This window comes from Micropterus salmoides, unplaced genomic scaffold (assembly GCF_014851395.1).
Source record: "Micropterus salmoides isolate LMB-PRFRI ecotype aquatic unplaced genomic scaffold, ASM1485139v1 Ms_hic_scaffold_2774, whole genome shotgun sequence".
Lineage (NCBI taxonomy): Eukaryota > Metazoa > Chordata > Actinopteri > Centrarchiformes > Centrarchidae > Micropterus > Micropterus salmoides.
In genome coordinates, this window is record NW_024042011.1 from 1 (window position 1) to 60,580 (window position 60,580).

The following is a 60,580-nucleotide window of genomic DNA, read 5'->3' on the forward strand; positions in this document are numbered from 1 at the left end:
GACCCATGCACGTCTGCAGGGCGATGCATCTAAAGCTGATGATACATCGTGTGCGTGCATGCAGACATTCATCTGCGTCAGTGAAGGACGCTGCAGCAGCTGTTTTCTCCCTCAGCTGATCTCTCTGTGTGTTTCAGAAATACAACGCTGACTACGATCTGTCGGCGAAGGAGGGCGCCGACAGCCTGGCCTTCATCTCTATGGAGGAGAAGCTCAAACCTGCTCTGGTGAGAAACGCGAGACTCTTTCCTCTTCAGCAACATGTTAAATGCTCAAACGGGAACAGAGTACAGGTTTGTGTCTGTCGTAGATCTACTCGCTCTGGATCGAGCCGAAGAACTACGTGGACGTGACGCGCCGCTGGTACGCGGAGCACATGCCCTTCCCTCTGAACTCTTCCTGCCCGGGCGAATGCAAAGCAGGCAGCTGGAGAAACTGCGACTGCAGCGAGGAAACGAGAGCCTGGAGGCCGGAGAGGAGCTGGAGAAGGAGGTGAGGACGTTATGATGCAACACGAACCTGCAGTGTGAGACCACAGCTGTCGTTCAGACCTGAAACCACCCGGTCTGAGGAGCTCGTCTCCGTCTGAGGTTTAACTTTCTGCGTCAGAACATGTTTCCAGTTTGTACAGATAAATAGTTTCCATGTGTTCAGGCTGGAAGAAGGGAAAACTTTCCTCTCTGTTGGAAAACTGCTGCTGTGAAACGATCCATCCACTTTGGAAAGAGGTCAGAGGTCGGGCAGCGTTCAGGGGAACGTCGTGAAAGAGCAGTTTGTTCCTGTCAGCGTGTCAGAAGCTCGACTGCATGTGTTTTCTGAAATGTTTCCGTCAGTGCTGACTTTGTTCAGAGACTCCGTTAGAATCATCAAACCACGTTCAGAGACGAGGTTTCTGTGGCTCCCTGACGATGGATCTTTGTGGTGACCTCTGACCTTTCCTTTTCCGATAAATCCTCCAGCGGACCGACCTTTAGTCCCCGACGAGGTCTTTCCGAAACCAGCAGCAGGGCTCGCACCGGGCTGTGGCGTGAGCCCCTCGTGGCTCGTCTGCCCGTCGTTATTTCTGCCTGTGTCTCCAAACGCTGCAGGCTGGAAAACGTGTTGCATTACCATGACAACCGGCGGCGACCATCAGCAGTGAACCTGCACATTTTGTTTTGATACGTTCTGTGAAAATGAAGTTGATGCAAAGTTTATTTGTTGTATTAAAGTCACACAATAAATTAAACGGAAATAGATTTGTGGCCCGTCCTCCATCACTGGCCCAAAAGCCCGACTCGATCCTGGACCGGGATGAATCCAGGAGGGGCCGCTAAGGCCTGGACCCCGAGCGTTCTCTCCAGAGGATAAAACCTCTCAAGTTTTCTGTGAATAATCTCGGTTCCCACCAGATTAACACTAATTTAACAAAATAATAAACTCTAACTTTATTTCTCAACCTGGACTTTGTTTTGTGTGATTTATGTTATTAAGTTTAACTGCTGAACCGTCTGGGTCGACTTCGCTCTTTAGAGGCCCAGATGAACTGGTTTCTGGGAGCTGCTGGGCTCCAGGCACTGATTCTGGGTCCTGGTCTGTGGCGAGCTTCAGATTTGCAGCCCTGCTCTCTGTGTTTCAGTTGTTCCGTGATGCCGCAGAGTGTATGAACCTGCTGTCCCAGCGCCTCGGCTCACACAAGTTCTTCTTCGGGGACTCGTAAGTAGATCCAGACCCTCCGTCAAATGTGTGGAGCTTCTCCAAACAGTCAGGGTTCTTGTTGGTTGATCGTCTGTGTGTCTGCCTCTTCAGGCCTTCGTCTCTGGACGCCTACGTGTTCGGTCACTTGGCGCCCATCCTGAAGTCCAAACTGCCCAACGGGAAACTGCAGCAGCACCTGAAGTCCCTCGACAACCTGAGCAGCTTCTGCACCAACGTCCTGCTCTACTTCCCCAGAGACGGCAGAGGTGAGCCCACAAACCCAGACCAGGGGCAGCAGGTTGCTGTGATCCACCGAGATCCCAGGGTTCGTGTTCCTTGTGTCCTCAGACATCACACAAACCTCTGCAGCTGAACGCACGTTAATCAGGACAGGTGTGAAGATTTGGGCTCGGCGATATTACGATATTAGATGATTTCTTTTCAGAGACATCGTTGGTACCGTGCTGTTACATTAAAGTTCCCCGGCTGCTCGCCTCAGCTCTCTGGGATTTACGGAGGTTGCTGAAGAACAGAACGTGCTGCTAGCTGCTGGTATCTAATTAGCTCAGTTAGCCCGGTGGTCGTAGCTGACTCCACCCAGACTGGAGCTCCGAGCCAATATTATGTAGCTGCAGGACCTGAGGCTGCGGTTTCAGGCCCCCCGCAATCCTGGGACCGTAGTTCTTTTGCAGCATCGCCATCTAGTGGAGCGGTGGTCGTAATGCACAGCAACACGAAGGAGTTGCCAGTAAATAACAACAACATGATGCAGATTTGTTAAACATATGAATTGATGCTTTGTCAGGTCTGTCACCAGGACAGCAGCTTCTAAAATGTTTGTTTTCTGAATGGAGTTTGGTTCGATCAGGGCTATGCTACGCTAACCTGTTCACAGTAAAGACCAACGACAGCTGGAATAAAGTTACAGACACATGTTTTCTGAGCTCACCAGGTAGTTCAACCTCCTTGCTTTTCTCCAACTATTGTCCAGTTTTATCCGTTTTTTATGTAAATATGAAGTCGTAGTCCGACAGAGCTAACGACGCTAACAACAACAGTGGAACCAGACGTGCACAGAAGCTGCTGAGAAGCTCCATAGAAGATAAATCAACGTTGAAATCCCAAAAACTAAAGTAAAAAGCTGATTTAATAAAAGCAGTTAACTCTGAGCTCCTCCTGTGAGTAAACGGTGTAGCTGTCAGAGCAGAATCCGACCGACTGCGGGTGTTTATCTGTCTGAAAGCTGCAGCGCTGCTCCCCGAACACGTCCCCGTTCTTTAGCAGCTCTCCGCCGGCCAGCGGATTGTCATGACACCGCTCGCCTGGTCCTCTCCAAACAACGCTCCGAAGCCGCCGGTGACGTGGAAAAATTTGAACTCACGTGAACCAGCCTCTTTATTTGAAGCTTTGGCCGTGTTTAACGTGAACATCTGACATCGTAACAACACATCATAAGTCAAAATGTGGAGAAGCATAATAGGTGTCCTTTAAACTTCACGCTACGTTAGGATCAATCTGACCGAAAGCTTTCAGCCGCAGCTCACAGCGGGTTCTGATTAGCATCGTTAATAAGAGGCTAACACGTGGCTCGGGTTATTTCCCTGTTCTAAATTTTATTTATATAGCGCCAAATCACAACAACAGTTATCTCAGCGCTTTTCATAAAGAGCAGGTCTAGACCGTTATTTACAGAAGCCCAACAGTTCCCACCAAGAGCAGCACTGGAAGACAGACAAGGAAAAACTTCCTTTTAAGTTCAGTGAGACACAACTGCTGTGACGCGTTCTTTAGAGCATCAGTTAACTTTAGATATTTGCTCACAGATGATGAAGTCCTCCCAGATTCTGACCTTATTCCACTTGCGGATCGATGCATCAAGTTATTCCTCTGTGAAGAATAGGGACCCCCTAGTTAACACTTGTCCAACCGTGTCCACGTCCTCCGTGTTTTTCAGAGAGCTCCAGTCAGAAGACGTCCTCCCAGCCCGAAGGCGGAGACTTCGACCACGTCCCCAACAAGCGCAGGAAGCAGCTGCTGTCTGCTCTGGTGGCTCTGGGCGCCATGCTGAGCTACGCCCTCCTGACCGGCATGGTGTCCATCCAGCACGTCCAGCAGGAGGCGGCGCCGCGTCTGCAGACCATCGGATCCAGGAGGAGGACGAGGGAGACGGCTGAGGAGGTGCAGGTTAAAACCAGCGGCATCATGGGACTTTATGGAGTGAAAATGCTGAGGATCCAGATGTTAGCTGTGTCTCACTGAAGAGTTCTTCCCGTCAACAAAGACGCATCCAGGCGCCGTTCAGGGAACAGGAAGTGGCTGTCGGGGCTGGTTCCTGTAAATAAATTAATTAAAAGATAATTCTGGATCTTTTTGTGACTTCTGTTTAACTGTTGTTCATTTTTTTTAAACGAAATGTTCTTTCGGGAAGAAACACGGATCAGTTTTCTCCTTTAAATACATGAATGATCTTTTATTTAGTGTTGAAGAGCTGATGAATGATCACATGACAGAATAAATCTATAGATCAAATAACTGTTGTTTTATTTCTAGAAGCTTTTGTTTCGTCTGACGGTTCCTGTCAAATATAAAAAGCAGGAAGTTCACCGCCGGCTGGAATCGTTACCATAGTGACCTGGTAAACATTGTAACTTGGGGAGCTGCGGTCCAGCGGGTAGAACGGTCGTCCAGTCATCAGAAGGTCGGTGGTTCGATCCCCCGGTTCCCCCCCCTGCACGTCCATGGGCAAGACATTGAAGCCCAAACTGCTTCAGTGTAAGAATGAGTTTCTGATCGCTCCTTAGCTTCTGACCACAGACTGTTCAACAGACGTCCCCCGTTGGGTGAGAGTCCGTTACCGCCAGCAAGATCCGTTCTGCACATGTGCAAAAGTGGTTCTGTCAGTCAAAGAAGGTCACCACAAATCTGCCTCTTCAAAATGATCCAACTAAATCTTAGATATCGAGCTAAGTTTTTTTAATCACTGGAGATGAAACTGTTCACTATGATGTAATAGGAATAAAAACTACGGAAGCCCTAAGCGGCCATGGATCCATATCTTTATTTTACTCCATTTTCTCGTGATCCCGAGAAAACTAAACCGTAGATTAACACAGAACGTTTCTTAATGGGAATTTCAAGTTGGTTTTCATGTCACATTACAAAGGTACCTTAGTCGTAGTCTTAAGATTGTGAGTTTGATCCTCATGGAAAACCAATTAAAAAAAAATCTTTGTCAAATTCCTCTTCAACAAAGTTGTTATGAAGATGACTGATTCTCATGCTCACAATTAATCACGTGCTGGAGTGCGTGCATCCTGGTGATTGGTCCACATTCATTAACCTATGGACTTTTCATTTCCCATCATTCCCAGGCAGAGGAAATTCATCCACTTCTCCTTCAGGGGAATCCGTTTAAAGGCTCTTTCAGAACCTTTGAAATAGCCGTCAGGAAATGTGTGATTGGATTCCCCTGATTCTCTTCACAATAACTTTGTTGAACAGAATGATTAAAAAACACACAAAAAGAAGAATTAAAAAACTTGGCAAAGAACGAGGTCGAACCTGCAACCCTTGGGATGCAAGTCCTGCGTTCTACCAGCTAAGCTAAATACTGACTCAGCAAATCATCACGAAAATTATCGTAAAGAAACGCACCTGTATTCAGCTACGGTTCGTTATCTCGAGATCATGAGATAATTATCTCGTTATCACGGGAAAACTGTAAAATAAAAATATGAATTGATGGCCGCTTACTGCTTCCCTAAAAAACCTGATTCAACCGTACATTTTTAATTGACAACACTGTAACAATGTAGCAACAGAAAGGAGGCTAACACTAGCTGCTAACAGCTGTAGGGTTAGCCGGTCAACATGCATACATTCGCGGACTTAGGTTTAGGCTCACGCCCCTGTGGTGGATATGGTTAGGGTAAGGTGCGTTGGGTAGCTGCCAACGCCTTTTATACTAACGTAGCTAGCTACCTACCTAGCTAGCTACTAGCGCTTCCAGTCTAGACAGGGCGTCTCATTCAGACGTTGAAGGGTACGTTTTGCATCAAACAACGCTTTGTCAGCCTTTCTGAAAGCGTCACTATTTGACGCCCTGAGATGAGAACAGACAACACCACACGAATAATTATGAAAAGGCACATTTGTGGTGACCTTTGGTAGACAGGACCACTTTTGCGCATGTGCAGACCGGATCTTGCTAGTGGCACGGATTTGGCTCTGACAGGCTGTTTGGCTGTCGCCATCTTGGTTTTTTGGAACCGGATGTGACCATATTTGGAAGAGAGGGAGGAGCTAGCTATCTTGGTTAGCAAGGTGCATCTGTGGTTCACGTTAGCTGTGATATTAGCTGGGATGCTAATTTTGGCTAGCGACAAACAGGCTTAAAACTAAACGTACTTGAGCAGCCGACTCCTGATAGAGAGCCGAAGTCACTCACTTCTGCTTCCGGCCCATGGGACCTTATTTCGGAAAAAATATGTTCGGTAGTCAACGGCGAGAGACGACTTATTTCTTGATCCTGTTTGAACCGAGCCCTGAATCGCACACAATTTTGTTGATTTAAACAATAATTTTGTCCGTCAAGAAAGTCGCAGTTTGTGGTAAAACAGTAAAGTTACATGTCGTTTTGTGTGAAAACCGTTCAATGAGCTACATCTCTCGTCTCGCACAGTATACGTATGTCACCAACACGTTAGCGTGGTAATGCTAAGCTAACGTTCATTGCTTGGTTGCTGATAGCTAGATAACTTAGCTATGTTCCACATAGAAATAAATCTCACGTGATGTGTTTGATCCAGCGTCTCTCGGTCCTTTTATCACATCATCCTCTCATGTAATCTCTTTGACTTCAGCTTCAGAAACGTTAGCTTCAAGTTACGATACGCGACTTTTGGCTTTGTGCTCTTTGTAATTATGTATTTTCAGTTTAGTATTCAACAGTTTTACTTTTCGTTCTTGTCTTTTAAATGTATATTTTAAATTGACCATCATCATGAGTGTAATTCAGAGCACAATTCAAACGGGACCAAAAAATTAGTTGTCTCTTGCCGTTGGCTACCAAACATATTTTTCAGAAATGAAGTCCCATGGTGGTCCACCGGAGGGGCGGGGCTTAAGGGTGCCGCTGCGGCAGGCGTCCCTTATTTTTCTGTATTGAAGGTGCAGAGGCTCCAGGTTCCCCTTGTCAGTCACTCTCAGCTCAGTAAACACTTTGCCTGCTTTCATCTTTCTAATTAAATGTGTGTGTAATTTTAAAATAAGTGAACTTTTATTTACCCAGCAAAGAGTCAAAGCAGAGCTCCTTCATCTCCTCCTGGGGGGGGCGGGGGGTATTTATCCTGCTGGGGTCACACTGCCAAACCTCTGACCCCACAGTCATCAAGTTACCTCCACATAAGTGGTGCTGCTGCAGCAGAGGGGGGAGGGGTAGCAAGCTCATGTGTTTTCTCTCCTCAGATGTAAGTTAAAGAGTAAATGTGACTCTGAGTCAGTTCTGAGCTGCAACAACGACACGACAAGAAACCTACAAACACGTTCAGTTGGATGGAAACTCTGCCCCCCCTCCTGCCCCGAGTCTCCGCCCGCCCTGACCGGGTCTGGACCCCGGGGACGTACAGCTGCACATGACGCCACCACACAGGAATCCGGCCCTGGCTCCTGAACTGCTGCTGTCGGGGCTTTAATGAGCTGATCTGGAAGCAGTTTGTGGAGCCGAGCTCTCGGAGCAGCTCTCGCTCTTTGTGTCTCGACTCGCTCCAGCAGAGGAGGCGGGCGGAGGCGGAGCTTCCTCCCTCCCCTCACCTGCTGTTAAACGCAGGTTTCCATGGCCACGCTCCAGCCTCAGAAACAAACAGCGAGCGTGCAGAGTCGCCGCGCTCTGTTCCACTGAGTTCATCTCTGAGGATTTTACAAACACCGCCTTGGATCTGTTCCCCAAAAACACTCCCAGTTTACATTTGCACTGAGTTAACCGACCAGACTACACCCAGCTCACTGTTATGTCTGGGTGTAGCCTGTCCGGGCCCCCGGGGGCCCCACAAGCCCCTGCTTCACTGCGTTCAGGCCTCCAGCAGAAACCTAAGAGCTAACATGAAGCGTCAGAAAGACGTCGTGCAGCTCAGACTCCACCTGCTGTCGCCTCCTGCCAGCAGCAGTGAAGGTGAACCAAACGCACCCGTGGGGTCTTTGTCCTGAGGGGGGACCCAGTTTAAGGCTGAATCCCAGTCTCTACACTCACCGGGATCATGCCTCAGAGTCCTGGAGTTCGCGAGCAAGGCTTCGGGCCGTCCCAGGTGTGTCAGGGAATTACCCACAGTTCATAGCGTTGTGACGGGGTTTCCAGAGGAAGCCTGGAGGAAGGAGCAGCCACCAGAAGAGAAGTTTAAAGTCAGAGCGTGAAGCTGTTTTGATGAAAGCGAGCTCTCGTCTCTGCAGGATCCTGGAACACGTTCAGATCAGACCGGTTCAGGGTGCGGATAGGGTCTGGGCCTCGCGTCCTCGCGGTCACCCTGCAGGGAGTGGCGGTCTCACAGCCTGGCTCTGGACCCTCTGTTGGACTGCTGGGGGACTGAAAGGGGGTCCAAACAAAAGCTGAAAGGACGCCAGAGAGACTGGGAGCCGGCTCCTGACCCTGACCCCTGACCCCTGACAGACAGAGCAGCTGGTTCCTGCTGACTCTATTATTATTCCCAGGATGCCCAAGTCAGAAACTGGACCTGAAGCGGATTACCTGCTTACGCTGGCACCTGTCACAGGTGAACGCTGGCTGCATATATGAAAGCTGGAAAAGCAGCGACTGTTTGACTTGGTTTGAGTTTTCATGTCCAAACCCTGCAGCCTTCCAGCACCTGTTTCGTTTCATTCATCAGGATCCCCAGAAACAGCTGATCTTCCTGCGGTCCGCGCAAGACAAAGAAAATAACAACAACCAAACACAAACACGCCACAGAACCCAGATCTTTCAGTAACAATACAAAACAAACGGCAGAAGGTTTCATCATCACACTTGGACTCCAGCTGCTTTAATATCTGAGCTCAAACAGCTGTTCATGGAGGACAGTGGGGATTTAGCAGCTGCCATCTTTTCATGAAATCAAGCCCAGAGACGCTTTAACAGAATAACAGCTGATATCTGAGCCACAGCCTGCTGCTTCTTCTTGTTCATGAGGAATTTCTAGTTTTCATATTTAATATGTAGTAAATGTTCCTCACAGACTCGTTTCTGCTGTTAATAAATGAATAATGTCAGAATTCCACAGATATTTAATAAATAAATACATTAATAATCTGAACGTGTTGTTGTTCCTCTGAACCTGATCAATAAAGTAATAAAGACACGTTTACGTCACACTCTCTCTCCGCTCGCGCGCTTTATGCTAATGTCTCCGCCGCGCGCACGAGCCGCTCGGAGAGGTGAGCGCGCGCCAGCGGCAGTTTCCAGCTGCGCTCGCGACCTCGCTGGTTTGTCCTCCGGTCGGTCCGTCGGTTCTCTCTCCGGCTCCGGTTCTTCTGCTCTGGACTGTGTCGGTCTGGATCCGGTTGGTTCTCCCGGTTCTCCTCCTGCGGACCGGAACTCTCCGCGGCTCAAAGTTCGGTTTACTCGGTTCTGCTTCGGACCTGGTTCTCGTCCATCTGCCGCCTTCTCCCTGTAAAGCTTGTAGACCCGGTCCTGTGGGGTCGGCAACCTTTTCGGCCCGGTTTCCTCGGTAACCGTTTCAGACATGGGTTGGAGTTTTCCGGTTCTGCTCTCAGTCCTCTGCGTCCGACTCACGGCGGGGGTACCGGACGGTCCGGACGTTCAAGGTAAGCTCACCTGGCGAGTTTTAATGAACCTGGTTCTGCTGCTTTACTCCCTCCTGAAACCTGGTGGTTTCAGGGGTCGATGAAAAGTCCGGGTCCCGCAGGTCCTGCAGGTCCGGTTCGTGCAGGTCCGGTTCATGCAGGTCCTGCAGGTCCGGTTCGTGCAGGTCCGGTTCGTGCAGGTCAGTGTCCCGGTTGAGAGATGAAAGGCTGCCCAGAACCAGGTGTGTCTGCAGCTCTCAGGTGTCCCGGTTTGAAGAGAACTGGACCTTTGTGTTCACCAGAACCAGAACTCATCTCATCTCCTCCTCTTTCTTTATCTCCTTCTTTCCTTCCCTATTCCCTCGCTTTATTCTTCCTTCTTTCCTTCCTTCCTTCCCTTTCTTTCTTCCTCCCTGACTTTATTCTTCCCTCCTTCCTTCCTTCCCTCCTTCCCTTTCTCTCTTCCTCCCTTCCTCCCTTTTTTCTCTCTCCCTTCCTTCCTTCCCTCCTTCATTTTCTAACCCCTTCCTTCCTTCCTTCCTTCCCTATTCCCTTTCTCTCTTCCTCCCTTCCTCCCTTTTTCTCCCTTCATTCCTTTCTTCCTTCCCTCCTTCATTTCCTAACCCCTTCCTTTCTCCCTTCCTCCCTTTTTTGTTTCTTCCTTCCTTTCTCCCTTCCGTCCTTACTTTCCTTGTCTCTTCCTTTCTCCCTTCCTTCCTTCCCTCCTTCATTTCCTAACCCCTTCCTTCCTTCCTTCCTTCCTTCCTTCCTTCCCTATTCCCTTTCTCTCTCCCTTCCTCCCTTTTTTCTCCCTTCATTCCTTTCTCCCTTCCTTCCTTTTTTGTTTCTTCCTTACTTTCTCCTTTCCGTCCTTACTTTCCTTGTCCCTTCCTTTGTCCCTTCCTTCCTTCCCTCCTTCATTTCCTAACTTCCTTTCTCCCTTCCTCCCTTCCTCCCTTTTTTGTTTCTTCCTTACTTTCTCCCTTCCGTCCTTACTTTCCTTGTCTCTTCCTTTCTCCCTTCCTTCCTTCCCTCCTTCATTTCCTAACCCCTTCCTTCCTTCCTTCCTTCCTTCCTTCCCTATTCCCTTTCTCTCTCCCTTCCTCCCTTTTTTCTCCCTTCCTTACTTTCTCCCTTCCATCCTTACTTTCCTTGTCTCTTCCTTTCTCCCTTCCTTCCTTCCCTCCTTCATTTCCTAACCCCTTCCTTCCTTCCTTCCTTCCCTATTCCCTTTCTCTCTCCCTTCCTCCCTTTTTTCTCCCTTCATTCCTTTCTCCCTTCCTCCCTTTTTTGTTTCTTCCTTACTTTCTCCCTTCCATCCTTACTTTCCTAGTTCCTTCCTTCCTTCCTTCCCTATTCCCTTTCTTCCTCCTTCCTTTCAAAGTAAAAGCCTGCGAGTGTTTATAGAAACCATTTGAACTGTAACTAAGTCAGTTAAGTTCGAGCGCCATGACATCATCACTGTTTTCCTTTCGTCCTGACGTGGTTAAATTTATTGATTGTTGCTGTTTCACCTTTTAAAGCTGCTCGTGTGTCCGTTCTTCATCTTCCTCCTCCTCCTCTTCCTCAGTGATCGACGTGTTGAGTCTTCAGGACTCGAAGCAGAGCGTCGCTGCGGTGGAGAAGCTGTCGACCGGTCTGAGCGCGCTCAGTGACGTCTACGTGGTGTCGACGTTTCGGCTGCCGGCCAAGTTGGGCGGCGTCCTGCTGGGCCTCTACAGCAAACAGGACAACAGGAAGTACCTGGAGGTCGCCATCATGGGGAAGATCAATAAAGGTAGATGCCCTCCTTCCCTCCTTCCTTCCCTCCTTCCTTCCTGTGTCCTGACTTCCATCCTTCCCTATGCCCTTCCTTTCTCCCTCCCTCCTTCCTTCCTTCCTTCCTTCCTTCCTTCCTATCCCTCCCTCCCTCCCTCCCTCCCTCCCTCCCTCCCTCCCTCCCTCCCTCCCTCCCTCCTTCCTTCCTTCCTTCCCTCCCTCCTTCCTCCCTCCCTCCTTCCCTCCTTCCTATCCTTCCCTCCCTCGCTCCTTCCTTCCTTCTGATTCCTTCCTTCCTATCCCTCCCTCCCTCCTTCCTTCCTTCCTTCCTTCCCTCCTTCCCTCCTTCCTTCCTATCCCCTTCCCTCCTTCCTTCCTTCCTTCCTTCCTTCCTTCCTATCCCTCCCTCCCTCCCTCCTTCCCTCCTTCCTTCCTTCCCTCCTTCCCTCCTTCCTTCTATCGTTAACTCCAGAACACGGTCCTCTCCCCTCCGTATGTTGCAGCTCTGATGTTTCCACTCAGTGAAATGTTCAAACCACAGACTCGTGTTTTTAAAGATGGAAATATTCTCCATGTCTGCTGCTTCATGTTTCAAACGTTCCTCCAGAATCCAGCCGACACTTATCTGCTGGTTTCAAATAAAGTTTTGTGGGTTTGAGCATCAGTTCCTGTCCAGCTTCAGGTCCAGTTTATTCCAGCTCTGGTCTGAGTGGTCCAGCTCGCAGGTGAGCAGAGGAAGCTTCAGAACACCGCCATGATAAGTGTCCAGTTTATTAGGAACGCCTGGCTAACACGGAGTCAGTCCTTTAATAAATCGCCCTTCATGAAGGTTTCCTGTTGATTCAGCTGTGAAACGTATTCTGACATGTGTTCCTATTATTTTGTCCAGCCCACCTCTCTGTGTGTAACACCGTTGAATCCACATTATCACCTTCATGAAAGAGAACTGTTATGAAACATGGGGCTCTCATCCAGACCTTCACAAACCCGTCCACATGTCAAAACTCCTGAGACGACATCGGGCAAAAGGCGCCCGGGACAGGTCGCCAGTCCATCGCAGGGCCACACATAGACAGACAGCCACTCACACCTAAGTTTCAGAGACACCAATCAACTTAGCCCGCATGTCTTTGGACGGTGGGAGGAAGCCGGAGCACCCAGAGAGAACCCACACAGACACGGGGAGAACATGCAAACTCAGAACAAGAAACACAGAAATGTTTGAACCCGCGACCTTCTTGCTGTGAGGCGACAGTGCTAACCGCTGCACCAGATTTATTTATTACATCATTAAATTTCAGAACAGCAGTAAACAACGTCTCTGTGACGGGATCCTGCTGGGACAGCATCTGGGACATCCAAGATTGGGATTTAAAGTGGATCTGGACCGCCTGTGTTGCTGTGTGAATGACTTTAGTGTTAGCTAGGTGTTCCTAATAAAGTGGACATGAGTGGAGTCAGCCATGTGAGTGTCACTATCTGAGACACTAAACAGGAAGTCAGACCAGCCGACGGCTCAAACGGATCCTCAGTGAGCAGGAAACCTGAGCAGGAAGTGGTTCAGGAAGCTGTCCTGTCACACTTTATACTTTCTCCTCTGCATAAAGTGTTGCTGACGTCTGATGGTCCAGACTCACTAAATACTCGGTCCCTTACAGTTCTACCTGCTGTGTGTTCACGCTGGCTTCTGGTTCTGTTGTTGTTGTTCACCCTGACAGCATGATCACTACAATCTGACCCCACTTTCATTAACTGTGTTTGACCTCCCGTCCTGAAAGATCAGCAGGCTGCACGGTGGTCCGGTGGATGGCCCTGTGGCCTCACAGCAAGAAGGTCCCGTGTTGGAACCCGGCCTTTCTGTGTGGAGTTTGCATGTTCCGTGTGCGGCCTATGCTGATTGGTGACCCTAAATTGTTCTGAGTGTGAGTGTGTTAAGGGTGTCCGCCTTTCGCCTGATGTCAGCTGGGATTGGCTCCAGCCCCCCGCGACCTTGTGCGCAGGATTAGCGGTTGACGATGGATCAGGTGACCTCTAGTGGCAGAAGAAGTCAGATGAGGGAGTATAAAGAGCGGCAGAGGTGGTGGATGGATGAGACCGAGGCTCGAGTCCCGTGTGACAGAAAGTCAAAGCTGTTTAAACTTAAGGCAGTTTTATTAGTACAGCAAGTATTTAAAGTGCTTTACCTAAAACATAAAAGCAACATGGGGAAATATGAAAAAGACATTTAAATACAATTTATTCACCATGTCTCTCACACCAGTCACAATCTGGGTAAAAGAAACTAAGTTCTGCTCGGCCCTGTTAAGACTCTGTAGGGCCGCCCTAAATTAAGATGTTTCCAGTTGAATAGTAGTCGTTACTTAAAGCCACTGTCGTCAGTCGTCGCACGTTTACGGTATTAATTACTTAAATATATATTGTGGGGCATCAGAAAGTGGTTTGAGTTCCAGGCTGAGACAGGAAGTTATCAGGAACAGAGGTAATCAGCCTACTGACCGATGAGAAGTTGGTTGGCTGAGACTCTCTCATGGACCAACGGTTTAGTCGGCGCTAGTTAAAGGTTTGTGTCAGGTTTGATTTATTGTTGGGATGTAAAGAGAATGTCAGAAGCGAAATGCCCCGGCTTCAAGAAGAGCTGTGTCCTGCTGCAGTGAGTCCACGACTCCTCTCATCATCATTTACTGTGTAATATGGAGCTTTGCTGCCGGCACTGTGTCCTCGGCCTCGTCTCTCCGTGCTGTGTGAAGTCATTCCCGAAGTGCTGGTGGTGTATTGCTGTTCTGCAGAGAGTTTCAGGCCGTCTGCAGCCAGGACATGTCCCCCCTCTCTCTGTCCTCAAACACCGTCTGTCTTCAGTCTTCCTCTGATGTCCTCATGCTGTTCTGGTTCTCCTGTGAGCTGCTAGAAGTCCAACCCTGCACTTGTTATTTGTTCCAAGAACACATGAAACTGTGGTTTCATGATACTGATCTCCTTCAGTCCGTGTCATCTAACATCTCATAAAGTAGTGTGTTGCCAACAAACCTCCTCCGGCTCCTCCTTCTCTTTCTCCTCCTCCTCCTTCAGTCCTGGTTCGTTACGTCAGAGCTGACGGGAAGCTCCACACCGTCAACCTGCAGAACGCCAACCTGGCCGACGGCCGGACCCACTCCATCATCCTGAGACTGGGCGGCCTTCACCGTGACAACATGCACATGGAGCTCTACGTCAACTGCAGACTGGCGGACTCCAGCCAGGGCCTGCCGCCGCTGGTCCCTCTGCCCAGAGAGGCGGAGATGGTGGAGATCAGGCACGGGCAGAAGGCCTACGCCCGACTACAGGTGAGACGGGTTCAGCTCTGAGTCTGTCACCTCACTGTGGATGTTCTTTTAATATTTATTGAAAAGGGTTATAACGGCTGATCCTCAAGAACATCATCTCACTAACTCAAAGCCTCACTGATTAATCATCATCGTGTTTGTTCATGTTGTTGCTGCGATGAAGTGGCCGCAGGTTCACCTGTCCGCAGGTGTTCCATCATGCAGTCATCAGATGTGAGACAGACTTGTGAATATCGAGCTCAGCGTCTCTGTGTCTCTGCAGGGCGCCGTGGAGTCCCTCAGACTGGCTCTAGGAGGCAGTGTTGCTAAAGCTGGAGCTCTGACGGACTGTCCGTTCCAAGGAGACTCATCAGCCTACAACTCAGGTCGGCACACCTGAGCCCTTTAATTCTTTCTCTGATGTGGGTGGAGTCAGGCGTCAGGTCACGTGACGTGTGTAATACGGTTGTTGTTTGATCTTTCAGTGAGCGGGGAGGTGAACTCCATCCTGGGTGAGTTTTCAACTGCGGCTGACAAACAAACTCATCAATAACCACAGCTGATCAGTTTGATCTGGGGTCACCTGTACTGACATCCTGTTGCTTTGGTGGTTTCCTGTCAGGTGATCACACCAAGGCTCTGATTGGTCAGCTCATCATCTTCAACCAGATCCTGGGAGAGCTGCGACAGGACATCCGGGAGCAGGTGAGACAGAGAGACAGATGAGAAAGACAGAGAGACAGACAGACAGGTGAGACAAAGTGACAGACAGACAAGTGAGACAAAGTGACAGACATACAGGTGAGACAGGCAGAGAGACAGAAAGGTGAGACAGAGAGACAGACAGACAGGTCAGACAGCAGTAAAGTTGATGTAGAGTTTATTGATCCCCTCCTGTCCTCGTCAGGTGAAAGAGATGTCTCTGATCAGAAACACCATCCTGGAGTGTCAGGTTTGTGGTGAGTCACCGTTTCTTCTCTTAATAAAACAGTGTTAAATCTGAGGACCTGATTGAAACCATTCGGTGTTTCTATCTCTGCAGGTTTCCACGAGCCTCGCTCTCGCTGCTCTCCTAACCCGTGCTTTAAGGGCGTGGCCTGTGTGGAGAGTCTGCACTATCCTGGATACACCTGTGGACCCTGCCCACCTGGAACCACCGGCAACGGGACGCACTGTACCGACATTGACGAGGTAACAACATTACAGCGCAACAACACTGCAACAATACAAGTACAACACAAGTACAACGCAACAACACTACAACAATGCAACAACAACACTGCAACAACACTACAACAACACTACTACAATGCAACAACAACACCGCAACAACACTACAACAACACTACTACAATGCAACAACACTATGACAATGCAACAACACTATGACAATGCAACAACACTATGACAATGCAACAACACCGCAACAACACTACTACAATGCAACAACACTACTACAATGCAACAACACTACGACAATGCAACAACAACACTGCAACAACACTACAACAACACTACTACAATGCAACAACACTACTACAATGCAACAACACTATGACAATGCAACAACAACACTACAACAACACTACTACAATGCAATAACAAAACTGCAACAACACTAGTACAACGCAACAACACTAGTACAATGCAACAACAACACTGCAACAACACTAGTACAACGCAACAACACTAGTACAACGCAACAACACTAGTACAATGCAACAACAACACCGCAACAACACTACAACAACACCGCAACAACACTACAACAACACTGTAACAACACTACAACAACACCGCAACAACACTATGACAATGCAACAACACTACAACAACACTGCAACAACACTACTACAATGCAACAACAACACTGCAACAACACTACAACAACATTACTACAATGCAACAACACTATGACAATGCAACAACACTATGACAATGCAACAACAACACCGCAACAACACTACAACAACACTACTACAATGCAACAACACTATGACAATGCAACAACAACACCGCAACAACACTGCAACAACACTGCAACGCAACAACAACACCGCAACAACACTACAACAACACTGTAACAACACTGCAACAACAACAACCGCAACAACACTGTAACAACACTGCAACAACACTACAACGCAACAACAACACCGCAACAACACTACAACAACACTACAACAACATTACAACGCAACAACACTACAACAACACTACAACGCAACAACACTGCAACAACACTAGTACAACGCAACAACACTAGTACAATGCAACAACAACACTGCAACAACACTAGTACAACACAACAACACTAGTACAATGCAACAACAACACTGCAACAACACTGCAACAACACTACAACAACACCGCAACAACACTACAACAACACTACAACGCAACAACAACACCGCAACAACACTGTAACAACACTACAAGAACACTACAACGCAACAACACTGCAACAACACTACAACAACACCGCAACAACACCGCAACAACACTGTAACAACACTGTAACAACACTACAACGCAACAACAAGTCTACAACAACACTGCAACAACACTGCAACAACACTACAACAACACTGCAACAACACTAGTACAACGCAACAACACTAGTACAATGCAACAACAACACCGCAACAACACTACAACAACACCGCAACAACACTACAACAACACTGTAACAACACTACAACAACACCGCAACAACACTATGACAATGCAACAACACTACAACAACACTGCAACAACACTACTACAATGCAACAACAACACTGCAACAACACTACAACAACACTAGTACAACGCAACAACACCACGACAATGCAACAACAACACTGCAACAACACTACAACAACATTACTACAATGCAACAACACTATGACAATGCAACAACACTATGACAATGCAACAACAACACCGCAACAACACTACAACAACACTACTACAATGCAACAACACTATGACAATGCAACAACAACACCGCAACAACACTGCAACAACACTGCAACGCAACAACAACACCGCAACAACACTACAACAACACTGTAACAACACTGCAACAACAACACCGCAACAACACTGTAACAACACTGCAACAACACTACAACGCAACAACAACACCGCAACAACACTACAACAACACTAGTACAACGCAACAACACTAGTACAATGCAACAACAACACTGCAACAACACTAGTACAACACAACAACACTAGTACAATGCAACAACAACACTGCAACAACACTGCAACAACACTACAACAACACCGCAACAACACTACAACAACACTACAACGCAACAACAACACCGCAACAACACTGTAACAACACTACAAGAACACTACAACGCAACAACACTGCAACAACACTACAACAACACCGCAACAACACCGCAACAACACTGTAACAACACTGTAACAACACTACAACGCAACAACAAGTCTACAACAACACTGCAACAACACTGCAACAACACTACAACAACACTGCAACAACACTAGTACAACGCAACAACACTAGTACAATGCAACAACAACACCGCAACAACACTACAACAACACCGCAACAACACTACAACAACACTGTAACAACACTACAACAACACCGCAACAACACTATGACAATGCAACAACACTACAACAACACTGCAACAACACTACTACAATGCAACAACAACACTGCAACAACACTACAACAACACTAGTACAACGCAACAACACTACGACAATGCAACAACAACACTGCAACAACACTACAACAACACCGCAACAACACTACAACAACACTACAACGCAACAACAACACCGCAACAACACTGTAACAACACTACAAGAACACTACAACGCAACAACACTGCAACAACACTACAACAACACCGCAACAACACCGCAACAACACTGTAACAACACTGTAACAACACTACAACGCAACAACAAGTCTACAACAACACTGCAACAACACTGCAACAACACTACAACAACACTGCAACAACACTAGTACAACGCAACAACACTAGTACAATGCAACAACAACACCGCAACAACACTGCAACAACACTACAGCGCAACAACAACACCGCAACAACACTGTAACAACACTGCAACAACACTACAACGCAACAACAACACCGCAACAACACTACAACAACACTACAACAACATTACAACGCAACAACACTACAACAACACTACAACGCAACAACACTGCAACAACACTAGTACAACGCAACAACACTAGTACAATGCAACAACAACACTGCAACAACACTAGTACAACACAACAACACTAGTACAACGCAACAACACTAGTACAATGCAACAACAACACTGCAACAACACTACAACAACACCGCAACAACACTACAACAACACTACAACGCAACAACAACACCGCAACAACACTGTAACAACACTACAAGAACACTACAACGCAACAACACTGCAACAACACTACAACAACACCGCAACAACACCGCAACAACACTGTAACAACACTGTAACAACACTACAACGCAACAACAAGTCTACAACAACACTGCAACAACACTGCAACAACACTACAACAACACTGCAACAACACTACAACGCAACAACAACACTGCAACAACACTGCAACAACACTACAATGCAACAACACTATGACAATGCAACAACAACACTACAACAACACTACTACAATGCAATAACAAAACTGCAACAACACTAGTACAACGCAACAACACTAGTACAATGCAACAACAACACTGCAACAACACTAGTACAACGCAACAACACTAGTACAACGCAACAACACTAGTACAACGCAACAACACTAGTACAATGCAACAACAACACTGCAACAACACTACAACAACACCGCAACAACACTACAACAACACTGTAACAACACTACAACAACACCGCAACAACACTATGACAATGCAACAACACTACAACAACACTGCAACAACACTACTACAATGCAACAACAACACTGCAACAACACTACAACAACACTAGTACAACGCAACAACACTACGACAATGCAACAACAACACTGCAACAACACTACTACAATGCAACAACACTATGACAATGCAACAACACTATGACAATGCAACAACAACACCGCAACAACACTACAACAACACTACTACAATGCAACAACACTATGACAATGCAACAACAACACCGCAACAACACTGCAACAACACTGCAACGCAACAACAACACCGCAACAACACTACAACAACACTGTAACAACACTGCAACAACAACACCGCAACAACACTGTAACAACACTGCAACAACACTACAACGCAACAACAACACCGCAACAACACTACAACAACACTACAACAACATTACAACGCAACAACACTACAACAACACTACAACGCAACAACACTGCAACAACACTAGTACAACGCAACAACACTAGTACAATGCAACAACAACACTGCAACAACACTAGTACAACACAACAACACTAGTACAACGCAACAACACTAGTACAATGCAACAACACTGCAACAACACTACAACAACACCGCAACAACACTACAACAACACTACAACGCAACAACAACACCGCAACAACACTGTAACAACACTACAAGAACACTACAACGCAACAACACTGCAACAACACTACAACAACACCGCAACAACACCGCGACAACACTGTAACAACACTGTAACAACACTACAACGCAACAACAAGTCTACAACAACACTGCAACAACACTGCAACAACACTACAACAACACTGCAACAACACTACAACGCAACAACAACACTGCAACAACACTGCAACAACACTACAGCGCAACAACAACACCGCAACAACACTGCAACAACAGTACAACAACACTACAACGCAACAACAACACTGCAACAACAGTACAACAACACTACAACGCAACAACAACACCGCAACAACACTGCAACAACACTACAACAACACTACAACGCAACAACAACACTACAACAACACTACAACACTGTAACAACACTGTAACAACACTGTAACAACACTGCAACAACACTACAACACTGTAACAACACTGTAACAACACTGTAACAACACTGCAACAACACTACAATGCAACAACAACACCGCAACAACACTACAACAACACTGTAACAACACTGCAACAACACTACAACGCAACAACAACACCGCAACAACACTGTAACAACACTGCAACAACACTACAACAACACTACAACACTGTAACAACACTACAACGCAACAACAACACTACAACAACACTACAACACTGTAACAACACTGTAACAACACTGCAACAACACTACAACGCAACAACAACACCGCAACAACACTACAACAACACTGTAACAACACTGCAACAACACTACAACGCAACAACAACACCGCAACAACACTGTAACAACACTGCAACAACACTACAACGCAACAACAACACCGCAACAACACTACAACAACACTACAACAACATTACAACGCAACAACAACACCGCAACAACACTGCAACAACACCACAACAACACTGTAACAACACTGCAACAACACTACAACGCAACAACAATACCGCAACAACACTACAACAACACTGCAACAACACCACAACAACACTGTAACAACACTGCAACAACGCAACAACAATACCGCAACAACACTACAACAACAACGCAACAACACTACAACGCAACAACACTGCAACAACACTACAACAACACTGCAACAACAACAACGCAACAACACTACAACAACACTACAACACAACAATACCGCAACAACACTACAACAACACTGCAACAACAACAACGCAACAACACTAAAACCACACTGCAAAACCGCAACAACACTAAAACAACACTGCAACACCGCAACAACACTAAAACAACACTGCAACACCGCAACAACACTAAAACAACACTGCAACACTGCAACAACACTGCAACAACACTGCAACAACACTGCAACAACACTGTAACAACACTGTAACAACACTACAAGGCAACAACAACACTACAAGGCAACAACAACACTACTACAAGGCAACAACAACACTACTACAAGGCAACAACAACACTACTACAAGGCAACAACAACACTAAAACATACAACGCAACAACACTGCAGCAACATACAACACTGCAACAACGTCAACACTGCAGCACTACAAACAACATCACTGGTGAGGACAAACCACCAGTGAACCATCTGCCTGTATGTCGCATATTGTAGAGTCTTTACTCTTTCCCTCTCCCTTGTGTGTCAGTGTGAGCTGCAGCCTTGTTTCTCTCCTGAAGCCTGTGTGAACACTGTGGGGGGTTCTCCTGTCAGCCCTGCCCTCCTGGCCTGTGGGGGGAGCCGCTGGCTGGAACTGGACTGAACTTCGCCAAGACGCACAGACAGGTCAGACACACGGAACACATTTGTCTCTTTGTAAAACTTCCCAGTAACCTTTAATGGACTTACGTCAGACTTTGTTGATGTCCAGTGTGCAATATTTAGGAGGATCTATTGACAGAAATGTAATATAATATCCATAACTATATTTTCAGTGGTGTATAAAGCTGCTGAAACACAGGAGCTATGAAAATCCAGGAGTTTCTTAAAGAATTAAAATTAACTAAGCTTTTCACTTCAATTTATCATTGAGGTGAAAAGGTGTCACATGGACATTTAAAAATAATTTAGGCTATTTCAGTCAAGCCTGCATGTATGTAAACTCAGCAGGGATGATTAAATTAAATTAGAACAGTTGTTCTACAGGAGAAACATATCTGAGCAATACAGAATGCCTGAGAGCCTTACTGCATTATATTACAATATATTATTTATATTTTGAATTGTCATGTGAATTTGTTCCTTTCCTTTTATAAAAATAAATACAATTCCTCAATAAATCGGTGCAGAAAAATTCACCAGAATACAGGAAATTAAGTGTTTAAAGGACAAACTTTTCAGGGGGGACCCCCAGACCTGCCCCTCTAATTATTATCTGTAGTAATTATAAAAATCCTAATAAATGTATTTATAAGGCCTATGATATGTCATAATTAAAATTTAACTCAATGATTTACAGGTAAAGTAAGGTTCTGTTTGACAAATGGCATAACTAGGTAATGACAGAAAATGAGACAATTGATAGAGTTGCTGTGTAGAGATTATTTACTTACTTAAAACAGGTTAAAACATTAAAGATTTCTGGACTGGGCTAAGCCCCCAATGTTTCAAGAGAATGTCCTAAAACCTGTGTACAAAGGGACAATTTTTATTTTGCTATATTCTTATTTTATTGTTATACTAGCAATTCAGAAGCTGCAATTAGATATGTTTTTTCCACGGTATCTGTTCAGTTCTGTAGAAGTGTGACAGAAATAACATTAACATCATCTGTCTCTGTCTCGCAGGACTGTGTAGATATTGATGAGTGCTTAGATCTACCAGACGCCTGTGTACCAAACTCTGTGTGCATCAACACTGTGGTGAGTTCACGTTCTCTCTCTCTGTCATACAGAGAAACGGTCTGCCAGGCTGGACAATCAAGAATGCTTTATACAAATATATAATCTGAGACTAAGACAGTCGGGGTGAGTCAGCGACCTTTAGCACAGGAGAAAAGAGACACAGCTGCTGTTCCACATAGAGATGTAAAATTATCAAAGTTGTGTTAGTAACATGCAATAATGGGATGAGGTTGCATACAGAGGGAGAGAAAGTAGAGGAGAGAGGAGCTCAGTGCATCATGGGAAATCCCCCGGCAGTCTAGGCCTATAGCAGCATAACTAAGGGATGGTTCAGGACTCACCTGAGCCAGCCCTAACTATAAGCTTTATCAAAGAGGAAAGTTTAAGCCTACTCTTAAATGTGGAGATGGTGTCTGCCTCCTGAACCCAAACTGGAACCTGGTTCCACAGGAGAGGAGCTTGATAGCTGAACGCTCTGGCTCCTAGTCTACTTTTGGAGACTCTAGGAACCACAAGTAACCCTGCATTCTGGGAGCGCAGTGCTCTGGTGGGGTAGTAAGGTACTATGAGCTCTTTAAGATAAGATGGTGCCTGACCATTAAGAGCTTTGTAGGTAAGAAGAATGATTTTAAATTCTATTCTGGATTTTACTGGAAGCCAATGCAAAGAAGCTAAAACAGGAGAAATGTGATCTCTTTTCCTGGTTCCTGTCAGAACACGTGCTGCAGCATTCTGGATCAGCTGAAGAGTCTTAATGGACTTTAGCGATGTCATCCAGAGTACCTATATCTTTAGATAATGTGTCACCGAGGTGCTTGGGCCCCATACAGAAGATAAACTCCTGTGCTGTCCTCTCTCAGGGCTCTTATAAGTGTGGAGGCTGTAAACCTGGTTTCCTCGGGAACCAGACGTCAGGTTGCTTCCCCAGGAAGTCGTGTGCCGCGTTGACCTTTAACCCCTGTGACTTCAACGCCCACTGCGTCATGGAGAGGAACGGCGAGGTCGCCTGCATGGTGAGTGGAGGATGCTGCCTGGCTCAAAGGCTTTCAGTCTGTCGCTGTGTTCAGTTCCTGTTATAACCGATGTGCGTGTGCGTGTGTGTGTGTGCGTGCAGTGTAACGTGGGTTGGGCCGGTAACGGTAACACATGTGGAGTGGACACAGACATCGACGGGTATCCCGACCGCCCTCTGCCCTGCATGGACAACGACAAACACTGTAAACAGGTCAGACACAGAACTTCTTCTTCATCATCCTCATGTGTGGTTTGTTTCCATTTTACATCCATCAGAACAGAAAAGGACCTCCCACATCTATAACGTGAGACGGGTGCGTCAGAAAGGAGCGAGAGGGTCAAAGGTTGCAAAGAAACTCCTGCACACTGTCAGTGTTAAATCTGAGCTTATATATTAAAGAGGTGGTTTTCTGCTCATTCTCAGGTTCCTCATCTTATTCAGAGTTTGTACCAGAGCAGGTTTCCATGGTTATATTTTTGTCCTACTGCACATTGCTGCAGCTCCTCTTTTCAGCCTGTGTTGAAGGCTTCGTTTTAGCTATGGAGTGATGCATCTTGTCTCTAAATGATCTTTGTTGGGAGTTGCACATGCTCAGTTCCTAGTTAAGGACTACTAGCCAATCAGAAGCAGAGAAGGGCGGGTCGGCGAGAAGCCGGTAAACAGCTCGGGTTCAGCCGTCCGTGCAACACGGACTGGAGCGAGAGTTTCAGAGCGGTGAGTTATTAATCTGTATCCATAAAGTTTTAACTGAGCTCTGTCTCTACATCACAGGAACAACTTTCTGTCCACTGACTGCCTGGAGGGTAGCTAGTGTTTGGAAGGGAGAGGAGAGCTGTGTGCTGCAGCTCGCTGTTTCTGAGGGCGTGTCGGAGTCGCCGCTCGGCGAGCGTTATATGAGGCGCGTTTAGAGAAGCGGCTGGACTACAAACAAGCTGTTTTCAGTTCAGACCAGAGTTTTCTGTGGGAGGTGGGAACTCACTTTGGGGAGGGGAAAAGCCTAAAAGCAGAATACCACCTCTTTAAAATAAAACAGTCTTAATGTCAATTTTAATCTAATCTTTATTTCTAGAGCATCATGTTACAAAGTGCTTCCTCATGAGCAGAAAATGGAACACACTATAAACAGAAAACAAAAAACACTTTTGAGGAATACAGTTAAAAGAAAATAAAAATAAAGTAAAGACAAATCAGGAAAGGCTCTTCTATAAAAGAAGGAACTGACTCAGCCGTCCTGATTTCCTCGGGCTGTTCCAGGGCCTCGGGCTCCCGACTGCAGACTGTCCCCTTGAGTCTCAGGCGGGCCCCTGGAACAGAGAGCAGAATCTCAGAGCGTGTGGCGGTGCACACGGGAGTAAAACATCAAACAGCAGGGAGGCCATGAAGAGCTTTAAATCTGTTCTGAAACATCCCAGGAGCCGGTGTGATGTGTAGAACCAGCACAGCAGGAAGCGTCAACAACAACAGTGGTTGATTTTCTGAAGTTTTAAATTTCAATGCTTTAATCGACTTATTTCTCCCACGACACTTTGTCCCGTCACATGACGTCACGTTCTTCTGTTGTCGTCACTGATTGGCTGAGAGTGTGTGACCGTCTGTCTCCTTCCCCCAGGACAACTGTGTGTTTACGCCTAACTCCGGTCAGGAGGACGCCGACAACGACGGGATCGGAGATCAGTGTGACGAGGACGCAGACGGAGACGGCATCAAGAACGTGGAGGTGAGACACTGTGTGTGTGAGAAAGTACCACGCAGTGTTAATCTGCCAAACATATGGGTGGAGATGGCGCCCTGGATAAGACACCTGCCTCTGGTGTGGGCGACCTGGGTTCGATTCCCACTGCAACACATCCACCAATGTCTCTCTGAGCAAGACACTTAACCCCTCGTTGCTCCAGAGGCGTGTGACCTCATATATGACACAAATCATGTGAGTCACTTTGGATAAAAGCGTCAGATAAAATGAATTAATGTAATATTGGATGTTCAAATACTGAATTATACACTGACTGAAATCAAGGGGCCGTTGTAGGTGTAGGTTAAGCTGCAAGTCTATGAATTGAAGCTGCGGTCAGCATGTGATTAATCAAAACTCCTGTGATCATGTGACCTCAGGATAACTGCCGGTTGGTCCCTAACAAAGACCAGCAGAACTCAGACAGCGACTCGTTCGGAGACGCCTGTGATAACTGTCCCAACGTCCCCAACAGCGACCAGAAGGACACGGACAGCAACGGACAGGGAGACGCCTGCGACCAGGACATCGACGGAGACGGTAGGAGACGATCTTTAAAACACAGACGTATAAAAGAAGTGGGCGGAGCCGCCGTGACGTCCACCGTTGGTTTGTGGACTACAGTTTTGAACCCTCCAGTTTGGCACTTTGACTGCCACCATCTTGGTTTTCTGGAACCAGATGTGACCATATTTGGACAAGAGGGAGGAGCTAGCTAGCTTGGTTAGCAAGGTGCATCTTTACTTCACGTTAGCTTTGATATTAGTTGGGATGCTAATTTTAGCTAGTGACAAATAGGTTTAAAACAAAATGCACTCAGTGAAAAATGAGCAGCCGACTCCTGATGAGCTTTTTCAGCGGCGCTGGTTAAACGTTCCCAGAGCAGCGGATACGAGTCACCTCTGTCCTGATTGACACCATGGTAGCGGCCTGTCAATCAGCTTGTAGCCTCGTCCTAAAGCCTCCTGTTCCTCTAAATGCGACCATAATTTACTAAATGAACATCATGCTGTGTTGAAGAAGACTTGAAACTAGCGACTGAGACCAGAAACTCATCAGGAAAGTGTTTACTGAGGGAATAAATCAGCTGACAAGTAGAAACATTTTCTCACAGACTTCTATACAATCACACTTCTTTCTGCAGCCGCTGGTGTCGCCCCTGCTGGCCGCTAGAGAGGACGCAGGTTTAAGTCGCCCCCTGCTGGCTGCTAGAGAGGACGCAGGTTTAAGTCGCCCCCTGCTGGCCGCTAGAGAGGACGCAGGTTTAAGTCGCCCCCTGCTGGCCGCTGGAGAGGACGCAGGTTTAAGTCGCCCCCTGCTGGCCGCTGGAGAGGACGCAGGTTTAAGTCGCCCCCTGCTGGCCGCTAGAGAGGACGCAGGTTTAAGTCGCCCCCTGCTGGCCGCTAGAGAGGACGCAGGTTTAAGTCGCCCCCTGCTGGCCGCTAGAGAGGACGCAGGTTTAAGTCGCCCCCTGCTGGCTGCTAGAGAGGATGCAGGTTTAAGTCGCCCCCTGCTGGCCGCTAGAGAGGACGCAGGTTTAAGGCGCCCCCTGCTGGCCGCTAGAGAGGACGCAGGTTTAAGTCGCCCCCTGCTGGCCGCTAGAGAGGACGCAGGTTTAAGTCGCCCCCTGCTGGCTGCTGGAGAGGACGCAGGTTTAAGGCGCCCCCTGCTGGCCGCTAGAGAGGACGCAGGTTTAAGTCGCCCCCTGCTGGCTGCTGGAGAGGACGCAGGTTTAAGTCGCCCCCTGCTGGCCGCTAGAGAGGACGCAGGTTTAAGTCGCCCCCTGCTGGCCGCTAGAGAGGACGCAGGTTTAAGTCGCCCCCTGCTGGCTGCTGGAGAGGACGCAGGTTTAAGTCGCCCCCTGCTGGCTGCTGGAGAGGACGCAGGTTTAAGTCGCCCCCTGCTGGCTGCTAGAGAGGACGCAGGTTTAAGTCGCCCCCTGCTGGCTGTTAGAGAGGACGCAGGTTTAAGTCGCCCCCTGCTGGCCGCTAGAGAGGACGCAGGTTTAAGTCGCCCCCTGCTGGCTGCTGGAGAGGACGCAGGTTTAAGTCGCCCCCTGCTGGCTGCTGGAGAGGGCGCAGGTTTAAGTCGCCCCCTGCTGGTTGCTAGAGAGGACGCAGGTTTAAGTCGCCCCCTGCTGGTTGCTAGAGAGGACGCAGGTTTAAGTCGCCCCCTGCTGGCCGCTAGAGAGGACGCAGGTTTAAGTCGCCCCCTGCTGGCCGCTAGAGAGGACGCAGGTTTAAGTCGCCCCCTGCTGGCCGTTAGAGAGGACGCAGGTTTAAGGGGCCCCCTGCTGGCTGCTAGAGAGGACGCAGGTTTAAGGCTATTGATTTATTAGATTTATTGAATGCCTTTAAAATAACTCTTCTTGTCTTTGTGTTCAGGGATTCCCAACGTTCTGGATAACTGTCCAAAGGTGCCGAACCCGATGCAGACAGACAGAGACCGAGACGGAGTGGGAGACGCCTGCGACAGCTGTCCTGAACTCAGCAACCCCATGCAGGTAAAGAGACAGACAGACCTTTGCCAATAAGCTGTTTAACTAGAAATAATTCCTCCGTCGTTCAGCTGGCTGCAGATGTATGTGATGTTCACATAAACTGTTTGACCTGTGCGTCGTTAGCTGTGCCCTTGTCCTCTTCATCATCATTTCATTGACCCAGTTATATTTACATTCATCTTTAAACACAGCAAACATACAGATGCTCAGTTGTATTTATACACATACAAGATATTATTTCTTTGCTAAAGTTTAAAATCCCATCAGGTGAGGGACGGACAGCAGCTGCAGATGAAAGCTGCAAAGACAGAAATGCAGTCAGCTGAGTAGACGTGAAAACTAGGAGGCTCACTTTACTCGACCAAGTCTTTTTGATCCTGGTGAAGCAGGCGTGAGTTCATCACATGTTTCAGTCTAAAACCTGACTTATACGTCAAATCTACGCCGTAGCTTGACGTGCACCTTCCCAAAAATGTAACTGCACGTCGCAGCGACACGGACCCATGAAAACTGAGGCGAACGCGACAGTCCCTAAACCCTGCGTTCTCTCTAGCAGCCGGCCGGGGGCGACTCCAGCGGCTGCAGAAAGAAGTGTGATTGGTTGGCTGGGTAGCATCATTTCCTCCGTGCCTTCCAGGAGGCGCTGCATGCTTTGAATTTCACTAGCAGCCAATCCAGCGGCTGTAACACGATGCTTCCATTTTTTGACGCGACGATCCTCTCAACATGATCAGAATTTGATCCATTCAGTCCGATAACATTCTGAAAGTCTAGAAGAGCCACATGGTGATTATTGTACAGTGGCTGCTATAACGCTACGGCGTAGACACGACACAGAGGTATAAATCAGGCTTCAGACAGACCTCAGCAGACCGATCAGCACATCATGGCAGGTCCTGGTCTTACAGAGGAGCTGGCCTACGTCACACCAACCAGACTCTGTACAGATTCTGCCTGATTTTTAGCTCCATCATCGAGTGTAACGTGACGCTCAGTCTGAGGGACACAGTGTCGGCCCAGCAGAGCAGGACCAAGACTCAGGGTCTGTCTTCTAAACGTCTCTCTGTTTCAGACGGACGTCGACAACGACCTGGTGGGAGACGTTTGTGACACCAACGTGGACACGTATGTCTCACACACACAAATCTGTACCACGTCAAAACCTGCTTAATTCAGATTAACTTATTTTGTCAAAAGAATAAACAGCATCAAAACCTCCGAGAGCAGCAGCTTTGGTTTCATTCTGTCTTTGAATAACATGGAATATGTTTAATAGATTATTACCGTACAGGAAATGTAAATGCAGACAAACGATAAGGTAAAATAAGATCAAAGACAAACACCTGAGCGTCTCGCCTTCCTGCAGGGACGGAGACGGCCACCAGGACAGCAGAGACAACTGTCCCGACATCCCCAACAGCTCCCAGCTGGACTCCGACAACGACGGCCTCGGAGACGACTGTGACCACGACGACGACAACGACGGCGTCCTCGACGACTACGACAACTGCAGACTCATCGTCAACCCCAACCAGAAAGACTCTGACGGTAACAGTCTGGAAGAACACTGTCCATCTGTCTGTCTCTTTTGACTGGTTGAGTTTATATTTTCCGTATAAAACACTTCATTGAGCTGTTTGGACTCCGCCTCCTCCGTCTCTCTCTCCAGTGAACAGTGTTGGAGACGTCTGCGAGAACGACTTTGATAACGACGCCGTGATGGATTTGATCGATGTGTGTCCAGAGAGCGCCGAGGTCACTCTGACGGACTTTAGAGCCTATCAGACGGTCATCCTGGACCCAGAGGGCGACGCCCAGATCGACCCCAACTGGGTGGTCCTTAATCAGGTGACCCTCTAACACGAACACAGAACAGCACCGCCCCTGGGCCAAGAGACGCCATCGGATATGTTTTAATGTCTCACAGGAGGCTGGTCGAGTAAGCAGAGAGTATGAACACAACAGTCGGCAGAGACGTGTTCTCTCTTTTACTGTCTTTAAGTTCTTCAGGATCAGGTTTCGGTCTCCGCTGTCTGAACAGGGACAGTAGATGTTCTCTCTTCTCATTCTTACCACGCGTTCTAACCTCACGCTCTAACCTGTCATTTTAATCTCACATTCAAACCTCACGTTTTTACGACACGTTCTTACCTCTCATTCTTACCTCAAGTTCTAACCTCACGTTCTTACCTCTCATTCTTACCTCAAGTTCTAACCTCACGTTCTTACCTCACGTTCTTAACTTACGTTCTTACCTCACTTTCTAACCCCTCATTCTAACTCCTCGTTCTAACCTCATGTTCTATCTTCTCATTCTTACCACGCGTTCTAACCTCACGCTCTAACCTGTCATTTTAATCTCACATTCAAACCTCACGTTTTTACGACACGTTCTTACTTCTCATGCTTACCTCAAGTTCTAACTTCACGTTCTTACCTCACGTTCTTAACTTACGTTCTTACCTCACTTTCTAACCCCTCGTTCTAACCTCACGTTCTAACCTCATGTTCTATCTTCTCATTCTTACCACGCGTTCTAACCTCAAGTTCTAACCTCATGTTCTAACCTCAAACTCTAATCTCACATTCAAACCTCACGTTTTTACGACACGTTCTTACCTCTCATTCTTACCTCAAGTTCTAACTTCACGTTCTTACCTCACGTTCTTAACTTACGTTCTTACCTCACGTTCTTAACTTACGTTCTTACCTCACTTTCTAACCCCTCGTTCTAACCTCACGTTCTAACCTCATGTTCTATCTTCTCATTCTTACCACGCGTTCTAACCTCACGCTCTAACCTGTCATTTTAATCTCACATTCAAACCTCAAGTTTTTACGACACGTTCTTACCTCTCATTCTTACCTCAAGTTCTAACTTCACGTTCTTAACTTACGTTCTTACCTCACTTTCTAACCCCTCGTTCTAACCTCACGTTCTAACCTCATGTTCTATCTTCTCATTCTTACCACGCGTTCTAACCTCAAGTTCTAACCTCATGTTCTAACCTCAAACTCTAATCTCACGTTCAAACCTCACGTTTTTACAACACGTTCTAACCTCATGCTCTAATCTCATGTTCTAACCTCATGTTCTAACTTCTTCTTCTTTCCACGCATTCTAACCTCACGTTCTAACCTGTTGTTTTAATCTCACATTCAAACCTCACGTTTTTACGACACGTTCTTACCTCTCATTCTTACCTCACGTTCTAACCTCACACTCTAACCTCATGTTCTAACTTCTCGTTCTAACCCCTCGTTCTAACCTCACGTTCTAACCTCAAGTTCTAACTTCACGTTCTTACCTCACGTTCTTAACTTACGTTATAACCTCACTTTCTAACCCCTCGTTCTAACCTCATGTTCTAACCTCATGTTCTATCTTCTCATTCTTTCCACGCATTCTAACCTCACGTTCTAACCTGTTGTTTTAATCTCACATTCAAACCTCACGTTTTTACGACACGTTCTTACCTCTCATTCTTACCTCAAGTTCTAACCTCACGTTCTTAACTCACGTTCTTAACTTACGTTCTTACCTCACTTTCTAACCCCTCGTTCTAACCTGTTGTTTTGATCTCACATTCAAACCTCACGTTTTTATGACACGTTCTTACCTCTCATTCTTACCTCAAGTTCTTAACTCACGTTCTAACCTCATGTTCTTAACTTACGTTCTTACCTCACTTTCTAACCTCACGCTGTAATCTCACGTTCATACCTCACGTTTTTATGACACGTTCTAACCTCACGCTCTAATCTCATGTTCTAACCTCATCTTCTAACTTCTCGTTATAACCCCTCGTTATAACCTCATGTTCTAACTTCTCATTCTTACCTCACATTCTAACCTCACGTTTTTAACTTACGTTCTTACCTCACTTTCTAACCTCACGCTCTAAGCTCACGTTCAAAGCCCACGTTTTTACGACACGTTCTTACCTCACGTTCTAACCTCACACTCTAACCTCATGTTCTAACTTCTCGTTCTAACCTCACGTTCTAACCTCATGTTCTTAACTTACGTTCTTACCTCACTTTCTAACCTCACGCTGTAATCTCACGTTCATACCTCACGTTTTTATGACACGTTCTAACCTCACGCTCTAATCTCACGTTCAAACCTCGCGTTTTTACGACACGTTCTCACCTCACGTTCTAACCTGTCATTCTAACCTCACGCTCTAACCTCATGTTGTAAATTTACGCTCTAATCTCTCGTTCTAACCTCACGTTTTTACGACACGTTCTTACCTCTCATTCTTACCTCACGTTCTAACCTCACACTCTAACCTCATGTTCTAACTTCTCGTTCTAACTCCTCGTTCTAACCTCACGTTCTAACCTCAAGTTCTAACTTCACGTTCTTAACTTACGTTATAACCTCACTTTCTAACCCCTCGTTCTAACCTCACGTTCTAACCTCATGTTCTATCTTCTCATTCTTACCACGCGTTCTAACCTCACGCTCTAACCTGTCATTTTAATCTCACATTCAAACCTCACGTTTTTACGACACGTTCTTACCTCTCATTCTTACCTCAAGTTCTAACTTCACGTTCTTACCTCACGTTCTTAACTTACATTCTTACCTCACTTTCTAACCCCTCGTTCTAACCTCACGTTCTAACCTCATGTTCTATCTTCTCATTCTTACCACACGTTCTAACCTCACGCTCTAACCTGTCATTTTAATCTCACATTCAAACCTCAAGTTTTTACGACACGTTCTTACCTCTCATTCTTACCTCAAGTTCTAACCTCACGTTCTAACTCATGTTCTTAACTTACGTTCTTACCTCACTTTCTAACCCCTCGTTCTAACCTCACGTTCTAACCTCATGTTCTATCTTCTCATTCTTACCACACGTTCTAACCTCACGCTCTAACCTGTCATTTTAATCTCACATTCAAACCTCAAGTTTTTACGACACGTTCTTACCTCTCATTCTTACCTCAAGTTCTAACTTCACGTTCTTACCTCACGTTCTTACTTACGTTCTTACCTCACTTTCTAACCCCTCGTTCTAACCTCACGTTCTAACCTCATGTTCTATCTTCTCATTCTTACCACACGTTCTAACTTCAAGTTCTAACCTCATGTTCTAACCTCAAACTCTAATCTCACGTTCAAACCTCACGTTTTTACAACACGTTCTAACCTCATGCTCTAATCTCATGTTCTAACTTCTTCTTCTTTCCACGCATTCTAACCTCACGTTCTAACCTGTTGTTTTAATCTCACATTCAAACCTCACGTTTTTATGACACGTTCTAACCTCACGCTCTAATCTCATGTTCTAACCTCATCTTCTAACTTCTCGTTCTAACCCCTCGTTATAACCTCATGTTCTAACTTCTCATTCTTACCTCACATTCAAACCTCACGTTCTTAACTTACGTTCTTACCTCACTTTCTAACCTCACGCTCTAAGCTCACGTTCAAAGCCCACGTTTTTACGACACGTTCTAACCTCACACTCTAACCTCATTTCATTTCATTTCATTTTCATTTCATTTATTTATTTAAACAGGAAAAGATTAAGAGCAATCGGGCCTGACTCAGTATAGAACTGATTTTCAGCAGGTTCCTGTTCTGCAGAACATGAATACCTCAAACACAACAAAACTCCAAGACCATACAACAACAAACACACAGCAACAAGCACAAAACCTCATGTTCTAACTTCTCGTTCTAACCCCTCGTTCTAACCTCATGTTCTTAACTTACGTTCTTACCTCACTTTCTAACCTCACGCTGTAATCTCACGTTCATACCTCACGTTTTTATGACACGTTCTAACCTCACGCTCTAATCTCACGTTCAAACCTCGCGTTTTTACGACACGTTCTAACCTCACGCTCTAACCTCTTGTTCTCACCTCACGTTCTAACCTGTCATTCTAACCTCATGTTGTAAACTTAATCTCACGTTCATACCTCACGTTTTTATGACACGTTCTAACCTCACGCTCTAATCTCATGTTCTAACCTCATCTTCTAACTTCTCGTTCTAACCCCTCGTTATAATCTCACTTTCTAACCTCATGTTCTGACCACGCGTTCTAACTCCTCGTTCTAACCTTTTACGACACGTTCTAACCTCACGCTCTAATCTCACGTTCAAACCTCGCGTTTTTACGACACGTTCTAACCTCACGCTCTAACCTCTTGTTCTCACCTCACGTTCTAACCTGTCATTCTAACCTCACGCTCTAACTTCACGTTCTAACCTGTTGTTTAATCTCACATTCAAACCTCACGTTTTTACGACACGTTCTTACCTCTCATTCTTACCTCAAGTTCTAACCTCACGTTCTAACCTCATGTTCTTAACTTACGTTCTTACCTCACTTTCTAACCTCACGCTGTAATCTCACGTTCATACGTCACGTTTTTATGACACGTTCTAACCTCACGCTCTAATCTCATGTTCTAACCTCATCTTCTAACTTCTCGTTATAACCCCTCGTTATAACCTCATGTTCTAACTTCTCGTTCTTACCTCACTTTCTAACCTCACACTGTAATCTCACGTTCATACCTCACGTTTTTATGACACGTTCTAACCTCACGCTCTAATCTCATGTTCTAACCTCATCTTCTAACTTCTCGTTATAACCCCTCGTTATAACCTCATGTTCTAACTTCTCATTCTTACCTCACATTCTAACCTCACGTTCTTAACTTACGTTCTTACCTCACTTTCTAACCTCACGCTCTAATCTCACTTTCAAACCTCACGTTTTTACGACACGGTCTTACCTCTCATTCTTACCTCAAGTTCTAACTTCACGTTCTTACCTCACTTTCTAACCTCACGCTCTAATCTCACTTTCAAACCTCACGTTTTTACAACACGTTCTTACCTCTCATTCTTACCTCACGTTCTAACCTCACTCTAACCTCATGTTCTGACTTCTCGTTCTAACTCCTCGTTCTAACCTTTTACGACACGTTCTAACCTCACGCTCTAATCTCACGTTCAAACCTCACGTTTTTACGACACGTTCTTACCTCTCATTCTTACCTCACGTTCTAACTTCACACTCTAACCTCATCTTCTTACTTCTCGTTCTAACCCCTCGTTCTAACCTCATGTTCTTAACTTACGTTCTTACCTCACTTTCTAACCTCACGCTGTAATCTCACGTTCATACCTCACGTTTTTATGACACGTTCTAACCTCACGCTCTAATCTCATGTTCTAACCTCATCTTCTAACTTCTCGTTATAACCCCTCGTTATAACCTCATGTTCTATCTTCTCATTCTTACCTCACATTCTAACCTCACACTCTAACCTCATGTTCTAACTTCTCGTTCTAACCCCTCGTTCTAACCTCACGTTCTAACCTCATGTTCTTAATTTACGTTCTTACCTCACTTTCTAACCTCACGCTGTAATCTCACGTTCATACCTCACGTTTTATGACACGTTCTAACCTCACGCTCTAATCTCATGTTCTAACCTCATCTTCTAACTTCTCGTTCTAACTCCTCGTTCTAATTTACGCTCTCTCACGTTCAAACCTCACGTTTTTACGACACGTTCTTACCTCTCATTCTTACCTCTCGTTCTAACCTCACGCACTAACCTCTAGTTCTCATCCTCACGTTCTAACCTGTCATTCTAACCTCAGGCTCTAACTTCACGTTCTGACCTCACGTTTTTACGACATTACCTTATGTTTACGGCATTACCGTTCTTACCTCACGCTCTAATCTCACGTTCAAACCTCGCGTTTTTACGACACGTTCTAACCTGTCATTCTAACCTCACGCTCTAACCTCACGTTCTAACCTCACGCACTAACCTCACATTCTAACATCACGTTCTTACCTCACGCTCTAATCTCACGTTCAAACCTCACGTTTTTACGACACGTTCTACCTCACGCTCTAATTTCACGTTCAAACCTTGCGTTTTACGACACGTTCTAACCTCACGCTCTAACCTCTTGTTCTCACCTCACGTTCTAATCTGTCATTCTAACCTCACGCTCTAACCTCACGGTCTAATCTCACGGTCAAATCTCACGTTTAAACCTTACACTCTAATCTCACGTTCAAACCTCACGTTTTTACAACACGTTCTAACCTCACGCTCTAATCTCATGTTCTAACCTCATGTTCTAACTTCTCGTTCTAACCCCTCGTTATAACCTCATATTATAACCTCATGTTCTATCTTCTCATTCTTACCACGCGTTCTAACCTCACGTTCTAACTTTTCATTCTAATCTCATATTCTAACCTCACGCTCTAACCTCATGTTGTAAACTTACGCTCTAATCTCACGTTCAAACCTCACGTTTTTACGACACGTTCTTACCTCACGTTCTAACCTGTTGTTTTATCTCACATTCAAACCTCACGTTTTTATGACACGTTCTTACCTCTCATTCTTACCTCAAGTTCTAACCTCACGTTCTAACCTCATGTTCTTAACTTACGTTCTTACCTCACTTTCTAACCTCACGCTGTAATCTCACGTTCATACCTCACGTTCATACCTCACGTTCTAACCTCACGCTCTAATCTCATGTTCTAACCTCATCTTCTAACTTTTCGTTCTAACCCCTCGTTATAACCTCATGTTCTAACTTCTCATTCTAACTCCTCGTTCTAACCTTTTACGACACGTTCTAACCTCATGTTCTGACTTCTCATTCTAACTCCTCGTTCTAACCTTTTACGACACTTTCTAACCTCACGCTCTAATCTCACGTTCAAACCTCGCGTTTTTACGACACGTTCTAACCTCACGCTCTAACCTCACGTTCTAACCTCATGTTCTAACCTGTCATTCTAACCTCACGCTCTAACCTCATGTTGTAAATTTACGCTCTAATCTCACGTTCAAACCTCACGTTTTTACGACACGTTCTTACCTCTCATTCTTACCTCTCGTTCTAACCTCACGCACTAACCTCTAGTTCTCATCCTCACGTTCTAACCTGTCATTCTAACCTCACGCTCTAACTTCACGTTCTGACCTCACGTTTTTACGACATTACCTTATGTTTACGGCATTACCGTTCTAACCTCACGCTCTAACCTCACGTTCTAACCTCACGCACTAACCTCACATTCTAACATCACGTTCTTACCTCACGCTCTAATCTCACGTTCAAACCTCACGTTTTTACGACACGTTCTTACCTCACGCTCTAATCCCTCGTTCAAACCTTGCGTTTTTACGACACGTTCTAACCTCACGCTCTAACCTCTTGTTCTCACCTCACGTTCTAACCTGTCATTCTAACCTCACGCTCTAACCTCACGGTCTAATCTCACACTCTAATCTCACGTTCAAACCTCACGTTTTACGACACGTTCTAACCTCACGCTCTAATCTCATGTTCTAACCTCATGTTCTAACTTCTCGTTCTAACCCCTCGTTATAACCTCATATTATAACCTCATGTTCTATCTTCTCATTCTTACCACGCGTTCTAACCTCACGTTCTAACTTTTCATTCTAATCTCATGTTCTAACCTCACGTTCTAACCTCACGCACTAACCTCACATTCTTACCTCACGCTTTAATCTCACGCTCTAATCTCACGTTCATACCTCACGTTTTTACGACACGTTCTAACCTCATCTTCTAACTTCTCGTTCTAACCCCTCGTTATAACCTCATGTTCTAACTTCTCATTCTAACTCCTCGTTCTAACCTTTTACGACACGTTCTAACCTCATGTTCTGACTTCTCATTCTAACTCCTCGTTCTAACCTTTTACAACACTTTCTAACCTCACGCTCTAATCTCACGTTCAAACCTCGCGTTTTTACGACACGTTCTAACCTCACGCTCTAACCTCACGTTCTAACCTCATGTTCTAACCTGTCATTCTAACCTCACGCTCTAACCTCATGTTGTAAATTTACGCTCTAATCTCACGTTCAAACCTCACGTTTTTACGACACGTTCTTACCTCTCATTCTTACCTCTCGTTCTAACCTCACGCACTAACCTCTAGTTCTCATCCTCACGTTCTAACCTGTCATTCTAACCTCACGCTCTAACTTCACGTTCTGACCTCACGTTTTTACGACATTACCTTATGTTTACGGCATTACCGTTCTAACCTCACGCTCTAACCTCACGTTCTAACCTCACGCACTAACCTCACATTCTAACATCACGTTCTTACCTCACGCTCTAATCTCACGTTCAAACCTCACGTTTTTACGACACGTTCTTACCTCACGCTCTAATCCCTCGTTCAAACCTTGCGTTTTTACGACACGTTCTAACCTCACGCTCTAACCTCTTGTTCTCACCTCACGTTCTAACCTGTCATTCTAACCTCACGCTCTAACCTCACGGTCTAATCTCACACTCTAATCTCACGTTCAAACCTCACGTTTTTACGACACGTTCTAACCTCACGCTCTAATCTCATGTTCTAACCTCATGTTCTAACTTCTCGTTCTAACCCCTCGTTATAACCTCATATTATAACCTCATGTTCTATCTTCTCATTCTTACCACGCGTTCTAACCTCACGTTCTAACTTTTCATTCTAATCTCATGTTCTAACCTCACGTTCTAACCTCACGCACTAACCTCACATTCTTACCTCACGCTTTAATCTCACGCTCTAATCTCACGTTCATACCTCACGTTTTTACGACACGTTCTAACCTCACGCTCTGATCTCACGTTCTAACCTCATGTTCTAATCTCACGTTCAAACCTCGCATTTTTACGACACGTTCTAACCTCACGCTCTAACCTCTTGTTCTCACCTCACGTCCTAACCTGTCATTCTAACCTCACGCTCTAACTTCACGTTCTGACTTCACGTTTTTACGACACGTTCTTACCTCACGCTCTAATCTCACGTTCTGACCTCACGTTTTTACGACACGTTCTTACCTCACGCTCTAACCTCTTGTTCTCACCTCACGTTCTAACCTGTCATTCTAACCTCACGCTCTAATCTCACGTTCAAACCTCGCGTTTTACGACACGTTCTAACCTCACGCTCTAACCTCTTGTTCTCACATCACGTCCTAACCTGTCATTCTAACCTCACGTTCTAACTTCACGTTCTGATCTCTTGTTCTCACCTCACGTTCTTACCTGTCATTTTAACCTCACGTTCTAACTTCACGTTCTGATCTCTTGTTCTCACCTCACGTTCTGACCTGTCATTTTAACCTCACGTTCTAACCTCATGTTCTAACCTCACGTTCAAACCTCACGTTCAAACCTTGCGTTCAAACCTTGCGTTCAAACCTTGCGTTTTACGACACGTTCTAACCTCACGCTCTAATCTCACGTTCAAACCTCACGTTTTACGACACGCTCTAATCTCACGTTCAAACCTCGCGTTTTTACGACACGTTCTAACCTGTCATTCTAACCTCACGTTCTGACCTCTCCTCTCCCCATGATGTGTTCTCTCCAGGGCATGGAGATAGTCCAGACGATGAACAGTGATCCTGGTCTCGCTGTGGGTACGTGTTTTTACTTAAGTCTTTATTAATTCAGGACCTAGCCGGGCTCCAGGTCTGACCGTAGACTCTCTCCGCGTCTGCAGGCTACACGGCGTTTAACGGCGTCGACTTCGAGGGAACGTTTCACGTCAACACGGTAACTGACGACGACTACGCCGGCTTCATCTTCGGGTACCAGGACTCCTCGAGTTTCTACGTGGTGATGTGGAAACAGACGGAGCAGACGTACTGGCAGTCGCTGCCCTTCAGGGCCAACGCCCAGCCCGCCATGCAGCTCAAGGTTCTACTCTACTTTATTTATTCTACTGTTCAGGGCCAACGCCCAGCCCGCCATGCAGCTCAAGGTTCTACTCTACTTTATTTTCTACTGTTCAGGGCCAACGCCCAGCCCGCCATGCAGCTCAAGGTTCTACTCTACTTTATTTATTCTACTGTTCAGGGCCAACGCCCAGCCCGCCATGCAGCTCAAGGTTCTACTCTACTTTATTTATTCTACTGTTCAGGGCCAACGCCCAGCCCGCCATGCAGCTCAAGGTTCTACTCTACTTCATTTATTCTACTGTTCAGGGCCAACGCCCAGCCCGCCATGCAGCTCAAGGTTCTACTCTCTCTATTTATTCTACTGTTCAGGGCCAACGCCCAGCCCGCCATGCAGCTCAAGGTTCTACTCTCTCTATTTATTCTACTGTTCAGGGCCAACGCCCTGTTTTTCTTGTTTGTCAGTGTTTACAGCTGGTGAGACAGAAGCGTCTCAGCTGTCTGCTGCCATCAGGTGGCTCTAATCAGTAATGCTGATTGGTTCATTGAGTCCTGCTCTGCAGCTGAAGGTTACCTGGTGTTTGAAGTTCTCTGTTGCACGTTTGATTCCCCCAAACGTTCTCTTTGTGCTAAACAGACTCTAGAAACGGCTGATGCAGTGAATAAATAAATCGACCCTCCTCTTCCGTCCCGCAGGCGGTGAAGTCTCGGACCGGACCCGGGGAGTTCCTGAGGAACGCTCTGTGGCACACCGGAGACACAGCTGGGAGGCGAAGCTGCTCTGGAAGGATCCACGAAACGTCGGCTGGAAGGACAAAACCTCTTATCGCTGGCAGCTCAGCCACCGGCCGCAGGTGGGCTACATCAGGTAAGACCCGAAACCTCAGACCTCACAGCAGTACTGCAGTACACTGTAGTACACTGTAGTACACTGTAGTACACGCATGATGCAATACTCTGTAGTACAGATACTATAGTACCGATACTGCTGTACTGCAATATACTGCAATACAGATACAGTAGTACAGATACTGCAGTACATATACAGTAATACAGATACTGCAGTACAGATCCAGTAGTACAGATACTGCAGTACGTATACAGTAGTACAGATACAGTAATACAGATACTGCAGTACAGATACAGTAGTACAGATACTGCAGTACAGATACAGTAATACAGATACTGCAGTACAGATACTGCAGTACAAATACAGTAGTACAGATACTGCAGTACAGATACTGCAGTACAGATACAGTAGTACAGATACAGTAGTACAGATACTGCAGTACAGATACAGTAGTACAGATACTGTAGTACAGATACAGTAGTACAGATACAGTAGTACAGATACTGCAGTACAGATACAGTAGTACAGATACTGCAGTACAGATACAGTAATACAGATACTGCAGTACAGATACAGTAGTACAGATACTGCAGTACAAATACAGTAGTACAGATACTGCAGTACAGCAGTATATTGCAATACAGATACAGTAGTACAGATACTGCAGTACAAATACAGTAGTACAGATACTGCAGTACATATACAGTAATACAGATACTGCAGTACAGCAGTGTATTGCAGTACAGATACTGCAGTACAGCAGTGTATTGCAGTACAGAAACAGTAGTACAGATACAGAAGTACAGATACTGCAGTACAGCAGTGTATTGCAGTACAGAAACAGTAGTACAGATACTGCAGTACAGCAGTATATTGCAGTACAGATACTGCAGTACAGCAGTATATTGCAGTACTGATACAGTAGTACAGATACTGCAGTACAGCAGTGTATTGCAGTACAGAAACAGTAGTACAGATACAGAAGTACAGATACTGCAGTACAGCAGTGTATTGCAGTACAGAAACAGTAGTACAGATACTGCAGTACAGCAGTATATTGCAGTACAGATACAGTAGTACAGATACTGCAGTACAGCAGTATATTGCAGTACAGATACTGCAGTACAGATACAGTAGTACAGATACTGCAGTACAGATACTGCAGTACAGATACAGTAGTACAGATACTGCAATACAGATACAGTAGTACAGATACAGTAGTACAGATACTGCAGTACAGATACTGTAGTACAGATACAGTAGTACAGATACAGTAGTACAGATACTGCAGTACAGTTACTGCAGTACAGATACAGTAGTACAGATACTGCAGTACAGATACTGCAGTACAGATACAGTAGTACAGATACTGCAGTACAAATACAGTAGTACAGATACAGTAGTACAGATACTGCAGTACAGTTACTGCAGTACAGATACAGTAGTACAGATACTGCAGTACAGATACAGTAGTACAGATACTGCAGTACAGATACTGCAGTACAGATACAGTAGTACTCTGCAGCTGTGGTCTGTTTTTCGTCTCGTTCTCTCTTACTTTTTACTGCATTCTTCACCCTCTGAAACTCCTTTGTGGCCCCGGGGCCCCCTGGTACTCTATTGTACTCGTAACCATGACAGCCAAAACCCTGGCAAGAATCCGCCTCGGCAGCCGTTGATATGCAGATGAGACGGAGAGACGGGAAAAGTTTCCTCACGACGACATGTCGACTGCTGCAGAGGAAATCTGAAGAGGAGCGCTCGTTTTCTACATGAGCTCGACATTTAAAGATCAGTTCATTAAACACTGATGTTTCTGAAACGTTTTTAAAAGTCTGACCTCACATTCTTCATTCTGTCAGGAGGAGCAGGAGAGAAAGAAAGAAAGGAGGAGCAGGAGAGAAAGAAAGAAAGGAGGAGCAGGAGAGAAAGAAAGAAAGGAGGAGCAGGAGAGAAAGAAAGAAAGGAGGAGCAGGAGAGAAGAAAGAAAGGGAGGAGCAGGAGAGAAAGAAAGAAAGGAGGAGCAGGAGAGAAAGAAAGAAAGGAGGGGGGAGAGAAAGAAAGGAGGAGCGGGAGAGAAAGAAAGAAAGGAGGAGCAGGAGAGAAAGAAAGAAAGGAGGAGCGGGAGAGAAAGAAAGAAAGGAGGAGCGGGAGAGAAAGAAAGAAAGGAGGAGCAGGAGAGAAAGAAAGGAGGAGCGGGAGAGAAAGAAAGAAAGGTGGAGCGGGAGAGAAAGAAAGGAGGAGCGGGAGAGAAAGAAAGGAGGAGCGGGAGAGAAAGAAAGGAGGAGAGGAGAGAAAGAAAGAAAGGAGGAGCAGGAGAGAAAGAAAGAAAGAAGGAGCGGGAGAGAAAGAAAGAAAGGAGGAGCAGGAGAGAAAGAAAGAAAGGAGGAGCAGGAGAGAAAGAAAGAAAGGAGGAGCGGGAGAGAAAGAAAGGAGGAGCGGGAGAGAAAGAAAGAAAGGAGGAGCAGGAGAGAAAGAAAGAAAGGAGGAGCGGGAGAGAAAGAAAGAAAGGAGGAGCAGGAGAGAAAGAAAGGAGGAGCGGGAGAGAAAGAAAGAAAGGTGGAGCAGGAGAGAAAGAAAGAAAGGAGGAGCGGGAGAGAAAGAAAGGAGGAGCGGGAGAGAAAGAAAGGAGGAGCGGGAGAGAAAGAAAGAAAGGAGGAGCAGGAGAGAAAGAAAGAAAGAAGGAGCGGGAGAGAAAGAAAGAAAGGAGGAGCAGGAGAGAGAGAAAGAAAGGAGGAGCGGGAGAGAAAGAGTGCAGAGGCCGGGCTCGCTCGCCCCCCCCCTCTGCCTCACAAGTCAAATCTGCATTCATCTCAATTATTTACAACCCGCCGTTTCTCTCAAGGAGCGTTTGGTTTCTAACCCGCCGTTTCTCTCAAGGAGCGTTTGGTTTCTAACCTGCCGTTTCTCTCAAGGAGCGTTTGGTTTCTAACCTGCCGTTTCTCTCGGGGAGCGTTTGGTTTCTAACCTGCCGTTTCTCTCAAGGAGCGTTTGGTTTCTAACCTGCCGTTTCTCTCAAGGAGCGTTTGGTTTCTAACCTGCCGTTTCTCTCAAGGAGCGTTTGGTTTCTAACCTGCCGTTTCTCTCGGGGAGCGTTTGGTTTCTAACCTGCCGTTTCTCTCAAGGAGCGTTTGGTTTCTAACCTGCCGTTTCTCTCAAGGAGCGTTTGGTTTCTAACCTGCCGTTTCTCTCAAGGAGCGTTTGGTTTCTAACCTGCCGTTTCTCTCAAGGAGCGTTTGGTTTCTAACCCGCCGTTTCTCTCAAGGAGCGTTTGGTTTCTAACCCGCCGTTTCTCTCAAGGAGCGTTTGGTTTCTAACCTGCCGTTTCTCTCAAGGAGCGTTTGGTTTCTAACCTGCCGTTTCTCTCGGGGAGCGTTTGGTTTCTAACCTGCCGTTTCTCTCAAGGAGCGTTTGGTTTCTAACCTGCCGTTTCTCTCAAGGAGCGTTTGGTTTCTAACCTGCCGTTTCTCTCAAGGAGCGTTTGGTTTCTAACCTGCCGTTTCTCTCAAGGAGCGTTTGGTTTCTAACCCGCCGTTTCTCTCAAGGAGCGTTTGGTTTCTAACCCGCCGTTTCTCTCAAGGAGCGTTTGGTTTCTAACCTGCCGTTTCTCTCAAGGAGCGTTTGGTTTCTAACCTGCCGTTTCTCTCAGGGAGCGTTTGGTTTCTAACCCGCCGTTTCTCTCAAGGAGCGTTTGGTTTCTAACCTGCCGTTTCTCTCGGGGAGCGTTTGGTTTCTAACCCGCCGTTTCTCTCAAGGAGCGTTTGGTTTTTAACCCGCCGTTTCTCTCAAGGAGCGTTTGGTTTCTAACCTGCCGTTTCTCTCAAGGAGCGTTTGGTTTCTAACCTGCCGTTTCTCTCGGGAGCGTTTGGTTTCTAACCTGCCGTTTCTCTCAAGGAGCGTTTGGTTTCTAACCTGCCGTTTCTCTCAAGGAGCGTTTGGTTTCTAACCTGCCGTTTCTCTCAAGGAGCGTTTGGTTTCTAACCTGCCGTTTCTCTCAAGGAGCGTTTGGTTTCTAACCTGCCGTTTCTCTCAAGGAGCGTTTGGTTTCTAACCTGCCGTTTCTCTCAAGGAGCGTTTGGTTTCTAACCTGCCGTTTCTCTCAAGGAGCGTTTGGTTTCTAACCTGCCGTTTCTCTCAAGGAGCGTTTGGTTTCTAACCTGCCGTTTCTCTCAAGGAGCGTTTGGTTTCTAACCCGCCGTTTCTCTCAAGGAGCGTTTGGTTTCTAACCCGCCGTTTCTCTCAAGGAGCGTTTGGTTTCTAACCTGCCGTTTCTCTCAAGGAGCGTTTGGTTTCTAACCTGCCGTTTCTCTCGGGGAGCGTTTGGTTTCTAACCCGCCGTTTCTCTCAAGGAGCGTTTGGTTTCTAACCTGCCGTTTCTCTCGGGAGCGTTTGGTTTCTAACCTGCCGTTTCTCTCAAGGAGCGTTTGGTTTCTAACCTGCCGTTTCTCTCAAGGAGCGTTTGGTTTCTAACCTGCCGTTTCTCTCAAGGAGCGTTTGGTTTCTAACCTGCCGTTTCTCTCAAGGAGCGTTTGGTTTCTAACCCGCCGTTTCTCTCAAGGAGCGTTTGGTTTCTAACCTGCCGTTTCTCTCAAGGAGCGTTTGGTTTCTAACCTGCCGTTTCTCTCAAGGAGCGTTTGGTTTCTAACCCGCCGTTTCTCTCAAGGAGCGTTTGGTTTCTAACCTGCCGTTTCTCTCAAGGAGCGTTTGGTTTCTAACCCGCCGTTTCTCTCAAGGAGCGTTTGGTTTCTAACCCGCCGTTTCTCTCAAGGAGCGTTTGGTTTCTAACCTGCCGTTTCTCTCAAGGAGCGTTTGGTTTCTAACCCGCCGTTTCTCTCAAGGAGCGTTTGGTTTCTAACCCGCCGTTTCTCTCAAGGAGCGTTTGGTTTCTAACCTGCCGTTTCTCTCAAGGAGCGTTTGGTTTCTAACCTGCCGTTTCTCTCGGGGAGCGTTTGGTTTCTAACCCGCCGTTTCTCTCAAGGAGCGTTTGGTTTCTAACCTGCCGTTTCTCTCGGGGAGCGTTTGGTTTCTAACCTGCCGTTTCTCTCAAGGAGCGTTTGGTTTCTAACCTGCCGTTTCTCTCAAGGAGCGTTTGGTTTCTAACCTGCCGTTTCTCTCAAGGAGCGTTTGGTTTCTAACCCGCCGTTTCTCTCAAGGAGCGTTTGGTTTCTAACCCGACGTTTCTCTCAAGGAGCGTTTGGTTTCTAACCCGCCGTTTCTCTCAAGGAGCGTTTGGTTTCTAACCTGCCGTTTCTCTCAAGGAGCGTTTGGTTTCTAACCTGCCGTTTCTCTCGGGGAGCGTTTGGTTTCTAACCCGCCGTTTCTCTCGGGGAGCGTTTGGTTTCTAACCCGCTGTTTCTCTCAAGGAGCGTTTGGTTTCTAACCTGCCGTTTCTCTCGGGGAGCGTTTGGTTTCTAACCTGACGTTTCTCTCGGGGAGCGTTTGGTTTCTAACCTGCCGTTTCTCTCAAGGAGCGTTTGGTTTCTAACCTGACGTTTCTCTCGGGGAGCGTTTGGTTTCTAACCTGCCGTTTCTCTCAAGGAGCGTTTGGTTTCTAACCTGCCGTTTCTCTCAAGGAGCGTTTGGTTTCTAACCTGCCGTTTCTCTCGGGGAGCGTTTGGTTTCTAACCCGCCGTTTCTCGGGGAGCGTTTGGTTTCTAACCCGCCGTTTCTCTCAAGGAGCGTTTGGTTTCTAACCCGCCGTTTCTCTCAAGGAGCGTTTGGTTTCTAACCCGCCGTTTCTCTCAAGGAGCGTTTGGTTTCTAACCCGCCGTGTTTCTGTGTTTCAGGGTGAAGCTGTTTGAGGGGACAGACATGGTGGCGGACTCTGGCGTGGTGATCGACACCACGATGAGAGGAGGCCGGCTTGGCGTCTTCTGTTTCTCCCAGGAAAACATCATCTGGTCCAACCTGCGCTACAGATGTAACGGTACGACCTCTGACACCGAACAGGAAGTTGAAACTCTCGTGTTGCTTATTAACTTGCTGTCACTTAATGCTCAATCATTGTGTTTTTGTTTCAGACACGGTGCCTGAAGACTTCCAGTCGCATCGTAAACAAGTTCTGATGCACATTCAGGTGTGAGAGCTGCAGACGAACTGTTGACTCGCAGCTCTCTGAATCCACGTTAATCTGAGTGTGTGTGTGTTGAATGAAAGAGGTGGATTAAAGCTGTCTGGGGAAACACGGACGAGAAGCACCTGAACGCACCTGAAAAGGGACGGCCCTGTTTCTCCAGACCAGCGTTCAGTCAGAGCAGAGTCTGGCCTGCTGCGAACTACTGAGCATTTAGAGGATCCAGTCTGACGCGGTCTCGCCACGCTGCCGGCGTTTCTTCATGTGATGAAGCTTTTTCAGACACGTTCGGCCAGTGAGACCTGCTGAGAAGCGCTAAGCTAACGTTACAGAGAGGAGAGCCGTGTCATTGATTAGATTGAAAAATATTCCTTCTACATGTTTTCTGTTTGTATTTCCAAATGTACATATCTCTGCTGAAATAAACTCCCGTCCACGACTGTTCCTATAAAGGTGCGTTTTCACCATGACTTTTCACACTCGAGTGACATAACGAGTTCACAGAAGCAGCTTTTAGTCAGAGCCCTTCTATAGGTGAGTCCCGCCGCTCGGCAGCCATCTTGGTAAGGCCTCAGGTATCTGGGACTAACAGGATCAGGTCTCTGGGCAGAGAGCCATAAAACCTGCATGAATCAGCAGGAAGTTTGACGGCTTTGCCCCAAAATAAGGTTTAAAAAGTGTTGTCATTCACACCGTCTTCATTTACGGCTCTGTCCAGAGCGCCGGTGACGTGACGCCATGAGCTCCTCCCACCTTTAGCAGATGCTAAGCTAACTGAGGTTATGGATACAGTCAGCAGATACCGTATTGGTTTACAGAAGGCACCTGGTACTTTCTGGCACATACTGCAAGTACTGCAGATCACATCTGGAGCCTTTAACGCAGTATTTTGGCGGACCTGATCTGGTCGCACACCTGCTCCTCGCCGCCACCACAACATCTGAAACTGACGTCGGTGGAGCCACACGATTGGCTGAATATGTTTCCCGGATCAACTGTTAAAGAGCAGACGACTGGCTTTCTTGATGGAGGGGGCGGCACACGTGCATTCAGCGGCCATCGTCTCTGGTTTATTCTCGGACGAATGTGGCCATCAATACCAATGCTAACATGCTAATGCTAACATGCTAATGTTTAGCAGGTGTAATGTTTACCGTGTTCGCCATCTTAGATTAGCACGTTAGCATGCTAACGTTAACTTATTAGCAGCAGTGTTGAGCAAGTGACTTCCTAAATGTAATCCACCGTAGATCACTAGTTGCTGTCATTTGAAAGTAATTAGTTATATTAAATATTACTGTCTCTATTACTGATTAATATCTGGGGGTTGTGGATGGGTGAAACAGGAAGACATCGGTCAGGATGAACTGCCAGCGGCCTCTCTGATCAGGAAAGGAAACGTTAAAGAAAACACATGTTGAAATAATTATTATTTATGATCCATGGTCCATATTTACCCAAAATTTGACAGATCATGTTTTCAGCCCATCTTTGCACCCTTTCTACAATCTCAACCATCGAGTTCCAGCAACAGGAAATAACGTTTTTACTCTTTGACTTAGATTTGTTTTCCTGCTGCAGAAATGTTTCGATGTGCCGGTGATATTATTAAAAAAACAAAGCACCACTTAATGTCAGGTTAAAATGTGTTTGCCAACACTGATCAGCAGTAAACAGCCGAGGCTGATGGGAATGTCTTCTGTCCTGCAGCTATTTGCTCATTACATTTATTCATTTAGCTGACGCTTTTATCCAAAGCGACTTACAATTGCTATACACGTCAGAGGTCGCACGCCTCTGGAGCAAAGAGGGGTCTTGGTCAGGGACACAATGGTGGATGGGTCACAGTAGGGGATTGAACCCGGGTCTGTCACACCAAAGGAATGCGTCTTATCCACTGTACCATCACCACCCACATGCTCATAAAGCAAAGTGTTGGACATGTTAGCATGTTACATGTTCTTACAGTTCATCCTGAGGGGGTCATGAAGGTCTGAACCACATTTCATCAACATCATCCAACAGCTGCAAAATGGGCAGCGTGAGGATTTGAGCAACTTTGACAAGGACCTAACTGTGATTTTCTAGGTCAGAACCTCTCCAGACCGGTCTGCAGGGGTCAGAACCTCTAAGAAGTGGTCCAAGGAAGGAAAAGTGGTGAACTGGCGACTGGGTCATGGACGGCTAAGGCTCAGTGATGCAAGTGAAGGCTGGACCAACAGATGAGATGCTGTAGGTCAAACTGCTGTAGAAGTTGATGCTGGTTCTGATAGAAAGGGGTCAGGGCCTCGGCGGGTCAGGTGGTCTTAATGTTCTGGCTGATGGGTGTATTTGTGTCACAGTATCGCCACAGACGGTCAAGCTGTGAACTCTCTCCTACCTCGTATCTCTGAGCTCCAGCGACGTGTCTCTCCTGCTGTCTGGAGGTGTGGGGGGGTCGTGACCCCTGGGCCGGGGAGGCCGGGACGAGTGCAATATTGGAGGGGGACGTGACAACAGTGCACCGCATCCCGGACCTGCCCGACCCCGGGAGGAAACGCACCACACAGCCTGAAACACACACAGAGTTCACTGAGGGAAACATTCTGCAGCATCATTATTCTCTGGTTTCTAAGATGATTTCTGGAGATTATTCAGCATCATTGTGTCCTCACGACTAAATCAAAGTCCTGAGAAGAGGTCAGGATTATCAGACGCTTCCCATGAGCATTTTTAACATGGTTAACTTTTCTTTTTTATTTATTTTACTGGCAGCAATGAGCTTCTCTCAGAGTCCGACAGGAGCATCAGAGTTACTGTCTCGTGTTGTGTTCAGGTCCTTCTTTCTGCTGGTTTACTGTAAATCAACGTTAAATCCTCCAACATGTTTTTTTGTTGTTCGTACAAATAAAAAACTGACATTAAAGTTGGATTAAGAAGCGTAAACAGGAACTCACCGCTCGCCCGAAGCCTCGGTCTGCCTGTGGCATCATCGTGTGCTTTCTGGTCTGTGGAGGGTCTCAGTCTGTCAGTTCTGGTTTTGGTCCGGATCCCCCCACCCAGCCCCCCTCCTCTAAACACTAACAAAAGCTCTGAGAGCTGCTCAGTGAGGCGTGGAGGGGCCCCGCTTCACGCTTAAAGGGCCAACAACTTAACCCTGCTGGACCCTCCGTCTGTAACTCACAGTAACTCTCACAGGACTTTATCTAAAAAGATGGAACCAACCGAAACAGGTCAGAACGTTGGAACAGCTGAGAACCAGAGATCTGTTTGATGAGCAGCAGGTTGTTGTAACTTCATGCTGTCCGTGTGTCCGTGCTGCCTCCTGCTGTCTGTCTGATGCTACTGCAGCTCACTGATCTGAGCTCATCAGGGTTCAGACGCTGACTTTATGATCAATATGCAGTCAGCAAATCAACAATAATTAAACACTTTGAATGGGCAGATGGTTTTTATGTTACTTAAACCAAAGTTCCCATGAAGATCACAGCTTCATTATGTTTTTTCACAGAGCGCTTCAACCTGCACAGTCGATCTTCATGTAGGGAAAAGTACCATGTGAGCACGACATCAATGATTTTGACTGATATGCGTTATAATTTGCGATATCGGAGCAAACGATCATTTTTACTTGGTTATTCACATTTTTACTGGGATCTGTCAATCAGACTTGATGTGTTTAGCACCTTTTGTGCAAAATAACAAATACAAGGTGTTAAGATTGCAGCATAATCATGTGACCAAACTACAGCCATAAATACAATAATTAAAGAGTCTGCACTGAAAAGTTATCAGATAAGATTAACTGCAAATTTGTTTCTTCTACAGTTGAAACCAGAAGTTTACATACACTATATAAAAAGAAACAAATGATTTTTTTCTCACTGTCTGACATGAAATCAGACAACCACTTTTCCTGTTTTAGGTCTGTTAGGAATACCAAAATTATTTATATTTGCTAAATGCCAGAATAATGCAAGAACGATATTTTTTAAACTATTTTTCATTACTTTCTTCAAAGTCAGAAGTTTATATACACTAAGATTACGATGCCTTTAAATAATTTTGGAAAGCCCGGATGATGATGTCATCTAACAGCCAGCAGGGGGCGACTTAAACCTGCGTCCTCTCTAGCAGCCAGCAGGGGGCGACTTAAACCTGCGTCCTCTCCAGCGGCCAGCAGGGGGCGACTTAAACCTGCGTCCTCTCTAGCAGCCAGCAGGGGGCGCCTTAAACCTGCGTCCTCTCCAGCGGCCAGCAGGGGGCGCCTTAAACCTGCGTCCTCTCTAGCAGCCAGCAGGGGGCGCCTTAAACCTGCGTCCTCTCTAGCGGCCAGCAGGGGGTGCCTTAAACCTGCGTCCTCTCTAGCAGCCAGCAGGGGGCGACTTAAACCTGCGTCCTCTCTAGCAGCCAGCAGGGCGACTTAAACCTGCGTCCTCTCTAGCAGCCAGCAGGGGGCGACTTAAACCTACGTCCTCTCCAGCGGCCAGCAGGGGGCGCCTTAAACCTGCGTCCTCTCTAGCGGCCAGCAGGGGGCGACTTAAACCTGCGTCCTCTCCAGCGGCCAGCAGGGGGCGCCTTAAACCTGCGTCCTCTCTAGCAGCCAGCAGGGGGCGCCTTAAACCTGCGTCCTCTCTAGCAGCCAGCAGGGGGCGACTTAAACCTGCGTCCTCGACTCCAGCGGCTGCAGAAAGAAGTGTGATTGTATAGAAGTCTGTGAGAAAATGTTTCTACTTGTCAGCTGATTTATTCCCTCAGTAAACACTTTCCTGATGAGTTTCTGGTCTCAGTCGCTAGTTTCAAGTCTTCTTCAACACAGCATGATGTTCATTTAGTAAATTATGGTCCCATTTAGAGGAACAGAGACCAGGAAGCAGGGGAGGCTTTAGGGCGGGGCTACAAGCTGATTGACAGGTCGCTACCATGGCAACTTGTCAATCAGGATAGAGGCGACTGGTATCTGTTGCTCTGTGTATATTTAACCAGCGCCGCTGAAAAAGCTGATGAGGAGTCGGCTGCTCAATTTTTCAGTAAGTACATTTTGTTGTAAGCCTGTTTGTCGCTAGCCAAAATTAGCATCCCGGCTAATATCACAGCTAACGTGAATTACAGATGCACCTTGCTAACCAAGCTAGCTATCTCCATCCTAGTGTCCATTTATTGTCAAGTCCGGTTCCAAAAAAACAAGATGGCGACGGCCAAACATACCGTCTGTGGACATGAGGCATATTTAATGTATTTTTTGGATTAAAATTATGTTTTTGAAGTCAGATGTAAGTTGATCTAAGTTGATTGGATGGTGGGTCCGTGTTAACCAGTGAAAAATCACAGTGACCTTATAAAACACATAAGCGTGTTTATGTGTGCGTGTGTGTACTTGTACTTCCTGCATAGTGAGGACCGGAACAAGATTTTAATAAGCATTTTGGCCATTTCTCACAAGTTTAATGGGCTGTATGAAGGCCAAGACTTGGTTTTAAACGTTAGCGGAGAATTAGGTTTAGGTCAGTGTTAGGGTCCAGGCAATGCATTATGTCAATGACGGTCCTCACAAAGATAGAAGTACAAGGGTGTGTGTGTGTGTGTGTATGTGTGTGAGTGTTAGGACAGTTGTTGTGCAGCAGGTGTTGGTTCTTGGTGATTTATTTAGAAACGACTGAAGCTCCCTGTCAGCAGTGAATGCACCACAAGGCAAAGACCAGAACCCAGAGTGGGACACCACAGACCCAAGAGTACTGATCGGACCTGAACGGAGACCCAGAAAGTCTTGGGGAGTTGTGGACAGAGACCCTCAGGAGAAAGCGAGGACATGGACAGACTCTGAATCTGTTGAAGGTAAAGACTTTAAATGTGTCTTCTGGTCTCTGAGCGTTGTGTTAATCACACAGCTGAGACCTGACTAAACTTTATTTTATCGAAACAAATCCCTGAAACAAATCTCCATCTGAACGTTTCTTATTATGTTAATTGTTTTTCCTGTAAGTTAATTCATCGACTGAGCTGTTCATTACTTTTTGTTCTGTAACTTTATTTCCCGGTGTGAAGGAATACACGTGTCCACTAATCATTCGCAGTAAACTGATCATTGGAGGCTCCTTTTATAAATCCTGTCATCAGTCGTGTTTGTTAAACAGGTGAACAAACATTTTTAATCAGCTGACGTTTGACACGAAAGGCTTCACGAAACATTTAGAAACGTAACTGCTGCAGAACCACGTCTCTCTTTCTACAGCTGATCAGTAAACATCCTGGGAATCAGACATGTCGATGTGTTTACCTCTAAACGACGCTAACCCGCCTACAGGTGTGAACAGGTACTCTGTCTATAAATCTATAAGTTAAGGGGTTAAACAGCAGAGATGACAAAGAGACAACATGTAGTTCAGTATCTGTAGTCAGTGTCTGTCTGTGGCTGAATCTCTGGGGAGCAACTGGGGTTTAAATTTAGACCTCATACCCCCCAAACACACACTGAGCGACTCCCATCTGTTAAAGAGGACTAAAGGTCAGCTGACTGGAAACCTGTCGTCATTTTAAAGGAACACTTCAGCTTCTTCTCTTCCTCACGTTCAGACTGATTTTACTGCAGCTTTTCTAAAAAAAGTGCCGTGAAAGTTTTGATGTTCTTGGGTGTTTTTTTGGGATGAAATTGTGGGAATAAGTGTAAACTGATATTTTTACCTTTAGAATTGTAGTTGAATCATTAAACAGCCCCTCCAGAACTCGGCAGTCCTGACCCGGACCCGGACCTTGACCCTGATCCGGACCCTGCATCTTTAAACCAGCTGATTCTGTCCTGCAGCTGAGCGGGATGCAGCAGCCTGTGTCTCGGCTGTTGTTGTTGTAGGTAAATATGAGATGTTGGTTTCACACACGTCTGCTGCGTCCTCTGAACAAGGAAGTCAGTTTGCTGATGTGTGACCAGAGATCTTTTGCTGTCACGGTGTTACGCCTGCTGCTCACTAGAAGACTTTCAGATCTATATTATAATCACACAGACGGTTCCGTCTGGTCTCAGGACCACTCTGCGTTCACACTAAAAGGTTTCAGAGTGGCGGTTCCGGGGACTTTGGATCTTACAGAATCTCGCATGATTAAACGTGACTTCAGACAGAAACAAACATGGAGGCAGTCTGTTGTGTGTGTGTTCTACCTTTACAATTAGAAATGAGGGAGCCTCTGATCCAGTCGGCGACCTTCAGGTTCTCTCTGTAAACCCGTCACACTACAGGATCATTTGGGCCGATAATCTGTTCCGACCAGCCTCGGATCGGGTACGTCCCACGATTGGAGGGCAAATCGGACCCAGAATCAGCCCAGTTGTCCTCTAGTGTGCGGCCAGCATGAGCTGTTGAATCAAAATGTGGGCCCTCAAGATTTGGGGCCTACTAAGGGCGGAAAGCAAAGACACATCAGCACGATGCAGGTTCCACATAGAGCTGTAAAATAATAGCAGTGGTACTAATACAAATATCAGTAAAAGTAATTAAAGTACTCATAACGATAATGATTAAAGGCTGGTGGTCATAGGCGGATCTTTAACCTCTTTAACCATGTGACTAACCAGTTCCATTTACCTGCAGCTTTTGTCTCGAGGCTCCCCACTGGCAGTGTGGCCAATGAATGATCAGCGCCACAGCAAGCCCCGCCTCCTGCCTGCTGCTGTTTGTTCTGCAGGGAAAAAAAACAGACAAACAGACGAGAGTCCAGGTTACATCAGAGAGAGACGGGTCAGCGCTGACGCTCCAAACCGTTTGTTCCTAAAACCATATAAATAAAGTTTACAAAGCGTTAGTTCCTCCAGCTGCAGGAGCTCAGAGCTCAGTGACGTTTTGTTCTGAAATCATTTCATTCATGAGCCTGACGGACTCTGACTCTGCAGGTAGGCCTCACGTCAACAGAGGATCAGTTACCAGAGGTGGACAAGTACATTTACTCAAGTACTAAGTTTGAGGTACTTTTGTTTCCGTGACACTTCCTCCTTCTGCTCCGTCAGAGGGAGATGTTGTACTTTTTACTTCACTACATTCATCTGACAGCTTCAGTTACTATTAGTTATAAATTAAACTCACAGTTTGACAGCAGACAGGATTATTAGACTGTGAAATTAAACAACTTTGATAGTTTAAGACATTTTTCATGTAAAAACATTTAACGGTTCACAACTGTGAAGATTTCCTGCTTTTCCTTTTTAATGTATTTGTAATAACGTTGAGCTTTGGAGGTGTCACTTCGGGCTCTGAGAAACTGTGACAGCATTTCTCACCATTTTCAACTGAGTAACTTTAATTATTATTAAAAGGACAATCTGTTTCTAATGAATAACATTGTTTAATGAAAAGGAAAGTTTGCGGTATTTTTTAAACTCTGTCATGTCAGCAGCTCCTGACACACACACTATCCTAACAGTACTGCTTTTAAAAACTTTTGTACTTTGACTCAAGTAGAAGTTTAAATTGAAGACTTCTACTGTTAGTGGAGTAATATTTAGCGAGGGTATCTGTACTTTCACCCAGGTACAGGATTTGTGTACTTTGCTGTCAGTCAGTTTAGATTCGTTTCAACAGATGAATCGTCTCGTCAGTAAAATATTAAAAGCAATGCGCGACTTAGTGACGCTGATTCCTGAAATATAACTTAGAGATGGACTCAGTGAAGCTAAAAGCTCCGTGTTAATATCAAACTGCAGCCGAACCAACACCAGCCAACGTCAGAGCCTTCGTGAAGCAGGATGTGTTTGTGTTGTGGAGTCTCGTGTTTCTTCTGTTTATTTATTTTGGTTGCACTTTATAAAGCTCCGGTCACATGGCGCTCACTCAGAATCAGATCCGCTCGAATTATCGACCTGAAAAACTTCACGTCGGTCATTTGTAAACTCAGTTTGTGGAGAAATGACAATAACTGGACTTCATTTAACGTTTATAGAAAGTCGTTTTGAATGTGTGGATCTGAGTGTTACGGTTGGTCATGTGACGCTGTGGTCCTGCACCAATGAGCTGGGCTCTCTGACTGCAGCGCTGTTGGTGTTATCTCCATCTGTACTCTACTGAAGCTGAAATGTGTCGCCTGTTAGGGCTCACTAATGATTATACAGCTGATGGGTCATGTGATGTTTGTGTGTGCAGGTTGTCTGATGGGTCCCGAAGAAGGTCGTCTCAGGTAACAGAGCAGGTGAGCCGGCGATGGCGGCGCTCTGACCGTCACCTGTAACGTGCTGCATTGTGCGCACGTCATGAACTTTGCTTTGTTGTTTCAGCGAGTGAATGTTTGAGAAATGATTCATGTCAGGGAGAAAGTCGGCTGCTGATGAGGTCACTGATCGATTACAGGCAGACGGATTAACATGAAACATGATGAACACAGAGTGATCGGTTTAAAAGAGAACGATGATCAGCGGTACTAATGGACCATAATGCACTTTAATCACATCAGATCATGTCTGCTAACCTGTCATTGGTCCGTACTGAGAAACAGAGAGAGAGAGAGATAACTGGAAACTGAGCTCGCTCGCTCGCATCACGGCTCTGATGCTCAAAAACATCAACAGCTGATGACAGTGCGTTCCAACTCGTCACATATGGAAGCCTTGGCGTCGCTGTTTAACGCCCTGGGAACCCTTTAGCGTTGTTTTTGCACGTGTAGGTCTCCGCGGTCAAGTTAGACTTTCAAAATAAAACAAGTGGTTAATGTTGTGAAACGATGCAGTTTGGTTAGGTTTAGCAAAAGGTCACGGTTAAAAAACTTAAAGGTTCAGTGTGTAATATTTCTGAGATGCAATAAAAGATCCATAACTATGTTTTCAGTACAAAAACCTTACAGAATGAACCGTTATGTTTTTATTAGTGCTGGGTCTGTAAATTAATTACAGTATGTGTTGGCCGACAGGTAACAGACAGGTGAGCGTGACACCTTCCCTCTTTGTGTCCTGGTGATCTCGGCCCGTCCCGGGTTCGGTCTGCCGATGGAGCCTCGGGCTGCCGCCGCGCGACACGCGGCGTTACCATGGAAACACTGCATCCACCTGACTCTGCTGCTGGTCCAGCTGAGTTTACCTGAAGGTACAAACACACACAAATAAGAGTCTGCTCACCTGCCAACTCCTTTACATGTTAGCATCAGGAGGCTAGAAGCTAGCTGCTTCAAAATAAACAACAAACATCTGACAGCAGAAAAAACTAAATATACTTCTAAAGAAATAGAAAATAAAAACATATTATTTAACGTTACAAAAGGTAACATCAAAAGGCGTCGCTCTTTTTTAATGATTCATTCAGGAGCTCGACTCTGACGATCCTACATTTCCCATAATGCAACTGGAAAGTGTCTTTCATTACAGCTAGGGCTGCAACTATTGATTAATGTCATTATGCCCATATGACTATGACTAAAGAGACTTCTGAACTCACATTTTCAGCTCAGGCTGACTCGTGAAACATCACGTGTTTTGATATATTGACACGAGTTGAGAAGATTTCATGGAAACATCATCGGGATTATTTTCTCCTCTGGAGCCACAAAGCTCAGACGTTTTCTGATGTTTCCTCCTCTCTTCAGCCGGAGCTTCCTGTCGCATCCTGAGGTGTAACTCGGACTTTGTGGCTGCGACGCTGGACCTGGGAAGCAGCAGCGGGGGAGGAGGAGCAGGAGGAGGAGCGGCTCCCAGCAGGGAGGCGGTGAACGCCGGTTACTGCAGCGCCCTACGCTCCTACGCCATGTGCACTAAGAGGATGGCGCGGGCGTGTCGAGGCGACCTGGCGTACCACTCTGCGGTTCAGGGCATCGAAGACCTGCTGATCCAGCACCGCTGCCCCCGTGCGGGCCCCACCGCCCAGCCCCGCCCCCTGCCCCAGGGCACGCTGTCGGGAGAAGCCTGCCTCTACGAGAGGAGCTTCCTCAGCAGAGAGGGACGCAGGCCGGAGTACCTCCACTGCGGCGTGTTCGGAGACCCGCACGTTCGAACCTTCAACAACGAGTTCCAGACGTGTGCCGTGCAGGGGCGTGGCCTCTCGTTGACAACGAGTACCTGTACATCCAGGGCACCGGATCGCCAACAAAGGGGGGGTCGCACGCCACGGCGCTGACTAAGGTGAGTCACAGAGACCTGCTCCACGTTCTGATGTTGATGATGATCTGGTATTTTATTTTAGAAAGTTACGCTGCAGATCGTTGAGCGTGACGTCGTCGTATTTAATTTATTGCCAGTGACAGAACGGATCAGGTGGGAATAAAGATTAACAGGTGAGGACACAGTTCACTAACAGCCGGATGTTCACCTCCACAGATCACCATCATCTTTAAGAACTGGCGTCAGTGCATTGACCAGCAGCTGTACCAGGCGGAGCTCGATAACGTTCCCGCTGCGTTCGCTGATGGCTCAGTGTCGAGCGGCGAGCGGAGAGGTCAACACAGCCTGACGGTCCGGTCTCAGAGTCCAGGCCGGCACGCGGAGATCCGGGCGGCTCACATCGGTACGTTGCTGGTGGTGCGTCAGAGCGGACGCTCGCTCGGCCTGTCGGTCCGCTCGCCGCGCAGCATCGTGGAGGCCTTCGGCCCCGAGCAGGACCTGCAGCTGTGCGTGTGGGGCTGCCCCACCTCCCAGAGACTCAACGTGCTCCACCCACCGGCGCCAGACTCCTCCCCTTCCTCCGCCGTCAGCCCCTGGGCTCACTGCGCTGCGCTGCTTCCCGCCCAAGACGTCTACTACCAGGCCTGCGTGTTCGACCTGATCGCCAGCGGAGATACGAACTCCAGCACGGCCGCCGTCAGCGCAGCGCAGGACGCACGAAACATGATCTCTGACACGCAGAGAGTTCACCTGCTGCCCGTCTCCTCCGCTGAGCAACACGGGACACGACTGGACCTGACGCTGCTGCTGCTCGGCATGCTGGGAACTGTAACCACAGCCTGAAGCGGCAGGAAGTCACTGCAGACCTCAGACCTGTTTGACAGTTGATGGATGTATGATAAGACCTGGAGACGGCGCCGCCGCTCAGCCTGGTTCCAGTTTTGCCCAGTGGCCACTCACGGGATTGCAGCTGCGGCTCAAAAAGCGTTTCCCCCGCAGGCCGCCATTTTAACAGCTATCCAACATGGCGTCCTGATGCGAGGTCATGTGGATGAAACAGACCCTACGGGGACTTTATACCCCCCCCCCCGCCCGCTCTGGTGTCACACAGCCAGACTGATCCTGGATCAGTGCTGAACATTATATAGACAGAAAATGAAACTGCTGCTGAAGAGAAGGAAACTGATCAAATGTTTAAGAATTTGAACAGAATTGAAAGGCTCTGCCGGCTGAAACCGGAGACGCTTCCTGCGTTTCCTGAAGCTTTAGAGCACAGAGTCAGTACTCTGGATAGTCCATCTCTGTATTCTATACATAAAAACGTTTTGCAACACTTTGAAGCTTTGTGTAAACTAATAATAAACGCTGACTGTAAACAGGAAGTCCAGGAGGGTTCAGGTCCAAATCCACAATTACAGTCCAGATGAGCCGTCATTAACAGCAATCTGAAAGAAAGGATTAAGAGACGGAGCACCGACAATCTGTTTGTAAATAAATGTTGAGGAGCTGCCTTCTTCTGGATTGTAGTGACTCGTTACATGAACCAGGACTCTCGCTCTGTTGGTATGTTTTGTATAAAAAACCATCAGCCGTGTTTCCATCTAATTCTCCAGCGAATTTTAGGCATTTAGCCATGGACCATGAAACTGGGGACCATGGACCTGGGGACCATGAACCTGGGGACCATGGACCTGAGGACCATGGAACTTAGGCCATGGAACTTAGGCCATGGACCTGGGGACCATGAACCTGGGCAACCAGGGGACCATGAACCTGGGGACCATGGACCTGGGGACCATGAACCTGGGGAACCAGGGGACCATGAACCTGGGGAACCAGGGGACCATGAACCTGGGGACCATGGACCTGGGGACCATGAACCTGGGGACCATGAACCTGAGGTCCATGGACCTGGGGACCATACAGAGAGGTCTTCAGGAGCTTCACTGGGCAAGTAGCTACCGGCCATGTTTCTGAGAATAATGTGAAAATCCAGGAAGATGCCGACAGCAGAAACAGCTGATCAGTCGCGAGGTCAGAACTGTTTCCAGCTTCCATCGAGTCTTTTTTCCAAAAAGGCAAAAACAATTTTTCTAATGTTGCCGTTTCCATCAACTTTTTCTAATACCACACTTCAAAATGTGCATCAGTATCACAGACTGTATATAAGAAGTGGACGTAGTCATGGTAACGTCACCCGTTGGTTTGTGGACTGCCGTTTGGAAGCCTCGAGTTTGGCCAACAGGGCGTCGCCATGTTGAGCTAGCTTGCTTAGCTAGGTGCATCTGTAATTCCAACAGGCTTAAAACTAAATGTTCTCACCAGAGAAAGTGAACAGAAACGGATACGAGTTGCCTCTATCCTGATTGACAGGTTGCTATGGTAGCGACAATCCGCTTGTAGCCCCGCCCTAAGCCCCCTGCTTCCTGGTCTGTTCCTCTAAATGGGACCATAATTACTAAATGAACATCATGGTGTTGAAGAAGACTTGAAACTAGCGATGAGACCAGAAACATCATCAGGAAAGTGTTTACTGAGGAAATAAATCAGCTGACAAGTAGAAACATTTTCTCACAGACTTATATACAATCACCTTCTTCGGGAGAGGACGCAGGTTTAAGTCGCCCCCTGCTGGCCGCTAGAGAGGACGCAGG

The 60,580-nt window shown here is 46.6% G+C and overlaps 1 protein-coding gene and 2 pseudogenes across 1 annotated transcript; all 3 read left to right on the top strand.

The window, feature by feature from the left end:
* The first annotated feature begins 137 nt into the window (after positions 1-137).
* LOC119881876 lies at positions 138-4,206 on the top strand (annotated as a pseudogene).
* A 4,887-nt stretch (positions 4,207-9,093) lies between these two features.
* Positions 9,094-47,334, top strand: LOC119881877 (thrombospondin-3a-like). The gene is given in 25 exon segments (XM_038691967.1): positions 9,094-9,489; positions 11,039-11,245; positions 14,293-14,546; positions 14,809-14,911; positions 15,011-15,037; positions 15,148-15,230; positions 15,433-15,484; positions 15,568-15,716; positions 21,782-21,827; positions 21,830-21,918; positions 22,920-22,994; positions 23,837-23,989; positions 24,091-24,201; positions 25,601-25,708; positions 26,104-26,263; positions 28,108-28,226; positions 29,296-29,348; positions 29,590-29,771; positions 29,893-30,071; positions 39,653-39,701; positions 39,785-39,981; positions 40,656-40,722; positions 40,725-40,827; positions 46,596-46,735; positions 46,830-47,334. Coding segments are annotated over 25 exon segments (2,850 nt in total). The 5' UTR covers positions 9,094-9,407; the 3' UTR covers positions 46,892-47,334.
* Positions 47,335-54,552: 7,218 nt separating this feature from the next.
* LOC119881878 lies at positions 54,553-59,436 on the top strand (annotated as a pseudogene).
* Positions 59,437-60,580: the final 1,144 nt, after the last annotated feature.